The 72,089-nt window shown below is 35.4% G+C and overlaps 3 protein-coding genes and 1 long non-coding RNA gene across 5 annotated transcripts; 1 reads left to right on the top strand and 3 right to left on the bottom strand.

The window, feature by feature from the left end:
* The first annotated feature begins 20,105 nt into the window (after positions 1-20,105).
* Positions 20,106-24,179, top strand: LOC112797273 (uncharacterized). Its single transcript, XM_025840123.3, has 8 exons — positions 20,106-20,594; positions 21,179-21,329; positions 21,425-21,550; positions 22,025-22,105; positions 22,631-22,823; positions 23,060-23,330; positions 23,438-23,650; positions 23,724-24,179. Exons 1-8 carry the CDS (start codon positions 20,213-20,215, stop codon positions 23,765-23,767), a joined length of 1,461 nt encoding a protein of 486 aa, XP_025695908.1. The 5' UTR covers positions 20,106-20,212; the 3' UTR covers positions 23,768-24,179.
* A 1,171-nt stretch (positions 24,180-25,350) lies between these two features.
* LOC112797274 (2,3-bisphosphoglycerate-independent phosphoglycerate mutase) lies at positions 25,351-30,199 on the bottom strand. Of its 2 annotated transcripts, XM_025840125.3 has the most exons (10): positions 29,742-30,199; positions 29,329-29,497; positions 28,834-28,961; positions 28,261-28,411; positions 27,976-28,179; positions 27,358-27,782; positions 27,065-27,257; positions 26,885-26,980; positions 26,082-26,237; positions 25,351-25,828 (listed from the first exon to the last, which is right to left on the bottom strand). In XM_025840125.3, the coding sequence occupies exons 2-10, from the start codon at positions 29,491-29,493 to the stop codon at positions 25,664-25,666; spliced, it is 1,683 nt and encodes a 560-aa protein (XP_025695910.1). In that variant the 5' UTR covers positions 29,494-29,497; positions 29,742-30,199; the 3' UTR covers positions 25,351-25,663. The 2 variants fall into 2 exon arrangements, with proteins under 2 accessions (XP_025695910.1, XP_072092061.1); XM_072235960.1 differs by lacking the exon at positions 28,834-28,961 and having other exon boundaries at positions 28,261-28,482; positions 29,295-29,497; positions 29,742-29,876.
* Positions 30,200-34,834: 4,635 nt separating this feature from the next.
* Positions 34,835-37,923, bottom strand: LOC140184475 (uncharacterized). Its single transcript, XR_011881377.1, has 4 exons — positions 37,741-37,923; positions 37,596-37,650; positions 37,350-37,508; positions 34,835-35,164 (listed from the first exon to the last, which is right to left on the bottom strand). It is a non-coding gene; the product is annotated as an uncharacterized lncRNA (long non-coding RNA).
* Positions 37,924-47,203: 9,280 nt separating this feature from the next.
* LOC114927582 (uncharacterized) lies at positions 47,204-48,271 on the bottom strand. The gene has a single exon (XM_029297623.1). The coding sequence runs from the start codon at positions 48,269-48,271 to the stop codon at positions 47,204-47,206; it is 1,068 nt and encodes a 355-aa protein (XP_029153456.1).
* Positions 48,272-72,089: the final 23,818 nt, after the last annotated feature.

Below are 72,089 nucleotides of genomic sequence, written 5' to 3' on the forward strand. Positions count from 1 at the left end.
ATATTCTAGATGCACCTGGAATATGTATTAGGGCAGAGATTGGATACTGAGTATCCAAGATATGCGCAAAAAGCGAATGAGGTTTTAGCATCCAAGATATATACACTACCATAATTTCACCCTCGGCATTCGAGATACAGGCAATGGTCATTTTTTGTCTTAGCACTTGGGACATGTGTATTATGGTTCAGGTGTTGGGACATGTGTATTATGGTTCACGTGTCTTTGTATCCAAGATAAGTTGGAGAATAACTTTATTTATAAAGCCCATCCCAATACAATCCCTCCCACAATTCACAAAGGAATAGTTTCTTTCTCTTCATTCCTTTTTGTTTTGATGGAGAATAATAAATTCTTTTTTGTTTACTCCAATGGGATAGTCAATCACGGTGATGAGGGGGTGATTTTTAAGTCTGATAAGACTGTCATGTTGCGTACTAACTGGGTTGATACTCTACATGTGCTAAAGACAGTCATGCTGAGCAATATGGGGGGAAGAATAGGTACCAAGGAGGTCGGGCGAGATCTCTACACGCGCTTCCGAACAGTAGATTTACCAATTGGTTATTTTGGATTGATGGAGATCAGCATGTGAGGGTAATGTTCGACGTACATGCACGGCTAATGCCGCAACATGTGATGGGGTTGTATGCTGCGATCCGTGACGTAGTTGTTGGTGGTGGGCCGTGTCCTTCGAGTCCTGATGTTGTCCCACTCGAGGCCACACCGATCCACTACGCCCAGGCTCATGAATAGTGCCAACGAGGATGACAATGAGGGTTATTCAACTTATGTTGTCGGGTCCGGGTCCTCTAGCGATATAGCTTCCGAAGATGAGTATGTGTCGAAGACTCCCACCAGCGGTGTTGGCAGGTTTCTCTTGCCTCCCCCTTTGGCCATTCTTCGACTGTCGAATGTTCCTAACCATTATCAGACATTGTACTTGGACGCAATGTAGCCCGACGATCTTCTGAATGGCGGTGACAGGGAGGATTACAATACGGATTGTGGTGTGGAATTCCGAGTTGGCCATAGGTTCAGGAACAGTGAAGCAGTTCTAATGGCGGTGAAGAACTATAGTATTCGATGGAATGCGGAGTACATAGTGTTAAAGTCAAATAGATTTAAATACCACTGTCGATGTAAGCAATTTACCAACAGTTGTCCATGGAGTTTTCGTGTGGCACTACGCCAGAACTTGAATTACTGGTATATGTTACGATTTATTTTGGATGCATTAGAATCTATTATGTTAATTTTGTGTTTTGCTAAAAATTGACATCCACGAGAAATTCATAAGGAGGTGCGGAAGTTCGGTGGAGCACGTATTCGTCTAGTACCAACCACGTCTCAAGACCATGCTCAGTTGGATAGTGGTTTGATTTGCAAGGTCGTGTTATCTATGATAAAAACTGATCCGTCGGTGTCTATCCTCATGTTGTAAAGTGTGGTGCATCAGAGTTACCATTTCAAGCCTTGTATCGAAAGGTGTGGATGGTGAAGTAAAAATTGATTGTCAAGATCGCTGGGAAGAGTCGTACAACTGAATACCTGCGCTCTTACAAGCTTTGCATGAGTGCTTCCCCAGTATGATTCACGAATGCGTTGTTGTTCCTTATTATAACAGGGACATGGTTGACAGAGAGTGGAGTCAGTTCGATTAGATTTTTTTGGCATTTTCTCCATGCATTGAAGCATTTAAACATTGTAAGCCTTTTGCATTTGTGGACGGGACACACTTGTACGAAAATCACGGGGATGTACTGTTAATTGTTGTGACTCAAGATGGTAACAACAATATTCTTCCCATAGCTTTCGCATTAGTTAAGTCGGAGATAACGGAGTCATTGTCATTTTTCCTCTCGAATTTGAGACATGTGACGCCGTAGCCTGGCATCCTTATCATATAAGATAGATTGCATGCCATTCGCACTGCGCTTAATGCACCTCACAGTGGATGGAATCCTCCGTCGGCATATCATGCTTACTGTTAGGGGTGTGCATGGGCCGGGTGAAACTGGGTTTGATGTGACCCAGACCCGATCCGATATATATACCGGGTCTATTTATTAGACCCGAACCCGACCCTAAATCCAATGAAACCTATACACTTTCGGGCCACGATTATACCGGGTAAAAATCGGGTGAAAACCGGGCCGTTAACATTATATTATCTTGATACCTTCTTGTAAGTTAGCATGTAAAAATATCCAAATTTCCAAGACTCCAACTATTATTTGACATGGTAAAATTCACTTAGAAAAATATAATAAGAACCAACTTTTCTCTAAAATTAAAGCATAACCATAATCAATACTAATATTGCCTAATAACACCAAATATTTAAATCAATACAAATAACACAAGATTATGCATTAGTCTAAAGTCTTATGCATTTTAAATATAAAATATTAACTTATAGTCTTATATATAATGACTAGTAATACAAAATATTAAGGTTTACAATACTTAAATTTCACATAATAATAGCCATCATTCATCACTAATAACACAAAATATTAATTATGTATGATGACCGGGCCACGAGCCGATTTCGGGTGACCTGAGCTATGGCCCGGACCCGACCCGAAATAATGACCGGGTCTATTTTTGAGACCCATACCCGGCCCAAGACCCGATGAAATCACACCAAATTAGTCCCAAAAGTGTTCGGGACCGGGCCGGGTCTTCGGGCCGGGCCGAGCCATGCACACCCCTACTTACTGTATCCGGCACATGGCTTCAAATTTCAATTCACGGTACAAATCAGTCAAGGGTAAGAGGTACCTTATAAATGTTGCGTGAGTCTAACCAAGGAGGGTTGCGATTGGTACTTGGATTCTTTGGGTACACTATCCCGTGACATGGTGGATTGGGCTCGTCGTTTTGGGAATTTGTGGCTGTAGCATTGTGACGAAGGTCGTCGATATGGTCACATGACGACGAGCCTATCAGAGTGTATAAATGAGGTGCTGAAGGGAACGAGAAATCTTCCAGTTGCTCCGATCGTTCAGGCAACGTATGAGAGGTTGCAACAGCTATTTATGAGCAGAGGTCGCGAAGCACATGCTCAGTTAAAGGGTGGACAGATATATTCACAGCAGCTGTTGGCAGCTCTAGAGAAGAACAGGGAGAGCCTGCCAATGATGCGAGTCACCCATTGTGACCAGAGGGCATCGGTGTTCAGTGTCGAGGAGCCGGAGCCAGTGGATGGATGGTTGCAGACTTGATATCGCGTTCGGCTTAGTGCGGGTACATGTGACTGCGATCTGTTTCAATCATTGCATTACCCATGTCGACATGCCTTGGCAGCATGTGCAGTTGTGAGCATCGAGTGTGGGCATTTCATCGATCCCGTCTACAAGATGGCATCTGTTTTCAACGTATATGAGATTGAGTTTTTGCCGATACCCGACGAAAAGATATGGCCTCCTTGGTATGGTGCACAGCTGAAGCCCAACCCGGTCATGCGATGAAAGGCAACGGAAAACAGGCATCTACTTAGCTATGGAATGAGATGGATGCCGTTGAGCAGACAGAGAAGAGATGTGGGCTATGCCGAGGAGAGGGACACACGAGACAAGGGTGTCTTAACGCACAGCAGTCAGATCAATGACGACCGACGGTTTAAGGTTTATGGCTTTGCATTGCAAGATTGTAAGTTCTATGTATAATGAAACAATCTGTGTTTTTAGTTATTATGTCTGTCTCTTTTGTGTAATGAAACAATCAATCTTTCTATTCAATGAATCCGTTATTCTTTAGTCTTGTTGCTTTCACATATACTTAAAACATTAACGTTAGGCATGACTAATGAATAATCAACTTAAAACATTAACGTAAAAAGCATACATGATGTATCAATTGGCTAAGCATAACTGATGATCATAATATCTAGACTTATACATGAATAATAACCTAAAAAAGCATAACTGATGATCGTAATACATAATCATAATGTACAGTACATAAAGAAAGCTAATCCATACTAAACCCTAACATCATCCGCCTGATGGATTCAAATGGTGTCCAGTTCCACATTCACGAGGATGAGAGACCTTTGGAGAACAGGCTGGACAAGGACAAAAACCTGGGTGGCTCGTAGTGGGGGGTGTCCGTTGTGGTGGTGGTGGTGGAGGAACTGGTCCATGCGCAGGTGGAGGTGGAGGACATGTTCCATGCACGGGTGGCGGCGGAGGACGTGGTAGCCAAACCAATCCCAACAAAGGTGGCTGTGGTGGTGGAGGTAGAGTCTGGTAATACGATGATGGCATGGATCCATATTGGTGGTGGCCTGGCAGTGGAGTCTGCTAATATGATGATGGTGCTGACCATATTGAACGGATACATCGCTCGATGATCCTAGTATGTCAGTATGGTCTCTCCTCTATTAATAACGACCTGCCAACTCATCCATCGCATTTCCAGTCGCAACGACGATCTGGAACATGTCATCGAGGTTTATCTGAACATTTGAGCCAATGTCAAACTGGCCCTACTCTCAGGCGGTGTCATCAGCCAGTTGGTGACTAGAGATAGAGGTACCCGGGATAAGCGTCCTAGCCATGTCGGCTTCATGCTCAACAAAGAATGCGTTAGACGGAAGCTCTGCATGTGCAGCGGTCATGTGATCCTCAAGTATATCCTCTTGTCGTGCACACTCAGCTTCCTCGTCTGACAAATGCTCATCTCTGCCACCTCCCTGAGGATCTCCACCATCCCGCCTGATGCGCTAATCACATAACCTCTGTGTCGGTCTCCGAAAATCATCTCGAGGTCGTCTCTTCACCCGTCGTTTCTGATTTGGGACATCCTATGGTAACTGCAACTCATCTCTTTAACCCGGAGCCGCTGGGAGGATATCAGCCAGTGGGGCTGTTGCTCTGGGATCAGCAAAGACCTCTTCCCCCGACAAAAATCTGAATCTACAAGCCTGCTGCCACCAGGTAAGGTACTCCTGTATAGGACAAAGGTCCGGATGGCCATCGATCGTAACCAAGTACTGCAGCTGGTAACAACCCCTGAATAGATTGTACCACTCACGATGCATGTTGGGCCACCAGGTGTTATCTTCCCTCGTCGTCTTGAAAAGATACTTGTCGACGTTCACCAGATTCGCTGGCCTATGCTGCTGTCCCCTAGCTGCCTCTTCACTCTGTCAACGTGATGAAACTCAACAAAGTGAAAGCAGACAATAGGGATGACAATCCTCCATGTATAAATCTCTGCATCACTCATAAGCCAGTCGAGCACAATCTGACGCATCTAGAGATCCTTGTAAAGTGTAACCAAAATTATTCACATCAGGTTAAAGTACCATACTTAGAAACAATATACCAATGCATTGAAAAAATATAGAACCCGAAAATGGTCATACCTAGTCAAATGTTAGGGCATCGATGCGGCGATGTAGACTCTGGATCCTGCCATCATGAAGATCTCTACTTTGTTGCCCCAGTCCTGCCAACCTACGCAGATAAAAATAGTTGAACAAAATTTAGTTGATTATATTCCATAATGGCTAACAAGTGTTCAATGTATACTAGTTCGTAACTTAATATTTACAATATGTATATACCTAGCTGCAAGTGGGAATTTGACGAGATCATATCCCGCCAGACTAAAACACGAGAACCTATGCTAGATCCATGAGACAAGAAGTAGCATACATCCCGCAATGTCAATCACATCATGCCTTGCCGCAAGTGCATGAGTGATACATATGACAGAGCAGTGTAAACTCCTATGACAATTGGCTGCAACGGTCAAAATCCTCCAACAGTGGCAGCCACCTCAAAGGGACAAGTGTAGCTAACTTGTCCGTGAACAAAACCCCCCAATGAGCATCATCAAGTAGCACCGGACGTACTGACAGAGTGTATCTGGAGCTGCACCTTCTGGAATGTGTGCAACCTTATCCCTCAGCTAGGTCATCCTCACCCCGAAAACTTGCTTCGCTCCCTCCGGCTGTGGTGGAGGCCTGACGCCAAGTAAATTCTCAACCCACTCCCACGTGGGGTGTCCATGCCATCGTTGAAAGTCTCTGGTGCAATCCTCGATCAGCTCTCCACCAGTGCGCAGACCAATGTGGTAGGCAGCATTGTGGAGCGTAATGCTGACCTCACCCCATGAAAAGTGGAACGTGTGAGTCATGGGGATCCACCGCTCAATAAATATAGAGATCGAGGAATTATCAAACACGAAATCCCTCACCTCTAGTAAATGCCAAAATCTAGCCTTTCTTACATAAGGCAATAGAATATCCGGCGGAAGGAGACCCAGGGTCACACGGTGTAATGACCTAATTTTCGGTATGTCATGATCATACTAAAAATCAAGCACTACCAATTTACTTTCCTTACTTTAACTATTATTTATTATATGAGCCTGATTCGTTGTTAAAACGTTGCTATTTTACAAGGTAATTTTTTTAAAACGTTTGATCTAACATCTGGATTGATAAGCGGATCATTCATAACCAATTGACAAATAATAACATGTAAAATAGTTATATAACAACTACAAATATGTATATCACCAACAATTAACCACAAACAGATATCCACCCTTTATTAGAGTATAGATGTCAGTTAGAAAACCCCCTAGAATTAGCTAGATAGTAATTATATACATATATATACATACAACATTTTCAGGCCTTAACATGTTCAAGAAGTCTCTAAGTTGGCGCCCAAGCTAGCCTAGGCTCTATAGTCACCTAAACCCTCAAAACTACAAAAGCGAGGGAAACTACGTCATAGGTCTTCAAAACTCAAGTCAAGTGGAACGTCATTAAAAAGGCAGAACATCATCTACTCCTCCTCTGTACGATCATACATTGTCTTAGGACATCTCACTGGTACTCCATCAAGTAGCCACATAACAGGAGCCTCGTACAAAGAATTTAAGTTAAAGTTCGTATTCAAACGGGGTGCAGATGTTGGCTGATCTCATGATATTTACATATAAACAGAGTACGAGATCTACCCTAGACTCAGAAGACTACCTAGAGCGAAATCCTCTTTGCGGAACCATTATCAGAAGATTATAGAAGGATACTCCTGCTTCTATCTGAAGAAGGAGAGAATGGGTAAGAACTGGGAAGTTCTTAGTAGAGTCGGGTTAATTAGTCATGTTAATCAGCTTCGTCGTGCTTTTTCATACATTAATATAATTTTTAGAAGATAGAGGAAAGCAAGGAAAATAGATAAACAAAAAATCAAAGAAAAATATAGAAAACAAAAAATAGAGTACAAATAGAAAAATACAAGAAATAAAGCACAACTGAGAGAAAATGTAACAGAGAATGGTGCACACACAAGAATGATGCATGTCTGGCCCTAGTACAGGTAATGAGCTTATCTGTCGGTTACTAACCCACTCCCGACATTACCTAGCAACTTTTGTCTGGATAAGGCTTTCCTGTTGGCAATACCCATAGCAAGCAACCTTTATCTTGCAGGACGGTGCTTGTTAGCCTACATATGCCCAACACAGTGACTGTAAGCAACCTTTGTCTTACAAGAGTATAACACACTAACTGTATGCACCCTTTGTTTTACAGGAGTACACTTTAACAGTGTAAATCTCGATATCTCTGTAAGCGAACTTTGTCTTAATTACATTATAGCATTATAGTATCCCAGGAAAGCATTCTCAGTGGTCGCACCACCATCTATCTGACTTCCTTCTTGCAGTAGATGAACATATAATTAAGTGTTTTATGCTTCATTTCTCTTTCTCTTGTTCCTCTTTTCTCTTTACCTCTTTGTGTTGCTCTTGTTTCTCTTCTTAACATTTATTTATATAGCTTATATCAATCTAGGTATGAATAGTCAACATGTCCCAAGCATAGGTTCATTAAGTCTATTCTGAACCAGTATGACTTTTCATATAATACCTAACCCTAAGCGCAATTCAAATACTAACTATGTTGCTCCTAGATTGCTCACTAGTCACCATTATTCTCTGTCATTAAAATTTTATCGACTTTTCTACGTTTTTATCTTTTCTTCAAATTTTTAACTTTCTTTTATCTTTGCCTCACTAATATGTTATTACCACTCCCTAAGTGTTTTATGAAGGTAATTCAAAGATTCTGAGTTTAAAGTTGTCTTCTTAAAACTTTTAAGAAAAATTGCCTTTTTTGTATTATTTTATTATTATTTATTATTTTATTACTACCTTTTGAAAATTATCCTTTTTTACCCTAAAAACTTTATAAATTTACTTTTTACCCTGCATAACTTTTAATCTTTTTACTTTAACTCCCTAAACTTTTTTATATTTATAATTTTACCTCACAAACACCAAAATAATTACAACCTTAACCTTTTTAATATCTAAAAGGTGTTCTTCATCACACTCGAAGTGTTCTTTGTGGACTTCGTAAATTCTTCAGATTTTTTTTTGTTTTTACTTGTTTTTTAATCTTTTCAATAACCGATTGTACATAGAAGAAATAAATGCCACATCTGCTCCCAATTCTATTGAAGGCTAGGCAGGCTTGTTGTCTTGTTAACGGAAAGCAACCTATCTTAAAGCGTTCGTGCCCAATACCTATTGGTCACTTCACTCTCTGTAAGAGGTATAAGAGTGATTGTTTAAGGAATTAGCGGTAGGTAGCACAGAAAACCGGACTCACCAAGGCATGCTCATTCATGGAATGGGCAGTAGAGGATTGTTTTTCCCCCGTTTTCTAGCGGTACGATTACGATGTGTGCTCCGAATGGAAGAGGGTTATCATAATTCACAATAAATTGGCAGCCAATAAAGCCACATCTTTTTCGCTTGATTTCAACACAAAATTACCTCCAATTTGGGAGGTTAGAGTTCAGCTTCCAGCAGCCATGAAGAACACAAATTCATGGTTGAATTTCATCAAATTTTTACCAAAATTTCAACAAGAATCATTCATATAAACAATTAATTTCAAATATAACCAAACTATATCATAATCAAACAAATCAAACATAATTAATCAAGATTAATTTTACCAAATTCTATCTTGATTTGCTGTCTTAAATTTGGTTGCTCCTTAGGGCGTTCTTTAAACACTTTTTCTTCCTTAATCTTGCTGGAAATTGAAGGTTTTTGGCCCTCAAGTCAAGCTAAGCATGATTCCTTAATTCCAGCCTTGATTAGTCATATGATTGTGAAGAGAAAGAAGAGAGAATCATTTTGTTCTAATTGGAGTTTCGATTTGAGTTTTAGTTCGAAGAAATCAAGTTTTGAAGATTTATGAACTAAGAACTTTCTCTCTTTTCTCTCTTTCAAGTTTTCAGCCACAATGAAGAAATGAAGCAACCTTGGGAGTCTTGGGGGTGTAGGGTGAGCTCTGATTGGTTGGCTTAGAGATGAATTAAAATAATATTAAAATATTTCAGATGTATAATTAATAAAACTAGTTGTATTAGAACACAAGTAAAAGCACATCTAGAGATCAATATCTGAGCTACTAGCATAGATGACACTAGTAACATGATTAACATGAGATTAGAAGATATATGATGAGGCATTAGCATTGCTAAAGTCAACAGAGAGTGCTGGTATTAACATGCACCAGTAGACTGTGAACCTGGTTAAATCGATTTCCTATTTTTAACTAAAACAGATCAGATGATATTATAATATTATTCAAATAGCTCTAAAATAATAATAATAATAATAATAATAATAATAATAATAATAATAATAATAATAATAATAATAATAATAATAATAATAATAATAATAATAATAATAATAATAATAATATAATAATAATAATAATAATAATAATAATATAATAATAATAATAATAATAATAATAATAATAATAATAATAATAATAATAATAATAATAATAATAATAATAATAATAATAATAATAATAATATATTCATCTTCTCTCATAAATTGAGTCTGGTTCGTCAAACTGAAACTAATTACGGAAACCAGAATAAAAAACTCTTAACCGATATGGCTCAAAAACTAGGTTCTTCGCAATTGTGTCGTCGAGCTTGCCTCAGAAGAGGTTCTGGCTTAGAGATGACATAATGATAATGAGGTTTGAGATACTTGATGATATAGCAGAGGTGTTCCCTTCACTGATCTTTCGAAAAACTCCGTATCTTCAGAAAAGATCTAATGTATCCAAAAACTAGGTTATTGCACACGACATGACAATAGTAACCGTGGTCCGTGAAATTCCTATAATATTTACTCTCGCATATTAATCTCGTCTAAACCGTTAATTGTTTCTACAAATTACTAAAAATTATAAACCTCCTAGATAAATAATTATATTAAATGCAGCAGATATCTATTAATTGGACTAACATGTTAATTGGGAGTTATTTATTTTATTTATTTAAATTAACTCACAATTATTTACCTATTTTATTTATTTAACTTAAGTAAGAATTACTTACAATCAATTATACATATTATAAAACCATACTAGGTATACCAACGAAACTAATATAGATCTTCTAACTTAGTCTACTCACTATACCTATCCTATTAACTAAGTTATTAAACACTAAACATCTAAACTTATTATTCACTAAAAATAAAATAAGAAAAAACTACTAACCTCAAGTCTAAAGCTCTAGCTATGTGCCAAGTAGCATTCAGTCTGTTGATATCTCCTTCGCAGACATACTCTCGGAGGGGCGCATACATCCTAAAGGAACTTGAACTAAAGCATTGAGAACATCACAAAAACTTAAAAAATGATGGTTATGCACAACAATCTCAGATGTTGTGACATTATATAAGCATGCGAGTGTATCTCGGATGCTGATATTCCAATCATGGCGCATGTACATATCTCGGGTGCTGAGATCCCATTTGCTTTTTGCGTATATCTTGAGTGCTCAATACCCGATCTCTGCTCTAATACGTATCACAAATGTACCCAAAATATGACTCGGTGTCACCCAATCACAAAACGGGATCTCAGACGCTGAGATATGTTCATTTTTTGGGTTATACCCTCAGCATCCGAGATATGTCTCGTAATGCAATTTTATAAATACTTTACTATTTATGTATTTTCGTAAATAAAATATTTATTTAATTTAAATAAAAAATTCCAAATTTTTTTAGAGAAATAGTTGGTGGCCTCTCTCTCTCTCTCTCCTCTCTCTCCTCTCTCTCTCTCTCTTCTCTCTCTCTCTCTCTTCTCTCTCTCTCTCTCTCTCTCTCTCTCTCTCTCTCTCTCTCTCTCTCTCTCTCTCTCCTCTCTCTCTCTCTCTCTCTCTCTCTCTCTCTCTCTGTGTGTGAAGTTGGGCTATTAATTTATATTTATAAATGTTATTATTTTAGACAAAAGTAGACATTTTATTAGGCTGCATTTAGAAGGAAGACAGAGACTAAATTAAGTGTTTATGTTGTGTTTGGTATTAAATGGTTGGATTGAGTTATTTCTAAATATTATGTTTATTATAAAATAAATATAAAAATTAAGGAATAAATTTAGAATTTAAAAAAATTAAATGAGTAATTTTGAAAAAAATATTAAAATTTCAATCTCCAATCTCAAAAATTTTAAATTTTTGTCCCAATATTTTAGAGATATTGAAATGATTAAAAATTTAAAATTGTGTTCTAAGACTAAAATTTTAGTTTTAGTCCCTAATTACCAAACATAATATTGAGTCACAATTTTCTAATATCGATTTAATATCGATTTCCATCTTTGAAAACAAATACTATCTTATAGACTTATATTGTATGTGTGCTCATCATCTTTTTAGTTTTTTTAATACACTTGTTTAATAAATATATGATATAGAAGCAAGTAAATATGAATTTGGTCAAAAAAAAAAGAAAAACGAATTTTGAACAAAAATAAATGTTTCCTTTGTTCTTTTGAATTTTTTTTCTTAATGGGACTTGCTAAATGTGATATTTAGAACAAAAATAATCATTAAACCAAAATTCTAAACATGAAAGAGATTAAAGAATTGTGGAGTAGCAGAAAAAAATATATTAATTTTTTAACAAAAATTTATCATTTCTTAATATGAATTTAATTTTGATGCATTGTCAGTGTAAAGTAAGAGAGTAAGATTTTGGAAAGGAAGAGAGTAAGGATCACATATATTCGTACAATTAAAGATATATATGATGGGACTACAACTAGTGTGAAGACTCAAGGTAGTGTGATAGATAAATTTTCTATTGGTATAGGATTACACCAGGGATCATTCTTAAGTCTACACATTTTCACATTAGTCTTGGAAGTACTCACAGAGCATATCCAAGAGCCTGTGTCATGGTGCATGCTTTTTGCCAATGATATTATCCTTATGGGAGAGTCAAAAAAAGACCTAAATAAGAAGTTGAATTTATGGAGAGGAGCTCTAGAAGTGTATGGTCTACACATAAATCGTAGCAAGACGGAATATATGGAATGTAAGTTCGGCAGCTAAAGGAAAAACCCTAATACAGAGATGAATATTGGAGAAAATATCTTGCAAAAAGTTAAAAATTAAAAGTATCTTGGATGCATCATACATGATAATGGAGAGATTAAACAGAATGTAAATCATAAGATACAAGCAGGTTGCTCAAAATGGCGGAGTGCGTCTGGTTTTATATGTGACAAAAAAGTGTATTTAAAATTTAATAGTAAATTCTATCGCACTACTATCAGACCGACTATGCTTTATGGTACAGAGTGTTGGGCGGCTAAAAGAGAGCACGAACATAAGTTAAGTGTGGCTGAGATGAAGATGTTGAGATGGATGAGTAGTCATACGCGATTGGATAGAATAAGAAACGAAGATATAAGAGAGAGAGTTGGAGTAGCATCTATTGTAGAAAAGATGATAGAATCGCGTTTTAGGTGGTTTAGACAAGTGAAAAGAAGACCGACAGAGCACTCAATCAGAAGGGTGGATGAGATAGAAATGGACAAGGGGTGAAAGGTAGAGGAAGACCTAGGAAGACCATCTATAAGGTGGTCAAACGAAATCTACATATAAACGGTCTCTATGTCGACATGATACATGGCAGAGCTTAATGGCGTCGTTTGATCCATGTAGCCAACCCCACCTAGTGGAACAAAGCTTTGCTGCTGCTGTTGTTGTTTTCAGTGTATAGTAATTTTACGACGTGCATCCAATTACGTAACATCACATTAGTAAAAGTAACTACCTTTCACATTGATCGCATTGTGTGAATGGACATCCAAAAGAACAGATATGATTGTACTTCTGTGCAAAATGCTTTATACAGTCGCGGACCATAAGGTGCCCATCATAGTAAGATAAGGCCCTGAGCACACATATTGTTCCGAAACAACAACTCTACAGTGCTTGTAGCAGCTTCGGCACCTTGTCGTATGACTCCTCCCAGTTCCCGTATATCTCCGCAATTGCCTTTTGCTTCGCTATCCAGACTTTTCTATACGAGGGTTTGAAGTGATAGTTTTGCCGAACTGCACCCTGTAGGACAGAGATGCTGACGGATGGGTTGGACTGTATCAACGACAGGATGACATTACAGATGAGGGTCCTATCCAACTGTCGATCATCTTGGGATATGGTGGATGCTAAACACATATGCGCTCCACCAAACCTCCGAACCTCCCTAACAAAATAAAACATTCATGGTTGAAAACTACACCAGATATAACAATCATAAATGAGTAAATACGTCACAATTAAACTTGACCTCACCAGTATCCAAGGTTCTGTCGGAGGGCTACATGAAGACTCTAGGGACATCCAGTTGCAACTTGGTGGCAATGCACATGGTATTTTAATTGGTCCGATTCGACCACCCGGTACTCAGCACTTCTGCGAGTGCTATAGTTCTTCATACCCTGCATTATTGCATCTCTGCTTTTGAATCTGTGGCCGACCCGAAACTCTATCCCACCGTCTAGGTTGTAATCGTATTCTCTCCGGTGTTGGAAAATGAAGAGTTCTCATGCATCGCATCTGGATCCAACACATGATAGTGACTTGGTACATCTAATAGCGCTAGAATCAAGTTGGGGGGGGGGAGAAGGCAAAACATAGCGCACCGCTGCCTCGGCCGGCATCTCTGGTACAAACTCTTCCTCCTCATCATCTTTAGAAGAACCGCTATCGTTGCTATCTTCAACATACTCTTCGTCGGAGTCTTCATCATCCACATCCATGTCTTCCACTGGAATAGCAACATGAATAAGTGGTGGTGCGAGAGGTGGGTCATCCTGCACAAATGTCGAGTGGACAGATCTACCGCCACCAACATCACCAACCTCCGCAGAAAGCTTCATCACTTGTTCCGCCATGATTCTCCCATGGATGTCAAACATGAGGCACACATGCTCGTCGCCATGGAACCAAAATAGACAAAACAAAAAAATTTTGTTTCCCAACGATGCTAGCAACCTATACCCCACCCGTCCGATCTCCTTTCTCCCTAAACTATCAAGGTTATTCAATATCATACTCTTCAACTTGGACAAGGAACTTACTCACCGAGTACGCAATATTAACAGATTATCACAATTAAATATCACTCCATTGTCACTGTTTCTCATACGACAATTGGGATACACACAGACAACCACATATCCACTACTACTGAACATTTTTGCTTATTTTTTGGAAGAAAAACAGAGGAAAAGAAGATATGAAATGTGTGTGGAGAATACCAAAGGTTGCACATCTTTTTTATAGCTGTTGAAAATTTGTCATACTGTATCTAGTTTACACTGTAAATGTTATAATTTATCATGTATCTTGTTTATAGTGTAAAGGAGATAAGTTTACACGTATCTTGGTTACACTATAAACGAAATATACACGTGTCATTCGGTCTGTTGTATCTCGTTTACACCTGTCGTATCTCGTTTACAGTGTAAACGAGATACATATAAATTTATCTCCTTTACACTATAAATGAGATAAGACATGTTACATATTTTCATAATTATTTTATAAATTATTTATTTCAATAAATAATTTTTTTAATTTATTTAGATAAAAAATCCATGAGATCAATAGTAAGCCACGAACATGAACCCAAGTTAATGAGACCTACAAACTTATTTTGTACAACATATCTCATTTGCTCATTCCATCTTGAAATAAGTACTGTTATATATAATGAAAAATGGTAACCATCAGACTAAGGTAATGGCAATTTTATTGAAATGCGCATGGAAAAATGTTTAATTCCCATTATGCGCACGGTTTGAAATTTCTCCTCAAATACACACTGCCAACTCGCAAGGGACAGCCACAAAATGGAAATAGGAGGCATATCAGGGATGGTGGCCGCGAAATGGCTCCTGGCGTCTGACACAACCCATTTTAAGTGCGTCAGCCACGAAATGGGGTACCTTAGCTATGAGACACACGAAATGGCGCACCTCTTGTATGACGAACACGAATTGGCCAAGTCAGTGGAGGCACACACGAAATGGCTCTCATCACGTGTGGCAGACACGAAATGGCTGCGTGGGCAGTGAAAGCAGCAACTCCCAGTAGTGAATGTTCCCGTACAAGCATGCAGTGGGTGGTTTGGGAGGCAATTTATTGTAGTCTTGTGGGTGAAACAATATAAAAAGCGGTGAAGGGGAGGGGACCAATTCGAATGGTAGGAAACAGGAGAGAAGTAGTAGGGTTCAGGGTGTTGTTGTGTTTTTGGTGGGGTAAAAAAATTTTTTTGTGGTGGAGGAATATTTTTTAATTCATAAAAATGAGTGGTAGTGGAATTAATGTGGAAGAAAACTTTAATAGGTTGGATGGATTTCATATTTTTGCTCATTTACATGTGAATGTGAGTTTTTTTAATAAATAAATAAAAATTTGTTGATGATAAAAAAATTGTGCTAAATTAATTGTGTTTTGAAGCTTTTCCATTTCAGCCGGCACGTGTGTTGACTCCGCATGGCACATTAGTTGATGCTTGAACCGTATCTAAGAAGAGTCGGATTCTATTATGCGTCTTTGATAAAGCGTTTTGAATATGACAACCCATTGATTAGCGCTCTTATGGAAAGATGGCGTCCTGAGACCCACACATTCTACCTCCCATGGGGTGAGTGTACTGTTACTCTGGAGGATGTTGCTATGCAGTTAGGGTTACCAATCGACGGTGAGCCGGTGAGCGGCACTCTAAAGTCATGGAGTAAGTTCCACTAAAGGGATATTTGGCAATGGTGTGAGGAACTCCTCGGTGAAGTTCCTGATGGGCATGTTGGGACCACGAAGTATAACATAAAATAGAAGTGGCTCAGGAGTAGACTCCAACAGATGCCTCTTGACTCTTCCGAGAACGCCGTCGTACGGTACGCACGTTGTTACATTATGTACTTATTGGGTGGCGTTTTACTTCCTGACAAAGCGAACAACACGGTTCACGTACGTGCAAATTCATCAGTACATAATAACGAACGCAAAACAAGTATGCAATCCGAACAAAGTCTTACATGGAATGAAAGTTTGCAACGCGTTGAAATATCTTTGTAGCTGGTTATATGAATCATCCCATTCTCCATAGATTCTGGCTATTGCCTTTTACTTCACTAGCCAAACCTTCTTGTAAGACACCTTGTATCCGTGCACCGACTCCACGGATCCCTGCAACACCTTTATGCAAATGGTCGCGTCTGCCTGAACCATGGGGAATATGTGCTGGCATATGACATTTAAATCAAGTTAAGCATGATCCTGCGACGTCGCAGACGCCAAACAACTTTGAAGCCCTTGGTATTTTTGAACTTCCCAAAATCTGGAAGCCCTCGTCTTTGCAACCCTGACCATCCAGCAACACTGGTCACCAAAAGGTTTGCATCGACATATATATCGAGTATGATCTGACTCCATTACTTTGAATTCTGCACTTCGACGGATGTTGTAGTTCTTAATAGCAAGCATTGCTGCATCTTTATTCAGGAATTTCAAGCCAAGCTCTAGCTCCATTTCACTGGTCAAAGCATAGTTGCTCGGTATGTCCTCCGCGGTAGTCGAGTTCATTGGACCAAGACTCAGGTGCAGGTAGTGGTCGAGGGTGCTGCTGGAAAGACCTCCAACCTTAGCCACATTTATCGGTTCGACCCGAGTTGGGATAACCCTATCGCCTTCAAGCAGTTGGGTCTCCGGAACAACTTCTGCTTTCTCTCCGCTATCATCCTCAATCTCGTCTTCCTCAGAGGAGTCAGCCAACCCGTCGGCCATTCCTTCCGGATATGCAACATGGACAGTGGGGGAGGGACGTCGGTGAGGAATTTCTGCATTCTGGACGAGGGCCACAAAGGCGTTAAAGGACGGACTGCGAGCCCCACCAATCTCCGAAAACAGAATGCCTTAACCAGCACCAGAATTTCGCATTTCATCCACGTTATTCGAACTAGATGAGCTGCCCCCCACATCTTGGAACTTTACACAAAATTCCATAGAATATATGCTTCCAATGCTACGATGATACGAAAACATCATCGACACGTGCTGGTCAGATTTAATATGTATTTTCTGATATGCAAACGAACTTGCTACCGCAACTGGCATCCTGTAAATCAGCGTACTGATCTCCTTTTTTCCAACCAGCCCAGTGTTCATCAGAATCAAATTTTTTAGTTGTTGCAAAGATGATTGTGAAGGAATCATTATCCAAAGTGGGTCATCACACATAAATGTCACTCCTTCGGTTGTATGCAAAATTTCTTCGTTGGGATATATGACCACATAAATGTGTTCAGATGCCATTACCACACCAAAAATTGGTGAAAGCAACTTCTATGAAAATGGAATTTTCGGAGAGGAAGGGAGTGTAGAAGAAGTGAGAATTGGAATTGTGGCATCAGTTCTGCAGGAGAAGGGATTTTTATAGCTTTGCCGTTGTTCCAATTTGTGTGTGGTACACACTGATTTGTCACATTTCGTATGCAGTACAATAGACATGGAGTGCCCATATTTGTCACCTCCGTCGTGCCCCTATTTTGTGCCTGGCGTCCCTGACTTCGTCGTTCCATTTTGTTACTGCCACGTAGGAAATGGGCTCTCCATTTCGTGCCTGCTGAACCTGATATGGTTCTCCCATTTCGTGGACACCTCGTTTGAAATGGTGTTAAAATCCATTTTGTAGTCACTATGTAAGAAATGGAACTACGCATTTTGAGAATAGTTTCCACCTATGCGCATTTTGGAAATAAATGTATTTAATATGTGTATATAGGTAGAATAGCCCTAAGGTAACTACTTTAATTTAAAGGATACAAATTTATTGAAAAAATTAGTGTATTTAAAAAGCATGATAGTTAACTAGTTTATATTTTAATATAAATATAACATTTGTTTTAAAATAGAAAAGTATTAGTCTTCCATAAAAACAAAATGGGTTGATAAAAAAAATGGAAAATAAGTGCAATATATACATATATTTTAAGTATTAGGAAATATTATTCATATAACTGGTTTGAACAATTTCACTATTAACAGTTACCAAAAAACAATAAAAAAAAACAGAAAATATTTTGGCAATTGTCACTCTTGTCTAAACCAATTTTTGACTTATTGTTCAAATTGATTCTCTAAAAAATTGTATAAATCAACCGACATTTTAAACCTTTTAATTTAATCTTTAAAAATGTCATAAATCTTTAACTTTAAACACTAAATTATAAATGTTAAATCCTAACTTTTCAAAAGAAAAAAAGGAGAATTTTTAGAAGTAAAAAAAATTCTCACACACACATACATACATACATATATATATATATATATATATATATATATATATATATATATATATATATATATATTATGAAAAATTATATATTTATGGTATTTAAATATGGTGAGTTCTATGGTGTAGAAAGAAAAAAATTTCTACACCTATAGATATGTGTTGGCTCATTGGAGAGTTTGACAAGTGTTTAAAGAAGGAGACAAAGTTTATACTCTTTATAGGAATGATATAAAAAAATTTTCTTTTTTATATAAAATTTAAGTGAGTAATTATTTTCATTATGACTAATTATGTTGACATAATAATAGACCTCATCATAAATTGGATTTCTGTTTTATTATTGTTTGAAAAATAACGACTCAGTTTAAGTTATTAACCATTTAATCTAAATTTATTTTTTATTTACAAAATATATAGTAAATTATTTTATATGGCAATATTGTTTAAAAATAAAGGGTTGTATGATATCTAATAAAAAAAATATTTGTGTCATAAGTTTTATATTATTAAATTGTCTTAAAAGTATGTTTACCGTCACAAAATTTAAAAATTGTAAATAACAATATAATAAATAATATTTTTTATTGTTAACTTTTAATTTAATTAAACGTATTTAGTGAATTTAGATGCTAGCAAAAATTAGTGTAATTTATTTTATTTTAATAATAAAAAGATCATTAAGTATGTATTGCTCATAATATAAAAAGAAATTAATTACAAATGGATATTGTTAGTATGACTAATTATGTAATATGTGAGTCATATTTCTGGAATACATTACAATTGTATTTTGGCTTACAATATAACACAATGAATATATTTTTTATTTGGAGCTTATTTATTCCATTGATTTTTATAATTTTATGAAATTTTTAATTAAGTTTTTATATATTTTTTTTAATTGAATCTTTGCTCTAAAGTTTTTTAATTGAGTCTCTATACGGTAAAAAAGGACCTAATTAAAAAAATTAATACAAAAACCAAATTAAAAAAATATAAAGACCTAATTGAAAATTTTGCAAAATTATAGAAACCAACAAAATAATTAAATTTTTATTTGGATTTAACAAAGTTTACTATAATAGTAATAACAATAATAAATATGGATTAAAAATAAAAATAATAAGTTAGTTTATTAAAAGATTAAAATGATTCAAAGTTCAAACAAAATAAAATATATAAACTGAAGTCTTTTATTGTAGTTGTTAAAGATCGATAAAAAAATAATTTTGTGGTGAGATTTATCATCTTACTAAATTTAATTTTAATTAGTATAATTAGTCAATCAAAATTTTGACCTAACCACTTAAAAAAAACAAAGTCCTTGTACTTCTCCTGCAAAGAGTACAGATTTTGTCCCCCTTTAAACACTTGTCAAGCTCTCCAATGAACCAACACATATCTATAGGTATAGAAATTTTTTTCTTTCTACACCATAGAACTCACCTTTAAATATATGCTTGAAAGAAAAGCATGATGAATTGAATTGAATTGAAGTTGTGGATTTGAGACTGAAGAGAGAGAGAGAGAGATAATGGAAGGAAGAAGAATATCAGCAAGATATAGCAGCAGAAGAATAGTTGCAAGCAAAGGTGGAAGAAGAAGAAGAGCTTCCAGCAATGGCAGTGTTAACCATAACAGCATCGTCAAGAAGCTCCAATCCCGCGAGATTTGTCCCAAGCCCCACCGTGCATTCGCAACAACCACTGCACACCAGAGATTCAGCACCATGCGCTTGGTTCAAGAGTATGACACTCATGATCGTAAACCTTCTTCTACCAATTCTTCTTCTTCTTCTTCTCCTTCTTCCATTTTGCCCTTCTTCATGAAAAGAAGCAAGCTTGTTGAGATCGTTGCTGCTAAGAACTTGGTCTTTGCGCTTTGCCATTCTGGTCTTTGTGCTGCTTTTAGTAGAGGTGAGGGTTCTGAATTGTGTTCCCCTTAGTTGGAAAAGTTGTTTTTTTTTTCTTTTGTGGGCACCTTAAAAATTGAAACTTTCAATGAACATTTGCATTACCTTTTTGTTGATCATTGTTGTGATTGTGCTGAATTCATTGATTCTATGATTTTTAGTTAATGGGGTGGTCTTTTGTATGTATAAATGAATTGGGGTTTGATCTTTATGCGTGGATGGGTGGGTACCAGTAGCCATTGGCATTAGCCCTTTTGATTTATCATTGCTCTGATTGTGCTGAATCGATGGAATTGGAGTTTTATAGTTTTTGAATTGGTGAATTGGAATGGTCTATTGCAAGCACAATTAATTGGGGTTTTGAGTTGTCTGATGCCCATTTTCATTGCCATTTCCCTTTGTTTGATTTTGATCAAATTTGTCATTGTGCTGAATACATGTAAATTGGTTATTTATTTTTGTGAATGGAATGCTCAATTGAATGGAGAAACTGTGAATTGGTACTTATTCTGGTTTTGTGTGGTGCTTCCCGTAGTGTTGAGACTTGAGAATACAAATTAGTTGATTGTTCAATTCGATTACTTGCAGATACAAATGAAAGGGTTTGCTTTTTGAATGTGTCCCCTGATGAAGTAATTCGAAGTCTCTTCTATAATAAGAACAATGACTCACTTATTACAGTGTCCGTTTATGCTTCCGAAAACTTCAGCTCCTTAAAATGCAGATCCACTGGGATTGAGTGCGTATATCCTGCAGCTGTGCTTTCAAATCTTCCTCTTTGATTGCTATTTCCGAATCTCTTTTGCTTACATTCGCTTTCATTTCTGTTCATAGATACATACGAAGGGGTAGGCCAGATGATGGGTTTCCTCTCTTTGAGTCCGAGTCCTTGAAATGGCCCGGTTTTGTAGAGTTTGACGATGTTAACGGAAAGGTCCTAACTTACTCTGCACAGGATAGGTATCTTCCTCATTTACTACTCTATTTTAGTCTACTATAGTGTTGTTCCCATTGTTTATTAGAGACAATAATTAATTTGGTCCTTGAGTTTTATAACCGGGAATCATGCACAGATTCCATTTTGACGCCATTTGTGGGATGTTGAAGTGGACCGTTAAGTGCCACATGGCATGTTATCATGGTTTGACAATGCTACGAGTCACAAAATGATTTTCTAACTGGCATGCCACGTCATTTGATAGGTTATTATTTTGAGACACGTGACACTTAACTGTCCGGGTCAACATCCTATCAAGGTGTCAAAACGGAATCTATGAGAAGGATTAACTTGATTCACGGTTATAAAACTTCTAGGAACCAAATTGATCAGTTGAAAATTCGAGAACCAAATTGATCAGCGGATGAAAACTCACTACCAAATTGATTGTTATTTCCTGCTTATTCTGTCTAACCACATTCATGAAATGGTATCAGTGTATACAAGGTCTTTGATCTTAAAAACTATACATTGTTATACTCCATCTCAGATAGGCATGTTCAAGAAATCAAGATCAGGTACATTCTCTTCTTTGGATTGATTTCCAGATTCAAGTTCCATTGTACTAAGTAGCCTCTCTAAGTCTGCTCCTAGGTTCTGTATTCCGGATACAAATGGCTTGTTCACTTGATCCAGATGTTTTTGTGAAATTCTTCAATATTCCTAACTAATTTATCTAATAGTTTGAGTTCCATGATAAACCTTTTTGGAAGTCTAAAGCTTCTTTCAGCTAATGTTAATTTATTTATTAGGACACAAGTGCATATTAAAATTAGTAATAACACTTGTAGATTTTTAAGCGCCATAAGGATTTTTTCCTGATGGGTATTTTATTTTATAATATGCTGCTAACTCAGAATTTTATGTCACTATTTCTTTCTGGAACTGTTATTTCTCGGCATTTTCAGACACTTTTAAGTGTGCCTTGCATCAGTCTTTTTCAACTAACATAACTGGTCTTTGTAAAATTTTTGGCAATGTACAATCTACGTGAAACATTGGTGTATCATTTTGGAGCTTAATTAGTTGATCATTTGTTGCAGCCCTGGTATCATGTTATTAATTTTCAATAGATCCAGCGGCCATATTCCCCTTCAGATTCTGTCCATCGAAGATGGCACAGTCCTCAAATCATTCAATCACCTACTTCATCGGAATAAAAAGGTGGATTTCATAGAGCAATTCAATGAAAAGCTTCTGGTCAAGCAAGAAAATGAGAACCTTCAGATTCTTGACGTATGCCTTGCTTTTATTGTTTTATTATCATTTTTTTTTGGGGGGGTTTTGCTGATAAGTGTGCCAGGGAGTTCTTTAAGGATGCAAAAGTTGAAGGTTAAGTTTTTCTTGCATTTAATGTTATTTAAAAGTTTTGTATCCTTAAAGAGAGCCTCCATTTTTAATATAATGTCTTTTTTTACTTCTCTTTTAAAACTAATTTATGGATGTCTGAAAGTAATTTATTTTATTTGTAGGTTCGAAATGCTGAACTGACAGAGATAAGCAGAACTGAGTTCATGACTCCATCAGCATTTATCTTCCTATATGAGAATCAACTGTTCCTTACTTTCAGAAACCGAACAGTTTCTGTGTGGAACTTTCGCGGAGAACTTGTTACGTCATTTGAGGATCACCTGTTATGGCATCCTGATTGCAATACAAATAACATATACATAACAAGTGATCAAGATCTGATCATATCTTATTGCAGGGCTGATTCCGATGTTCAATGGTTGGAAGGAAATGGTAATTCCCTTTGAGCTTAGTTCTTTAGTTTCTAAACATATTAATCATGAACAACTTTCAATTTGCGAAAGTGATTTAATATCATTATAATTTGCCTCGTAATGCAGCTGCTGGCTCCATTAATGTCAGCAATATCTTGACCGGGAAATGTCTCGCTAAAATTAATGCGTCGAACAGCAGCACCAAATCAGATGAGTGTAGTGGAACCAGTTGCAGTTGTCGGCGCAATCATTCATCTCAAATAAGGAGCACTGTGGCGGAGGCTTTGGAGGACATAACTGCCCTCTTTTACGATGAAGATCGAAATGAGATATATACCGGTAACAGACATGGTCTCATCCATGTATGGTCTAACTAAATACAATATTTTCATGTTTTCTATGTGCCGTACAGATCAAGGAACCCCATGTTCTGCATTTTGTGCTTTTGAGCTGTGATTTGATAGCTGGGGAAGAACACACACAGAGAGACAAAATTTATGTAGGAAAATTGTACCTATCTCCAACTTCAAGCACATTTTTGTGTCTCTTTATCTCTGTACCTCTGTCCAGTCCTAGCTACCGAGCTCAACGTTTATGATGGGATCGTTACAGGCAATGTACCATTTGTTCATGTGTTGTTAAGTAGCAATCGGTGATATGCATAGGACCAGTTGGAGTGAATTAGTTACTTGAGTAACAAAAAAAAATGATACATATTATATATTTTTTACTTTGATTTTAGGTTCAAAGGGTTTTGGGTGTATAGTGCAATGAATATTTTAGGTCTATGAGACAGATGAGACATTGTACTTGTATTCTAATGATTTCTTGGAATTCAAAGGTGGTAACTGTGTGTGTTGAAAAGGCACATTACATGTGTTTTTGCCTCATGAGTTGAAGACATGAACATGTGAACAATAGTTGTAGTGCTATTCTAAGTTTTGCATGCATCTACACCTTTTTCATTTTCATGCTAACTCAGGAAAAGCCTATAAATCTCATTTCGGTTTAGTTTGGTTTAATTTGATTATATTTAAAGAACTAAACCAGTACCAACTTGCTGGTTTGGATTGATTTGGTTTTCGAGTTTCTATTGAAGTTTTATAGAGGGAAAAACAAAACAAGCTTAGCTCATAGGAAATTAGTATATGTTACTCCCTTCATTCTTAATTTAAGTGTCAACTTTATTTTTTTGTGTATTTATTTTCACAAATAATTTTCTACTTAGCAAATCAATATAAGCATTAACTTTCTTTTTTCAATCATAAGGCCTAACTTAACAAGCAAGAAAAAATAAATTAATGAAGTAATTAAAGAGAATAATTATCAGAGAATAAATTAATGAAGTAATTAAAGAGAATAATTATCAGAGAGTAGATATTGTCATTTCTAAATTAATGATATGCCTTTTATTTAAGGAATTTTATTCTCAATACAAAGTTCATTTCCAACAAATTAAAATTACAATGAGATTACCTAAAATAAATTGATAATGAATGAGCTACAGTTAACCAAGGCATTATTTTTGACCGTCTCAAGATTGTTACATTTGTTCTGTCTCGGTTTTAGTTAAGTATTTATTTTTAAATATTTACTTCATAATTACTGCTATCAAGAGTAATTTTGTAACTTGCTTTTAAATTTTTAAAATTATAGTATATTTCAATGATTTCCTTAGTTAAGTAAATATTTAAAAATAAATACTTAACTAAAACCGAGACAGAACAAATGTAACAATCTTGAGACGGTCAAAAATAATGCCTTGGTTAACTGTAGCTCATTCATTTTCTTTTTCATTGCTCGAGTTATTTTTTCATATATATATATATATATATATATATATATATATATATATATATATATATATATATATATATATATGTATATATTCTACATTATCTACCAACTCAACAATTGACATCTACTTTTTAAATTCAAAGAAACTTGGCTTTTGCACTGAACAAAACGTCCTCTCATCAACCTCAATATACAAAATCAGCTAAGGCGGCATTCCAAAATGACATCAAACATCACAGTCATAACTAGAAACCTACCATATTTGACTGGAAAAATCACATAATGTTTGAATAATTATTAAGGACAATCAAAGGGTTTTTTTCCTTTTCTTTTTTTTTTTAAAAAAAAAAGAAACAAAAGCTACACTCAAATGGCCATTAATAAGTTATCCTGTTCTGTCATCCGCAGACTGATTCACTAACAATTCTTCAAAAAATGAAAAATCAAAACCCCGCCATATGTGTGGAGGAGACGAAAACTTTCGAATTATTTAAAAGGGCTGCAATCTCCAGCCTTCCCTGTAGTTGTGCACATTATAGTTTATCTAACGATTTTCTACTTATCAACTACTTCAATGAGAGTTGTCTCATAGTCACTGGGAGCCACAAATCCATGAAGATTCATCACAGTCGCAGCTACATTGGCCAGCCCACCGTCGGGAACGTCATTTCTGAACCTGACCCCAGGGGCCAATCCAGGACCTCCAATGGCAATAGGCACCTTAACAAGCAAGGCAGAAGTATTAGAAAGTTGGAACCAAAATTAACCTTGTCATAGGAATGTTTTTAAGAGATTACTCGCTGTTTTTAACATGGATGCCTATATTTTAAGACATCTGTTTAGGTTGTGATTAACATTAAACAATGAATCTCTGCCTTATTAGTTATTACCCGACAAAAATTAGCTAGATATTCAACAAATTCACTATTCATGTAAAGCGGAGAATTGACCAGCTAGAATTTGCATGACTTACCGGCTGAAGGGTATGTGAAGTAAGAATCTGAATCTTTCCCTCCTTGTCAAGAAGAGGCTTTCCCGATTTGTCTCTCTTGACCATGTCCTCTGCATTGCCATGGTCAGCAGTGACGACATAAATTCCACCTACTTGTTCAATTGCATCAAGAATCATCTGCATAACAAATGCACATACACATTAATTAATACAACTGATTAACTACTCGTCTTCACAACTATCTTGTTCTTTCTCCTTTTAGCACAAATTTATTTCTTGCAGTAATTACCTATTCAGCACTAGCATATTAAAAACTAAATGCAACAAAAGAAATATTCCTGAAGACAGAGAATCAGTTAACCAGTCATGGATTAACTCCTTGTGCAATTTTACACCTCTAACTCATCCATGAAATTCCCACCCAATATTTACCCCACAACCAATCATACCCTTAATGTCTATTGTGGTACAGTGACATTTATAGTGGCGGTGTGGGAATTAGGGACAGCTCTCACCTGCTTCCCTTCAATTGACCAAATAATATGCCAAAGAAACAGAGAACAAAATTGGATAATGAAATTTGATATTGAACATGGCCTTGCCATTTTAAGAGAGAAATAGACAGAAGATACTTTTCTCACATGAATAGCTCTTACCAAAAACACTGTTGTGCCAATTTTACTCGCGATACTAAAAGCCCTATATAGTAACATGGAGTTCTCAAATTTCCAGCGAGGGTACAAAAACAAATAACAAGCTGTATTTACAAAAGTGCTCCAGCAAAATGTGTTCCGCAAAATTTGAAAATTAATCGTCATGCGTACCTTCACTGCTTCATCAGCAGCCTTGCAAGCCACAACTGTTGCTTCAATATCACCTGTATGCCCCACCATGTCACCATTTGGTAGGTTGACACGGATCTGTGCAACACATAAGATAGAAGAATAAGTGGAAGTTTAATAACATCGCAATATATCGGAGTCACTTGATGATTCATTGTTTACCTGATCAAATTTCCGACTAAGAATGGCATCCCTAGCCTTTTCAGCAATCTCCAGTGCCTTCATTTTTGGTTGTACATTGAATGTAATCCCAATGTCACTAGGAATTTCCACATATTCCTCCAGTTGTTTATTAAAATAGCCAGAGCGGTTTCCATTCCAGAAGAATGTGACATGACCAAATTTAACAGTCTCACTGTTGAAAGAGATTCAAACAAGTCAACACGATTATATTTAAAGCTAAATCCAAACTTCTGAATAGTGGTTTATTAATATTTAAAGTAGTCACAGCTCACCTGCATGCAAAAGTCCTAACACCATTATGCACCAAGAATTCACCAGAAGTCCTGTCAATTTCTGGTGGAGAAACAAGATAATGACTGGGAAGCTTCAATTCACCATCGTACTGAAGCATTCCAGCATAGCGAATCTTGGGGAAACGGACTCTATCAAATTTATCAAAGTCTTCGTATTCAAGAGACTTGGCAATCATAACCATACGATCTGCCCGGAAGTTGAATGTAACAACTGCATCACCATCAACAATTGGTCCAACAGCCTTCCCATTATCATCAACAATGACAAAAGGAGGCAGGTACTGATCATTGGCTTTTGGTTCTGCTCTTAGTTTCTTGACAGCTTCAAGAGCACTTTTAAACTTATGAGGGGCTTCGCCAAGAACTTGAGCATCCCACCCTCGTTTCACAACATTCCAGTCATTCTGCAGTTTGTTTCAAAACCATTAGTACAAGAGAGAGAAGGTAAAAAAAGAAAAAGAATAGATGCAAGTCAAGCATATCTTTTGTAAACAAATACAAAATGCTTATGGCTCATAAAATATTTTTATTTTAATCTTATATGGGTATTGAAAGATTCTTGACTTGACCAAACTGAAGGGCAATGTTATGCAGTACCTCATATCGATCCATTGTAACATGCATACGACCCCCACCTGATGCAATTCTTGCATCAATACCCTTCTCACGCAACTTGGCAAGATCATTTTCAAGAGTTTCTACAAATCCGACACTTGAGCCATCCAAAACATCACGACCATCTGTAAGAATGTGTACGCGGACTCTCTTAACACCTCGCTCACTAACACCTTTAAGCAACAACTGCAGAAAAATTGCTTAGTTAGAAAGGATAAACTTCACACAAACATGGCAAAACAAATGTTCCAACCCCCCAATCCTCACCTGCAACTGATCAAGTCGGGAATGGACTCCACCATCACTCAACAACCCAATGAGATGCAATGTGCCATTGGCAAAACTTTCCTGTATGTACTTGAAGCCTTCTCCTTCATAAATTTTTCCAGATTCAAGAGCAAGGTCCACAAGCTTGGCACTAGAATGAACAATAAACACCACAAAATTCCAATCCTCAGACAAGTTAGGAGAACATTTTAACAAGAAAGGCTAAGGATTAAGGAGTACACATAAGAAAGGGAACACCAAAAGTAAACATCTGAAAATTCTAAATGAACCAAATATTTAAGAATACAGAGTTCCAAGTCAAAGTAATATACAATTAACCGAAAAAACCATCAAAGGAAAACTAGGCAATAGATGACAACAGCAAAGTTCAATTGTTTTCAAGAAACAAGAACGTTTAACATTTCTAGCTGGTATGAATCTAATAGTAACAGTCTTAAAGAAACTCCAGAAAACCAATTCCTTATGAAGAAACCAGTAGGTTAAATAAAATGGCAAGAAACATCTGATTGCTATTAGTCTATTACTTTTAACCACAAATACAAAAAGCCTTACCCTTGAGCAAAGATGCGGCCAGCACCAAGAGCATTGTGACCGACTTCACTGTTGCCCATGTCATCCTCTGTAGGAAGTCCCACAGCAGTACCATGAGCCCTCACCAATCTCCACCTTTCAGGTGCACCCTACAACAACAAAAACCAACCAACCCCACCATTCATTTCCATTTCTATCTCATGAATAATCATACAAATCCAACACATTCAATAACACCAGTTCAGAATTTCCAGTTAAATAAAATTCAAATCAAGAGAAGGCCTCTCACCTACCAATGACAAGGTTAAAAAAAAAAAAAAAAACCTAGGAATCATGACAATACATGAGCAGAAAGTGGATCAAGCAAACATACACACCCCGAAAAGGGGGACCAATCTTAGATCTTATCATTATATGAATGAATATATCATAATATATGCAAAAAGAAAAAGATTTCAGATTCCACAAAAGGGTGCATATACCATATAGTATCTATATCTATATCTATATATCTACCTTTTTGAGGGAATCCATGGTTGGAGTTTCAGCGGTGTGGATACAGTTGTACTGATCAGCGTTGGCCTCACCCCATCCATCCAAAACCACCACAGCAACTGGCTTTCCCTTTGGCAGCTTTGGGTGATCAGCCAATTTCCACTTGGCATCTGGGGTGCTTCCCATATTCCTAACACAATAAAAAAAAAATCAATTTTTTTCATTCTCTCTTTAAATTTTAGATCCAAATCAAATAAAATCACTCCAAAACATTTCAGAAACCACCAGTAACAGCAACAACAACAACAATAATAGTAATAACAATTCATAATCTATCTTATATTATGGATTAAATTAAATTAGATTAAAATAAATGAAATTAAATGTTAATGGAGATTACGAGTAGATAGATGGGAATAACAGAAGAGAGATACCTGATTTGTGAGAGAGTGACGGAGTGAGTGAGTAAGGGAAGGAGGCAAAAACAAAGAAGAGATATGAAATCAAATGAGGTTAGGTGTAACTGTAAAAAAGAGGTGGATGATGCGTTAACCTAACTGAGCAAAACCATGTGTTGCGTATGCAATTGGTTAGATATAAATACTAGTGGCATGGAAGAAACAAACTTTTCTATTTATTCATTTAATTATTTTAATTGAAATGGAGACTAGTGTCTTCTAATTAGTGCTTTGTTAATAGGTTGGCGTGGAACAAGGCATAAGCATCTCGTTCAGCATCATTCTTCACGCTCAATGTTTTCGCTTTCTTTTCTTTATTTTAATTGAGAAACAAGAGTAAATAAATAATAAATAAATAGTATAAAAAAAAGTATTTAATTTGAAGTTTTGATTTTTGAATATCAAAAGTTTATGCCAGTATTATAACTTAATTCAAGTGGCACTAGATCTTCGAACAGTTTTGAATTTCGATTGTTCAAATATCTCTATTTAGCACAGCATATTGAACCGAGTTAGAATTTAAAAATTTAAATATTTAAATGAGGTTTAATTGGAATTGAACTTGATCTAATAAAATATAAGTTTTCTTATATGGACAATGATATTTGTAAATAATATGAATAATAAATTTTAGAATTGGCTCAATAAAATAAAAAAATATTTTATTTCAAATTATTCCCTAAATCCTAGTTTTTATTATTCAAATTTTGACTATTCTATTTCTCCTCCTCACATTTTGACTATTGAGCAGCCACACTCAAGAAAACTCTATTAACGGGGCTGCAAACTAAACCCTGGCAACCTCGCTGCAAACTGAACATTCGGCGCTACCCACATGCTTCTCCCGCAAGCTTTGGGGTCGTCCCTTTACGGTGGTCGTGCGCTACTACCGTCCTTTTGCGCCCCTGGCTCACGCCACCGTTGAACGTCGGTCGTCGCCAAGGCCCCGTTTGGTTCATGTCCATGTCCACTAGAAACATGGACACGGTAGAACGTGTACACTGTTTGTTTGTTGAGACACAAAATTTTGATGGACACGCTTATACACAGATGTGCATAAAATACATGTATTTTGTGTATCTCCTTCAAGCTGTGACACTGAGACATAACCCATAAGACACAAATTTTTTCAATTTTATCCCTGGTAATTTTTTAAAATTCCAATTTTATCCCTTACCCTATTTTCATAACTCTCTCTCTTCTTTTCCAATTCATTCCACCTTCCAACCTCTGTTCTACCCTGCCTTCTCCTTCCACCATTGTCACCACCACCACTATCGGTGTCGCCACCGCCTTCTTCCTTTGTCCGCCTCTCTTCCTCTCTTCTGTCTTCTCTCTCTTCTTCCACCGCTGCCTTCATCTCCCTCTCAGCGTTGTTGCCGTCACCATCGTTGTGCCACCTCTCTGTCACCTTCCATCATCCCATCGTCATGTCGCCTCCAAATTTGCCTTGGTTCGCCTTTCTTCTTCGTCGTTTGTGACGATATTTCTCTTGCCTCGCCTTGCCTCTAGATTTACCTTCACTCACCTCCGTTGCCTTTGTTGGTTCGTGCCGGCGTTGACGCCTCTGTTGCCTCTCTCTGTATATAGATCTGTCTTCACTGCCTCCATATCTGTTTTTCAAATTGTGCTTGTTTCTTGTATTTTATTTTTCATTATTCTTTTTCATTGGATATATTTTGTTCAAGTTTCTTTTTTTTCTTGGATCTCTGTTTTAATTTTTTATATATAAAAAAATTATTGATTTGATTATTCGATTAAAGATTTTGATGATATTTCATAGTTCTTTAGATTGAGACTGAAAAATTAATGGCAGTGATGGTGGAAAGCAATGTTGGTAGTGGTGTTGCATTGATAGGGATAAATATGATATTTGGTTGAGATCAATGTGTCTTGTTCATCATTACCAAACATAGCAAAAAAATTGTGTATTCTATGTCTATGTCTTATTGTGTATTTGTGTCTCAAAGACACTATCCAAACACTGCCCAAGAGCTCCCGGTTGCCATACTTCCGCATGCGGCATCGCACTGTGTCGCACCAAATGCCGCCCAGAATGCCGGATCTCCTTCACGCCGCTGCTGGTTTGACGTGAACGTCCCCCAACGCCAACGTTCTCTCTGCCTGATCGCTGCTGCCAAAGGTCAGTAATTGGCTAGATGTTTATTTAATTAATAGTTGTTCATCAATGGATTTAGGATAATCATTCGCACACTTATTGAATCGAACATCCAACAATTCTTAACAATACAAGACTAAACCGAGTTGAAAAGAATAACCATCCAATTAGGAATAGAAATAACCATCTGCATACCCATTGAATGAACATCCAATTAGAAATAGAAATAACCATCCGCACACGGTGAGGCTGCGATGGGACCTGCACAGCCGGCAGCAGGTAGGCAATGGGAAGGAGGATGCACGGGAATGCTGCTCGGCAGCGTCAGACCGGACAGCAAAGAAGTGCAATGGCGTCGGCAGGATGACTGTGAAACGGAGATCGCAAATTGAGAATAAGAGGTTTAGCGTGGTATTGAAAATAACTGTGCCAATTGTGATTTGGTTTAATTGCAAATCTTTATTTTTTAAAATTTAAAATCTGAAATGAAAAATAATTAATTAATAATCTTATTTATTATTTTAATTTTAACCCTTAGTTAAACGAACTAGTGAATTAACCACTAGAAATTCATCTCACTTACCAACATGGTTTATACTTTATTCCAAATTGTGAAATGAATTGGGTCCGGAGTTATGGTCCAAGCCTTCTGAATTATTTCTTTGGACATTTATAAGATGAGGCTGGATGTTGTTTAAAGAACCTATAATATCTATGTAGCGCGTGTGAATGTGTTCTGTGAATGTATAAAGCATGGGTAAAAATGACTATTAAAAATATATAAGGTACTTCAATGATATTAAAGTTATCAGGTATTTTAATAAAGATGTCGAAAATTATATAAAAATCACTTAAAGTGCAGATATATTTATATAGGTAAAATATAAATTACAGATCAAAGTTTAAAAATATGCTTACGTGGCAAAATATAAATCATATATTCTAAAGTCACACTTTTCATTTAAAACCGTAACTCTTTACAAAGAAAAGCGTCACTTAATGGAAAAAAGTAAATTAGAAGATTTAAGAGAAGAAATAATTAAATTATCAAAATTAATAGATAAAAAATTAATGATTTTAACCAATGTTAATTGTAATGATACCGAATTCTTAAAATTAATACAAAATACTTTTTCTCAAAATCTTTATTTTACTATAAGTTTTATTGAAGGACTTCAAACACCTGAAAAAACTTATTTTTCACACGGAATTTCTAAAAAATGCTACCATAGAAATAATTCCCCACATCTTTATCATACTTTTAACCCACAATTAAATTCTATAGTAGATATGCTTGAAAAAATATTAGTATCCATAAAATTTCAAAGAAATAAGGAAAAAGAGAATCCCAAAGAAGAAAAATTTTCAAAATATAATCAACATAACAGACTTAAAAGTAAAACCACCATTGAAATTATGAATATTGAAGAAAAATTAGAAGAAGTTGCAATGCTTTTTAAACAATTAAAAATGGCTCAAGAAAATAATATTATGGAACATAGTTTTCAAATAGAAGAAGAATTAGTAAATTCTGAAAATATAGAAAATGATGAACACATTCTAGATTATTCAAGTGACGAAGAACCAGCAATTCCAATACAAGTAAAAAATGAAACTGGAACATCTAAGGATAATCAATCTCAATTTAAATGGAAAACAGGTTTTGATAATTATGCTTTTAAAAAAGGGTTTATAAATAAAGATTCAAAATATACAAAAATACCATCAAAATACGTTTCTAAAATCCAGGAAATGGAAGGAGAAAGAATGCTTGACTTAGACTGTAAAAAAAATGAAAAAGAAATTTTAAAAAATTGGTTGAATTCCTTTTTATTAGAAACTTTTACTAATCCAAAGTTTAGTGATTTGTCTGGAAGAGATATTTGGAATTACATAGGGTTCATACTAAAGGAACTATAAGAGATTATATGACATCAATAGAAAACCAAATAATAGAAGATTTAGCAACAAAAACAACAGCTTATGATAAGATATTATATATAATGATGATTCTATATAAAGAATTTTTTGGAAAAAATATTATAGATCATAGACAAGAAGTCTATAATAAAGAATATCAAGAAGCAAAAAACCATTTAGCTAATATTCAGATATATGATCTATGTAATGTGGAATCTTATATATGCGAATATAGAATACATTATTACAAATTAAAAGAAGAAGATAAAAATCATTATCTTAGTATGTATATAACAAAACTTTCATATCCTGCTAATGAATTTATAATGGGAAGATTTATAAGAGAAATAAATAGAGGGACAGTTGAAAATAATTTTGGTGGAGCAACCTCTGCAATAAGAGAGGAAATAAAAGAACGTTGTATGCAAGAAGCGACTCAAAAAAGATTTGCAAATATAATTAGAATTTGCTGTCAGGATAATGAAGAAATACTCCAAAAATATGATTTTAATAAAAATGTTCAAAGAAAAAGAAAATATCAATTTAGAAAAAGAAAATACTATCCAAATTGGAGAAAAAAGAGGTAACTTTAGAATAAGAATTAACAATAAAAATAAAAGAAAAAAAATGACTATTGCCCGAATAAAAAAGAAAATTGCAAGTGTTGGTATTGCCAAGAAGAAGGACACTATGCAAATGAATGTCCCAAAAAGAAGGATAAAAAAGATCTTACTAAGCAAACAGAAATTGCTAAGTCTTGTTTCATGGAACCATTAGAGGAATCTGATGATAACTTAGACTATATTTTTGAATATGTCTCAGAAACTGTAACACCCTACCATACAGAGTCTTATGCTTAAGTCATAATTCAAAGATGGCAAGGTATTACGACCTCAAAAATTAAAAATTTAGTACGTATAGTAGTATGAATGATTGATTATAACAAGGAGCCTTTGTAGAAAAAGGGGTAAACAAAAATCGCAACTCATAAGCGCAACACTCCGATCGATAACGTAACGAACAAGGATAAACCAACGCGAGATTATATATATACAAGGAGTGTCAAAAACAGGAATATCAAGACTCAAGATCCAGCTGCGAAGATAACCGGTCTGAGCATAGCAATATATACATATGATAAAAATAAGGAAAACCCCAAAGGAAACCCAAAGGGACACAAAAACATAAAACCTATTCTCCAAAATCTCCCATAAGAGGAGTCATCACAGTTTGTATTATTTAATGGAGATAAAAGTACCTAAGCAAAACATATAAACCAAAACATAGCCCCGAGAACAAAGGATCTTCGCAAATCTAGAAGTCCCCAGCATGCCTCAGCGGAAAACCTCATGTCCTGCATCTGAAAACCACAAAATCCGCATGGGTGAGAACCAAAGGTCCCCAGTATGGTAACAGCTTCCACATATATAATACATAATAATAGAGGAAAGCCGAAGGCAATCCTAGAACTTCCCCCAGATAATATCAAAGCTTATAAACAAGCTAAACCATAAAAGGGCATATGACTAAAGATCCTTCAGTCTAACTAATACTTTCCTTTCCAATTCCTTCAAACCTCCCAACCACCAGCAGGAGTATAATGTAGCAAACACAGTTATATCAAACAAGGAATATACAATTAAGAACAATTAAGGCATTTAGACAATTAGCAAGTAATATGCAGTCAAATAGGCAATCTCAAACAATTCATATAGTATGCATATGATGAATGCCTGTCCCTAGTGGCCGATGATATCATCTGTCGGTTACAGAGCCAACCCGACAAGTCCTGGCAGTTAACCATTGGACTGTCCCTCTGTCGTGTCTCCCCAACTTGAGTTATACTCAATATAAACTTGATCATAATCATGATCCATATCCATCACCTTCATTGGTGAATATTTATGGGGGTGAGCTCATCCGGGGCTTTCACAGTGCCCGGCCACCCTGACGACATAGGGTCAAAAGAGCTTCAAGTCTCAACCTGGAGCACGTGGTGGCTAGCCACAGCTTTCTCCCAGGGAAACTCTCATCTCCGATAATGGAAGTGCAACATTCACAATTCATTCATCAGCATATATATGCATTTATTCTTAGCCATAATCATGGCTCCGCCGTAACACGGCAATAATCCAGCCATCCGGCTCATGGTTAAATCCATAACCAGCCACCCGGCTCACGGTTAAATCCATAACCAGCCATTTCATTATCAATCACAGCCTTTCGGCCCATGGCATAACAAGCACTTCCACCACCATCCTCCGCCTCTCACATAATCATGCTTGATCCTCATTGATCATTCATTTTTTTTCCTTGCTTCACTCGCAAGTTACCACATTCACTAGCTCCTTTTCTAATAGCTAGGCATATCATAATGATTTAAGACATAAGTGGTGAGATCAGAGGCTTAGTAGTATGAGATTTGGCTTTTAAAACTCAAAAATCAACTTTGGGATGAAAACAGGGTCACGCGTACGCGCACTCCACGCGCACGCATGGATGGCCTCGAAAACTCATCGACGCGCAAGCGTCATGCACGCTAACGCGTGGATTAAAAATTTGCCAATCGACGCGCACGCGTTAACCACGTGTATGCATGGGTGTTCTCGTGCCCCAGGCACAACACCGGCACAGTTTTGGCATAACTCTCTGGAAAATGGCTGGGCATTGGGTGCAGCACAATCGGCGCGCCCGCGCACATCACGCGCACGCGTGGATGGCGCTTTCTGGAAGAACGGCGCGTACGCGCCAAGTGCGCCCACACGCAAGGGGTCATTCTGCTAAAAATTTTTCTAAGTTTAAAAGCTGCAGAATTCACAGATTTAAACCCCAATCTTCCAACAGACATAATTTCCTCATTTTAAATCGTTTTTCACCCGTTCTTCGAACGGCATGGACATCCCGGATCCAATTTCGTTTCTAAATAAATTTGACACAAAACAGAGATCCGTAGTCCAAGTTATGTCCCGTCAAAGTATGCCCAAAAATCATATTTTTCATACAAAACCACAAAGTGCCATTTTCAAAACAAGCCATTTCCAACTCATTTCAAAATTAATCAAAACATGCCAATTTCATCCCTTTTCTTTGAAATCAATCAAAATATATCAAATTCAACATCAAGCCTCCTCAACTCACACATTGACACTTTACCACAATTTACCAAAATCACTATCTCATCATTTTAACCCACTTCACCCAAGTGGCTCAAACCCAAACACATTGACATATCATATACTCTTCCTCATGCCAATTCTCAACAACACCAATTCCAATAAATCATCATTGTACACAATTAATATCGTACTCACCATCAACATATTTCAACCCACAATTCAACCATAACCAATCAACAAGCATATATTACAACATGTATATTTCTCATACATCATACCATCAAGGCATCATTAATCATCATCACATATATGACCACATCATATATATCAATCATTCAACAACATCAATAATTCAATGCCTATTTTAGGGCCTCTAGCCTAAGTATTTCCTACCACATTACATATTAGATACGGAAACCGAAACCATACCTTAGCCGATTTCCCAAGCTCAACCGGAGCACTTCCAAATCACTTATCCACAAGCTCTCAAGGCCTTAACACCTCCAAGAACGGATTTTTCACCACTAATTCCCTTTTTCAAGCTTTTCAAAATCACCAATCAAGCTCCAATATTCACACATACACAACCTAAGCCACAACCATCATACCCACACACAACATCTCAATACCCAAACATCATAGAACAACAAATTACACTAGGGTTGAGAATCTTACAACATCCAAGGTCCAAGGAGATAAGATTAACCTTCTCCTTCAAGAGAGTTGGGTCCTATAACATCAAAGAGCCCAAAATCTCAACATTTTTGCTCATAAAACTCGAAAACAAGGCTGGAATTTCGAAGAGCAAAACGTGGCTTACCTCAAGATTAATTGTATGGGTTTTGTAGAGCTCTCCGCGGTGAACGCGTGGCCGCAAACGAAGCGGCGATCGGAGCTCTAGATCAAAAGTTATGGTGGTTTGAAGATCAAGTGAGAGAAAGAAGTTGAGAGAGAGTTCTTCCCTTCCTCTCCACCATTTCAGCGTGTTTGAGTGTGTTGTGAGGAGAGAGAGTGCTGAAAACTAGGGTTTTGGTTTAGTTTAGTTGGGCCAAGGGCCCACTTTGGGTCCGGTTGGCCCGGTTTGGCCCGTTCGGTCCAATCTTGGTCCGATTTCTATAAAATTGGTACCGAAATTCTCGTCTCAATCTCCTCTATCACTTTTAGCCATAAAAATAACATTTTGGATTTCTAGAATAAATTCTCATTTATGGGTTAATTAGCCGTTAATTAACCGGGTTTTACAGAAACAGACTCAGAGATTGAGTAATAATGCCACATTTATTACTATAAAAATAACAGAAAAGTTTATAAATGCTTTCATAGATTCTAGAGCAACACAATGATTTGCTAGTTCAAATATAAAACTTGATTGGAAAAAATTAAAAAAATCATTAAGAGTTAGAATAGCTGACAAATCAATACATAAAATTGACCAAAAAGCAGAGATGGCTGAAATTTTTATTCAAATTATAGGTTCATTGTTCCATCTATATATATGTTAGATTCTGGAATAGATTTTATAGGAAATAACTTTTTAAAGCTATATCATCCATTCATTCAAGAATTAACATATATAGTTTTAAAAGCTCCACACAATTCTTCAACAAATCAAAAATCAAAACGTATAAAAATACTAACTACTACTATAGATAAGATCTTAAAATTTAAAATATTTTCTATATTAGAGACATGTTATTTAAATTTATACTTTCAGATAAATATCCCAAAAAATAATCTTGAAATAAAGATAGAAGAACTTTTGGATGAAATTTGTGCTGAAAATTCTTTAGATATTAAAAATAAAAATAACGAATTAGTAAGTATTAAATAAAAAGATCCTACAAAAGAGATAAATGTTCCAAATAAAATTCCTTATTCCGCAAGAGATAGAGAAGAGTTTTCATTAGAATGTAGAGATCTTTTGGAAAAAGGAATTATAAGATTAAGTAAAAGTCCTCATGCGGCTCCAACCTTTTATGTCGAAAACAATAATGAAATTAAAAGGGAAAAACGAAGAATGGTTATTAACTATAAGAAGATGAATGAAGCAACTATTGGTGATGCTCATAAACTTCCAAGAAAAGATTCTATTTTAGAAAAAATCAAAGGAGCAACTTGGTTTTCATCTCTTGATGCAAAATCAGGATATTGGCAACTTCGTTTAGACGAAGAAACAAAGAAATTAACTGCTTTTACTTGCCCAACAAAAGAATCAACAAGTGTGTTGCTCTATGAATGGAATGTATTACCATTCGGATTAAAACAAGCCCCAGGTATTTATCAAAGATTTATGGAAGAAAATCTAAAAGAGTTAAATGAATTTGTTTTAGTGTACATTGATGATATACTAATTTTTACAAAATAGGATAAAGAAGATCATCTTCAAAAATTATTAATAGTTTTAGAAAGATGTAAAGAAAAAGGATTAGTTCTTAGCAAAAAGAAAGCAAGGATAGCAAAACAAGAAATAGAGTTTCTTGGATTAATTCTATCCACTCAAGGAAAGCTAAAACTTCAGCCAAATGTCCTAGAAAAGGTAAATTTATTTCCTAATAAAATAGAAGATAGAAAACAATTACAAAGATTTTTAGGGTGTATAAATTATATTTCTGATCAAGGATTTTTAAAGAATATAACAGAATACACTAAAAGTTTATTTCCAAAAATAAGTACTAAAAAAGAATGGAAATGTGATGAAAAAGACAATATGCAAATTCAAAGGATTAAAGAATTACGTGAAAAACTTCCATAACTTTATATTCCAGAAGAAAATGACTACTTAATAGTAGAAACAGATGCTTCAGACATAACCTGGTCAGGATGTCTAAAAGCTAAGAAAGCTATAAAAAGTTTGGAACAAGAAAAAGAATCACTAGATTCTAAATATTCCCCAAAGGAATTACTTTGCAGGTATATTTCAGGGACTTTTACTCCAACAGAACAGAGATATACCACTCATGAAAAGGAAACTCTAGCAGCAATTAAATCTCTTAAGAAATGGAAAATTGATTTACTACCCAGAGAATTTACATTAAGGACAGATTCAAGTTACCTAACAGGTTTCATACGATATAATTTAAAAGTTGATTATAATCATGGACGATTGGTAAGATGGCAATTATTTTTGTTACAATATCCAATAAAAATTGAATATATTAAGGGTGACAAAAATGTTATTGCAGATACGTTAACAAGAGAATGGAGTTCGTCTACAACGCATTAGATCAAGAAATTCAAAAATATGAGCAAGAACTCGAAAAATGCAAGCATTGCCAGCAAATAAGAATACAGATCCAATCTCTCAAGAAGGCCATCGAAGCAAAGAAATCAACACAACAAGCAAAACCATCAGAGTTCAGCCAGCTAAGCATGGTGGACAAATCAGGTGAAGAAAAAATTTCGGAAAATAAAACAATTGCTGAAATCATTAAAAAATCCACCCAAGATAAAAAATATTATGTAATTTATAATGGCCCCATGAAATGAATATATGATGCCTGGGAAAAAGCAGCACCATTCACACACCAGTCAAGGATAATTTATAAAGGAGAATTTTCAACACTAGAAGAAGCAAAGGAATCATTCAGGGAATATGAAGCTCTTCATCCAGAACAAACTCTAAAAAGAGCAGATAAAGCTCCGATTCAAGCCCAGAGAATAGGAATAATGAGAAATATTCCTACAAGAGCTAAAATCAAGGAAAAGAAAAGGGTATATAGATCAAATCTCAGAGAAACCCTTAAAATAGTCCTAAATTGGACTGAAGAAAAAAGGGCAATTTTGGGATATTATCCTATTGCCAAAGAACAGCTAACAAAGCTGGTTATATTTCCAGATGCTTCCCCATTGAACACATATCAGTTTTTCCAGTATGGATTAATTGATACAATTTTAATTTTTAATGATCTAAAAATTATTAGTGAGTTTCCTGCAGGATTCGTTAATGCAGTAAAGAGATTTAAAAATATGATTGACAATGTAAATCCAAGGGATATATCCCTAAAATTTACGAATAGTCAACCTATTTTTAATGAAGAAGAAGAATGCTTGGTTCCAGCACATCAAGTAATATTCATGTCCGTCTTCCCAGGAAATTTTCAACCAATTGATCAAGTTCAAGATTTAACAATCTACAGTCATGAAAGTAGACTAGCCAGCACACTAGCAAGGGTCTTTGAAAGAACTCAAAAGATAACAAGGGAATCTCACACAAGAATCAATTATAAAAGCAGAAATACTCTGCTTGTGTCCAGTAAAAGAAATGAAATTGAAGAAAGAGAGATGAGACTCTTGGTAGAGTTTGAATCTGCATTCTACAATCTATCCGGACTCTTAGAAAAACTCTCTGAAGGGATAAAAAGGAATCTCTGCTATTTGATAAAAAACAGAGAAGACCACAAGTGTCAGCTGTGTGTCTCAGAAATATCTGAAGAAAGCAATAATGAAATGGGATCCACCCACATGATAAAAGAAGAAGACAGCTCATCCACCCACATAAAAGAAGAGGACAGCGCATCTGAAGCATCTCTCGACATTATTGCATAATGACGTAAGCGCTTAGGTCATAGAGCACCAACAATGTAGCTAGTGCAAGATAATAAACAATGACGTAAGCAATGACGTCATAAGAAGAGTAAGGATGGGAATTGTCCGTCAGACCCAACCATTATAAATAGATTGCTTAGGCAATTGTAGAAATCATCAGACAATAGAAAGTAGGAGGCTAAGAGTACTCATATGCTAGGAGAGCAAGGAGGAAGCTGCCGAGGCGATTCTGTAGTCTGACAAAAGAATTCCCTTAGGAAAAATAGTTTTAAACTCCCCTCTGGAGTTAATATCTATCATCTCCCCTCTGGAGATAAAAACATCTTATGTAAAATATACTAAATAAAGGAAGTTTTCTCCAGAAAGGTACGCCTTTATCCTAATCTCTTAGTTATGAATTATTTAGAAAGTTTAGAATTAACGGAAGAATCTGATTATTATAGATTATCTGCCTTATTAGATAATGAAAAATAGGCTGTTCTAAAAACAGAATTAAATCTCAAATCAAATGAAAATTTTAATAAACAAAATCTTTTAAAAGAAGTTTTTAATAGAAAAAATATAATATACTATGAAAAAATTCAACTTGAAGCCCCTATAAAGATAAAATCCGCCAATGGAAAACTTGAAATAGCTTTGATAAATGATGAAGAATTGAGTAAACATATTGAGAAAATTAAGGATCAACAAAAAAGATCTAAAATTGGATGGATTTATATTAGTATTATACAAGTCTTAATCAAATCTACATATATGAAAAGAATTAATTCACCAATAAGCTTAGCAATCTGTGATAAAAGAATTACTGATAACCCAATAGATCAAATAATTGGAATTGTTCATGGAAACTTGGTAAATGTAAATGTTAAATTCAATGCCCATCTTGGATACGCTATATCTTTATCAACTGAAAATCTTGGAAGATCTATAAGCTTAGCTTATAAATTTCACAGAAAGAATCTAATGGAACAAGATGATGAACCATTTTCAATTACATATGCAATAAATTATGCTTTAACAAATAGCCATCATAGTATAATATTTAAAAACAGAGAAAGAATTTATGTTAATGAATTATTTCAGAAAATTGTAAAAACAGAAATACCAAAATATAAAGCTATTGAAAACCCAATTCTATTATTAAAAGAACCATCAGGAAAATTAGTTTCATCGAATTTTCAAATAAGAGAATCTAAAATTAATAGCCCTTTAAGTTTATCTAAGTTAAAAATTAAAGAAGAAAATTCTGAAATAAAAGAACTAACAAAAAAGGTCGAAAAATTAAATGAAACCCTAAACACTAAATTATGACAATAAATAAAGAAGAAATATATGTAACTTATCAAGACAAGAAACAAGAGCTATTTGAAAGAAAAAATCGTTTGAATTATTTACAGTTTTCTGAAATAAATCAAAGAGCATTTGAAGCCCTAAAAATAATCTATGACACGTTGAAAAGAGAAGTTGAAGAGCTAGAGAAATTAATAGAATCTCTAGAAAATAGTGATGAATCAATGATAGAGTTTGCAGAAATTTTAAAATAAATAATGAAGCATAAAAAGATTGAAAAACCAGAAAATAAAATAAAAAGAAATAGGACGAGAAAATTAAAAGGTAAAATAAAGGAGTATAAAAGGAAATTAAACAATCTTCAGATTGAAATTGATGATCTTATAATAAAAAGGATAGAAATAAGAATAAATATAAACAAGTTGGAATTAAACTTAAAAAATTTATAAATGCCTGGAAAATCATATTATGACTTAAAAAAATTAAAGCTGTTGAAAGAAAAAATGGAGAATGAAATTGAAAAATTAAACAGATATTTAGAAACAGGAGAAAGTGTAGAAATAAAAGAAGTTATTGAGGATTTGAAAAATTATATTAAAGAAAAAGACAAACAGATAAAAAATTTTATATACAATAATCCATGCAAAAAAGAATATTATAAACTAAAACAAGATTGAAAAGTTATAAATTAAAACTAGTAGAAATGGTCAATACTTTTTATCAAAATCCTTTAAATAAAGCACCTATACAAATTATAAACTTATTCAAAGTAAAATACGAAGAGTTAATAGAAATTTCGAAAAAGAAATTAAAAGAAAAGTCAAAGTTAAAAAATTGGTATCAGAGCCAAGTTAATGATTAAGGGTAACACTTTCTCTTTAAACAACACTTTTAGTGATATGTTTTTAAATCAACAAACAACCATAAAAGACAAAAAATCTATACATCTACATATGTATATTAGATGGACCCATTTATATATAAAGGTGTGGATATAAGTGACCATTTTTTAGTGGATAGTTCAGTTGTAAGTCGTGCAGCGATTATCCACCTTTACTATAGAGATGGTTCTGCAAAATGATAGGTTACTCCTCCTACATGTATTGAATCTATGAGCGTGAAAATTTCTTGTTTTTGTCAGATAAATTTAATAATTTTTAATCTTATCTATTACATCACAAATTTATATACATTATTTACTCACATATCTAAAATTTTTAAGAATTTTTATTTTGATATTGGCAATATTCGAATTCAAATACAATATATTAAAAGACATGCTAATATATCATCTTAACTAGACTTTAACTACCATAATTGTTTCTTGTTCGAAATTATTGTTGGAGCTTCGTAACTGCGGGCTTCTTAATAACTCTTGAGTTTATTTAGGAACAATAATATAATATATTCAAAAAATTTTAAATGTTTTAAAAATATTTATTTTAGAAGTTAATTTCAATTAATATATATTATATATTTTTATAATTAAAAACAACTAATAATAATAATAATTAATAATAATAATATATGCACGCATCTCTTCTTTCTATGATTCAAACTTCAAAGTACTTCAGAGTCACGTGCCCCAAATCCCACAGAAACGAGCACACGGGAATTCTGTGGAAGAGGAACCACAGTAAAACTACCAAAACTTTAGAATTCTAGAAGTATGCGTGTCCAATATCCGTGGGTTTGTGGGTTTTTTTTTTAAATAAAAAGATCTCTTATTTCTCCAAATAAACATGGATATTAAAATATACCGTTTATGTATTTAATTGTGCTTTTACAATTTAAAAAAACAAAAATGAAAGGATTCATTTTTATACTTGGTACCTATAAAAACGAGGCAAATTTTTAATTAATTTTCGTATTCTGTGCCAGCAAAAATTTTAGCTTTCTAACACAATCAAATAACTTTTTAAGACATAACTTTAATCATAAAAAGGTTATTTTTATTCTTTTTAAAATTAAATTCAACTCTTAATTTTTAATACAATTAAAAAATCTTAATTAATCCTGTAAGATAGCATTTATTTTGCGAAATTGAGACTGAAATTAAAATTGAAAGACTGAAATTCAGTATTATATTTATTAGTCTGGGATTAGAATTAAAATTTTAGTCTAGGGATATAAAATTTTAATCCCTTTAGTATTTTCAAAAAATGAAGACACAAAAATAAAAGAATATAAGCGTGAACAGAAAGAGCAAAAAAAAGAGAGAAAAATGAAAATTGACATGAGTGTATTAAATGATTATTTGAAAATGAGTATTATTTTTTTACTTTGAGATTGTCAAATATATATACTAGGCTTGTATACAAGACTTTACATAACAGATTCTTGATAACTAATTTTTACATGTGACACTCTAATATCCCCCCACAAACTCAGGGAGGCTTAGTGGACAACCTGAGTTTGCTCCAAAACTTCTCAAATAAGTAACTGGAGAGAGGTTTAGTGAAGAAATCTGCTATTTGCTCACTGGAAGGAATGTGAGTGACTGCTACTTGATCCTTGATGACTCTGTCTCTATCAAAGTAAAGATTGAGTTCAAAGTGCTTAGTGCGATCATGGAGGATTGGATTATATGCCAACAGCACAGCGGACATGTTATCACAGAACACAGTAGGTGATGTACGACACGATTGCTGAATTTTGATTAGTAGATTCTGAATCCAGATCAACTCTGCAAATACAGCTACTAGCGTGTGAAATTTTGCCTCTGTAGAGCTGCGACTGACAGTAGGTTGTTTGCTGTACTTCCAAGAGATAAGATTCGAACCATAATAAACATAGTAACCAAAAATAAATTTGCGATCATCCATATTCGCAGCTCAGTCAAAATCTACAAAAGTAGTTCATCTTAAGTCAGTTAGTCAGTTGAAGGATAAAATTCTAAGCATGTGTTAATCATACCTGCCAAGTAACGAAATACTCGCTTAACTGCATTCCAATGTTCTAGCATGGGATTAGCCATAAATTGGCTGAGCTTGTTTACCAAAAAAGTAATGTCAGAGTGAGTCACAGTCACATATTGTAGACCCCCAGTATAGATCGAAAGAGAGTGGGATCTTCAAAGGGAGTACTAGTGTTTGCTGTTAATTTAGAATTGCTAATCATAGGGGTGTTCATGGACTTAAAATCTTGCATCTCTGATTTAGATAGAAGCTCAAGAATATACTTAGATTGGTTCAAGGTGATCATGTTACCAGAAAAATGAAGGGCCTCAATTCCTAAAAAAAATTGATATCACCAAGATCTTTAAGAAGAAATGTAGAATGTAATTGTGGTAGTACTTTTAATCAGAATTATCATTTCCTGTTACTAACATATCATCTACATAAATTAAAACATAAATAATAAAAATTGGTTAGAAAATTTAATGAAGAGAGAGGGATTAGACTTGGTACACTGAAAACCAAAGTTTCTTAATGCAGCAGTAATGGTCATATACCATGAGTACATAGGCCATAGATTGCTTTATTAAGTTTACATACTAAATAAGAATTTAAGTGGGAAAAACCTGAGGGTTGACTCATATAGACAGTTTCATATAGCATGCCATTAAGGAACGCATTATGAAAGTCGTATTGTTTGATTGTCCAACCTTTAGAAAGGGCTAAGGTTAGAATCAAACGAATAGTCACAGGTTTAATCACGGGTGAGAATACCATATCAAAATCCACTCCAACAATTTGGTTAAAGCCCCTTGCCACTAATCTGGCTTTATGGCGAATAATATCACCATTTGAATTTTATTTGACAGCAAATATCCATTTGTAAGAGATGATATTCTCATTTGGTGGGGCTTCCACTAATGTCCAAGATTAATGATGGACTAAAACTCGATATTCTGTCAACATGGCTTTTTTCCAGTGTGGTGATTGAAGAGATGTTTTCATACTCTTAGGAAGTATATATGATGTAGGTAATGTCTGAGCTTGAAGTATTTTTGGTTTAAAGTGTCTAGTTTTAGATCTGGTAAGCATATTGTGTATATTTGTTGGGTTTGTATGAGAAATAGAGAAAGGGAGTAAGGGTGCATGGATCTCTAATGTTATTTCATTTGTAGAATTGTTATAATTGGAAGGCAAAGGTTGTATGTTAGCTGCTAAAGATAGTGGTTGAGATGAAAGATGATTGGGAGGTAGAGAAGGAATGAGATGAGCAAGTGTGAGAGTAGTAGGGGGTAATGTATAAACTTATGGCAACAATTCTGAGATTTGTGGAGTGCTAAAGTTTTGTGTTGATTTAGAGAAGAGGGAAGTATAAGGGAATTGTGTTTCATCAAAGACAACATCCCGAGAAACAAAGATGCAGCCATTTTGGTTCATGCATTTGTAACTTTTTTTAGTTGTGTTGTAACCAAGGAAGATGCAGAGCTGTGATCTGGGTTCAAGCTTGTTGTGATCTGAAGTGCAGTGATGGGTAGCTCCTGTGTCAGCATACTATGATTGATCAGCAATAGCAGATGGTGTGGCTAGCATAGCTTTAGGATTGTGGAAAGAAGGTGGTGGTGGTAATGCTGTGTGAATGAAAGAATTGAGAGTATGATTTTGAGCATGAGAGTAATTTTGATCAAAGGAAAAGTAGCAATAACTAGCTACATGTCCCATTTTACCATAAATTTGGCACTGGGGGCGATTGTTGGTTCCCCAAGAACCTCTGCCACCATAAGAATTCCTGTCACCATGACCTCTTCTTCCAAAGGGAGCTCTTCCAAAGTTATTATATGTTCCGCAAGCAGGATTAGAATATGAATTTGTTGGAGGAGTCTGTTGTTGGTGAGAGGTTGATTCTTGAATATTAGTAGTTTGTGACAGGTTAACTTGAACCATAGATGATTCAGATTTCTTGAATCTGTCAATTATTTTTTCTTGTGCCATCAATAATGCCTCAAGATTTAAGATAGAGTATGGAGGATCTTTGACAGTGTTCATCGTGATAAACGAATGATATTCTTTGCTGAGGCCATCAAGGATGACATTGGTGTATTCTTCATCAGAGAGTGGTAAGCCGATCGCAGCCAATGAGTCTGAGAGCCTTTTGATTTGAAGAAGATAATATGACGTTGAGGCTTGTTTCTTGACTGATCGTAGTTGCAGTTGCAATTGTCGAGCACGAGCTTTAGTATGAATTCTGCTCCATATCTCATGAGTAAAGTGACACCCGATTACTCTATGTTTGAACGAGTCGTCCGTTGAAGTAAATAACCAAGAGGTGACATTGTAATCATCAATTCTCCATGTTATGCATTTCTTGGATTCTTTTTTATTGGCTTCATCTGCAGGATTATCATAGTGTGGAGAAATTTTACCTTGATCCAGGTGATCTTCAAGTTCCTGCCCGCAGATTGAAAAGGTTGCAAAATGTCTCCAGGTCAAGAAGTTGGTTTTACATAATATCTCAACTAGTGGAATGTTGAATGGTTTATCCTTGGAATTTGATGAAGTAGAAGCTACTGGTGTTGATTCAGCATCATCATCATTAGTTTGAATACTTTCAAGTTGAGCCATGGATCTTGTGCGCTCTTGATACCATAAAGGAATATAAGCGCGAGCAAAGAGAGCAGAGAGAAGAGAGGAAAATGAAAGCTGATATGAGTGTATTGAATGATTATTTGAAAATGAGTATTGTTGTTTCTGTACACTGAGATTGTCAAATATATATCCTATGCTTGTATACAAGACTTTACATAACAAATTCTTGATAACTAACTTTTACATGTGACACTCTAATAAAAATACTGAAATTTTTTAAAGATGGAGACTGAAAATTTAACTAACAGTTTTTTTTCAAAAATACTCTCAATTCAAATTAATAGTTCCAACTTTTTCCTTTGTGCTAATTTCTTCCGTTCTTCTCATCTCCTTCCTTTGTCAAACGCAAGTGTATTGCCATCGAAGAGCTCTAACGGAAGCCCCTGCCTTGTCACTGCCACTATGACCACCACAACCTCATCGACATCGAACCCACTGCAAACAAGGTTGGTCTCCGAACAAGGTTAGCCACTGTATTCGTGTCATTCTTCAGTTCATGATCTCCTCTTCAATCCTTTCTTCTCTTCTCTATTTGGAGGCAGAGCCTTGCAAGAAGGAGAAGACAGCGGAGTAGGCGGGAGGACAGGAGAGGAGGGAGAGAGCAGGGCTGTCGAAATCTGTGAGTTCAAAGAGGGCTTTGGCGGAGGAGGAATGGAGGATGGTATGGATGCGAAAGCGTGCCTTCTAGACGGACTCCCACTAGGAGTGCATAGAGTCATTAGAGGTAGGGCAGTTGCGTGGTGGTGACAGTGGCTGTGGATGAGGAGTTTGATAATGACTGTAAGGAGTGGTGGTTGTTGTAATGGTGGAAGTTTATGGTGGGGTCGAAGTCTTTTAGGTTAGGATTCTCTGTTTTTGATTTTTCGCATTTAAAATAGAAAGGATAATTTAATCATTTTATGTATTTCAATCTCTATTTTTGTTTTGAATCAAACAAATATTAAGACATAACTCAGTTCTGTAAATGTTATACCAAATACAATACAGAGACTTAATTAAGCCCCTCTCTCTCTCTACGTCTCAGTTTCTCTTCCAAACGCCACCTAAGAGTATTCTAATAGTTTTAACATTAAAAGAGAATCTCTCTTAAAAAGTCTGTCTCTCAGTCTCACTCTCTCTTCTAAACACTACCTAAGAGTATTTTAATAATTTTAACATTAAAAGACTATCTCTCTTAAATAAACTAAATTTATATTTTAGTTTTTTTAAGGGTTAAGTACTAAAATCGTCCCTAACATCTTGGATCAAAATCAAAATCGTTTCCGACCTTTTTTGTTATTAAAATCATCCTCAACGTTACAAAACGTTATAAAATCGTCCTTTTTCACTTCAATTTTATTTTTTACCATATTACCCTTCATTATTAATAAAAATAATTAAAAATAATATTAAAAAATTAAAACAAACCCCACCCCCCGACCCCCCTCCCACAGGGCGGCGGTGCAGCGGTGCGGCGGTGCAGTGGTGGCGGCGGCAACGAAGATCGGTGGCGTCCATGAAGACCGATGGCGGCGGTGAGGACCCTTTCCCTTCCCCCTCTTCTTCCCGAAACCCCCTCCCCCTCTTCTCCCTTCGCGTTCCCTTCCCCCTTTCCCCGAGGAGTAGAGCGGCAGCGGCAACGAAGAGCGGCGGCGGTAATGAAGACCGATGACGGCGGCGAGGAGAGAAGAAGAAGAAGAAGAAGAAGAAGAAGGTGGTGGTGGTGCGGTGTGGCAGGACGGCAAGACGGCGGGTGGCGATGCGGCGGTCCCCTTCCCTCCCCCTCCCCCCTCCGCCCCCGGCCCCCTTTTTCTCGCCTCCCCCTTTCTTTCTCTCCCCACCTCCTTCTCTGATCTATCCCTTTCTTTCCTTTCTTTTTATTTATTTTATATTTATTTTATTTTATAATTATATTTATTTTATTTTATAATTTTTTAATGAGGATAGTTTGGTAATAAAAAAAATAAAATTGGTAAAAAAGATGATCTTAAAGCGTTTTTGAACATTGAAGATGATTTTGATAACAAAAAAAGGTCGAAGACGATTTTGATTTTGACCTAAAATGTTAGAGATGATTTCAGTACTTAACCCTTTTTTTAATTATTTATAATTTTAATACAACTAAACATCTTTAATCTTAAAAGGTATTTTTAGTCTTTTTAATTTAATCTTAAGAAGTTACTTTAGTTTTTATATAAATTAACTCAAGCTTAAATTTCTAATACATACAAAAAATCTTAATTAATTTTATAAGGGTAATTTAGACTTTTTATAATCAGGGATGTTTTTCACTTAATTTTAACAAAATAGATATTTTAGACATTTTAAAGTTAATCTTAAAAGATTATTTAAGACTTTTAAAAGGGAATTTCATAATAAATATTTTAATTATTTTATTTATTGAAATAGGTATTTTGGATGCTATTTACATTTTTAAGTCTCGTTACATATTTCGTTTATAGTATAAATAAAATAATTATATACGTATCTCATTTATACTGTAAACGAGATAAGATACAATTTTATTTGGCTTTATCTCGCTTGAAAACGAGATATATAGAATTTAAAAATATACATTTTTTATTTATAATATAAACGAAATACATTCATAATTATCTCGTTTACACGATAAACAAGATAATGTGTATTATTACGAAAAATTTACGATTAAAATAATATTAATTTAATTTTTATTTTTTAAATTAATCCATTTTTTAGCGTACAGTTACTAATATCTTGAAACTATTATATTACGTATTTTAATGCAATTTAATTTTATACAATATTTTTAATTTGACTTTTTTTAATCCAATTAGCACTAAAAAAAGGTTGGTCGAAAATATTAAAACGAAGGATATGTTTGGGTAATTAATACTAAAAAAACAAGTGGTTTCTATTTATCCTACCCTTTTAAAATAAGTAGTTATCTTTTTTCACTCTTTTTCTATTTTATACTTTTATTTATCCCATCAATCTCACGCTTCTTTGAATTTGATTTGGATTGATTTAATTGTTTGTGACTTATTTTTACATGAATTATATCTCTCCACTAATTTAAAACTAATAATTTAAAACTAGTAATTTAAAACTGTTCATTTGAAACCAAAACATTATTTTTTTAGAAATCAATACATTTGAATTAGTACTAAAAAAGAATACATAAAAAAATTTAAATTAAATTACAGATCGAATTGAATTTATTTAAATTAAAAAAGGAAAAAAAAGTAGCTTTTACATGTTCAAATTCCATAATGAGAAAGAATGTGATAGTTGTGCCAATTTCTAAAAATTAAAAGATGAGAAGTTACTGAATAAAAAGAAGCGTGAGGTTGATGGGTAATAACACAGAAAAAAAACGGAAAAAAGAATTTATTTAAATTTGAAAAAAGAAAAAAAGAGTTTTGCATGTTCAAATTCTACAATGAGAAAGAATGTGATAGTTGTGCCAACTTCTAAAAATTAAAAGATAGAAAATTACTAAACTAAAAAAAAACTTGTGAGATTGATGAGGATAAATAAAACAAGAGTGGGAAGAGATAACCGCTTGTTTTAAAAGAATGGAGTAAATAAAAATTACTTATCTTTTTAGTACTAATAGTTCAAATATATTCTTCGTTTTTTATTTCTTCCACCAACTTTTTTATCTTTTAGTACTAATTGGATTAAAAAAATCAAATTAATAGTGTTGTATAAAATTAAATTATATTAAAATACGTAATATAACCATCTCAAGATATTAGCAACTGCACGTTAAAAAATTAGATTAATTTAAAAATAAATTAAAGTAATATTATTTTAATTTAAATAAATTCAATTAGTGTCTTATAAAACCAAATAAATTGTGTCTTATAAAGCCAAATAAATTGTGTGTTATCTCATTTACAGTATAAGTAAAATATGTATATAATCATTTTAGTTACACGATAAACGAGATACGTAATAAGACCTACAAACATAAATAATGTCTAAAGTACTTATTTTAATAAATAAAATAATTAAAATATTTATTTAAAAATTCCTTTTAAAAGTTATGATGGTCCTTTTAATATCAAAATAAAAATAAAAATTTTAATTTCCAATACAATCCAACAATTTTAATTAAGAGTGATACTATGTGTATAAGTTTTTTTTGTAATCAAGTCCAACCAAGTTGGTGCAAAGCCCACACTACAAGAAAAATACTGAGTAGCATCGAATTTACCGTCGCAGAGTAACGGCAGATTTACTAGCGGTAAAGGCATTGAATTCGTAAGGTTAAATAATTATCAGCGGATTTACGTTTCTAATGGTAAATTCACCGGTAATAATTAGAGGGAAATAAAAAGAATTTGGTGCATCTTTTAGGGTCGGATTTACCGTCAGAAAAAATACGACTATAAACCCAATTAGTGAAATACTACGTTTTGGTGACTTGCAATAGTTTACTGTTGAATTTTTCCAACGGTAACTGTGCCATAAAATTGAAGCGTGAACCCTCTTCCCCTTCATTCAAATTGGTCTTTCTCTCTAACCATCTCGCCTCCCGCTCTCTCTGCCCTTCTCATCTCCCCGGTAGCCCCTTCCTTTCCAGGAGTCACTCCTCGTTCACCGTCACAGTTGTAGTTGCCGGACACTGAAGGAGCTACTATCGCTACTGTCGTATTGCCAACGCCGTTGCTTCTGCCGCACGCCAATGCCGCTGCTTCTGCCGCACGCCAACGCCGCTACTTCTGCCACCATCTATGTTGCTGCCCATGCCGATTCTTCTTCTCATCTCTGGTGCTCTTTTTCAAGTAATGTTTCTAATGTTAGTGTTTTCTAGAATTCTGATTTGTTGATATCATTTATTAGGTTTATCTGCTGTTTTAAGATTTCTGATTATTGTTGATTATTTAGTTTTGAACTTAGGATACTAAAAATGTTTTGAATTTAGGGTTTTCTAAAATTCTAAGCTTAGGATACTGAACTTAAGGTTGTTTTAATTTTAATTAGAACATATTCTGATTTCTATTCTTTATTTATTTCTAAACTTAAGGTACTGAACTTGTTTAGTTTCAATTTTAATTAGAACATGTTCTGATTTCTGTTCCTTATTTAGTTTTGAACTTAGGGTACTGAATTTGTCTTGAACTTATGATTTTCTAAAATCCTGAACTTAGGGTACTGAACTTGTGTAGTTTCAATTTTATTAGAACATTGGTAGATTTGTATTCCTTGTTTAGTTCTAAACTTACGGTACTGAACTTGTTTTGAACTTAGGGTTTTTTAAAATTCTGAACTTTGGGTACTAAACTTGTTTAGTTTCAATTTTAATTAGAACATATTCTGATTTCTGTTCCTTATTTAGTTTTGATTTATTCTTAATCTAACTAAAACATGTTTTGATTATTGTTGATCTGTTCTAAACTAGTTATTATAATTTATAAGGTTGATTTGTTATTCTGAATTTTTTATTATTGTTAATTTGTGTTGATTATTGTTGATTTAGGTCTCTTTGTTTGATTTCTGAACTAAGTTTAACGTAGTTTATTTTGAATAAGCATTTTGAATGATATTATGAATATGTTTAACACATTTTTAATTGGTATGCTCTTTGTAGACATTATGACAGGTAGAGGTGTTGCGGATCAGGGTCGTGGCCATGGTCATGGTCATGGTAGAGGGAGGGTTTCTGCCAGTACCCCTGAAAATTTTGGATCCTCTCCCTCTACTTCGACTACCCCAGTGACGTTACAGGTTGCGGATGCATCAGACCAGCTATTCATCATGGTTCCTAACTCCAACTACGTCCCTATCTCTATGGCAACGCTGCCGCCTCCATCCACTCAGTAGCCTAATGTCTCGGCGACACCGCCTCCAGCGACGGACACTGCCACCTCCGCCATCTGATGTGAGCCATCTGATGCCCCTCCACCAACTCCCATCGTATGATTGATGATTTGGCTTGATGACGGAATGACGTAAGTACTACTTTGAGTCTTCTATATGCTAAAAGTGTCTGATTATTGATTCTAATTTAGTGGATTTAGGGTTTTAAGTTCGAACTGCTGAAAGTGTTTGATATATCGTGATTGGTGATTCTTGATAGTCGATTCTAGTTTTAGTGGACTTAGGGTTGTAGGTTTGAATTGCTGAAAGTGTTTGATTATTGCCGATTATTCATTGATTGTTGACATTTGGTGATGTTTAAGTTAATTGTTGATTGATAGTGTTTGTGGCGCATTCAAATTATAGATGAAACTCTGCCGAAATTTCTAAAAAAATCTCTATATGTTATGGTTATTTTCTTCTAAAGTTTTGATTTGAGGCTGCAGGTATAGAAGCTCACCCAAAGCCTTCACGACCAGGATTAGGAGCTAACTGAGACTCAGAAGAGGTATCAAGAGATCCTCACATGTGTGACAAATATGGATGACCTCAAGCTGGAGTGGAGGGAGTAATTGGAGCGGCTTTAGCGGATGGATGCTCAGATAGAGGTGTACTAGTCTCAGATATGCACTGCTACCATCGGTCATGCTGGTGGCAGCGGTGCTGCTGGCAGCGGTGCTGCTGGCGGGACACAGACATCACCGTCTTCTCCGCCGCCTCAACAGGACTACGAGAACAACGACGACTACCAGGATCTTTAGTAATTAGGGCTTTATTTTACTGTTTCATTGTATTTATTTGATTTGTTTAAATTTTAATTTATTTAAACATTTAATATTTAGTATTATATAATTGGTTTCTATTATTTATAAATTGACCATTAATTATGTGAAAAATAAATTTAAATAAAAAATAAAACAAGAATTAAAAAAAATTGCGTCGCAATCTTTTTTTTTTAATTGAGAATACCATTAGATTTACCGAGGGAATAATCCTATGGTAATAGTGCAGGAAATAAGACATTATGGTGCAACATTACCGTCGGAAAAATCAATCGGTAACCAAATAGTTTTTCAGGCAGGTAATCCATCACAAAATCTGACGGACAAAAAAATTCGACGGTAATCGGTTACCTGCGAGGTTTATATCATTGGATTCCTTCCGATAGTAAATCTGTCAGTAATTAACTTACCGTCAAATTTTATTTATTTTTCCGACGGTACCTTACATTTTTCTTGTAGTGCTAGCAAAAAAAATGTGTGCATATGTCACTACTTCTTTTTTGCACTTTCTGTAGCAGACAAATTTTTGTTGGTTAGCTCAAAAGTTTATTGATATAGCACACAAATTTTTGAAGTATAACACAAAAAATTTTCATATAGCACAAACTTATTGATATAGCATACAATTTTTTACGCATAGCAATCATATTTTTGCACATAGCACAAATTTTTGCTGCAAATGTATTTTATTAGTTGGGTGAATCAATGTTTTGGGTATGTAGTTCTCCAAAAATTTCTATGTGCACATAAAAATTTCTATACTATGTAACAAGATTTTGGTATTGTTCACAAAAATTTATGTGTTGTGCGTATTTCATTGGTTGTGTCAATGTTAAAAATTTTTGTGCTATATACTAGAATGTGTGCTGTGTTCCAAAATTTATGTATTATGCATCAAAATTTTTGTGCTCTAATTTTTTGAACATTTATAAGAGAAGAAGAAGATGAAGATGATGATAATCAGAATAAAAGAAGATGAGGAGGAAAAAAAATTAAACAACAATAACAACAACATCAAGAGCGGTAATAATTAAATAATTTTTTAGTAATAATAAACAAAGTGTAACATTTATTTTTTTTTCACATAAAAACTAGTATCACTTGCTAACATGTTAAAGGTTAAAAAGAGGGTAAGCCATTGAGTGTTCTTAACAAACCAGCAAAATGATACCATTGTCATATTGTCTCTATAGTGACTTGTGTAAACTTAATTTAATCGGAAGTATTAATTAGAATTTTAAAAATTTTTATTTTTATACCTAGATTGGTTGCCATAATACGTTTTGGTTATGATAGAGTTGGATTTTAAAATTGGTTTTTCTCTCTTTTCCTTTCTTTTAGACGTTCATCAGGATGACAGTTTTCTAATGTTCAGTAAAATAAAAAATAAAAAACATCATGTATATTGAGCAAAGAGAGGACCATCTTTATATGTGTCATTACCTTTAAATCTAATACGTCCATAAAATATTAGCATTAACAAATGAGATTAAATCATTAATAATTTATAAATAACTACAGTTAGGCCACAATAAAAGTTTAAATTACAATAAATTTTCAACATTCTCCCACTTGGCCTAAGTGTAATAACATTTTCACACGTTACATAATTGTTTTAATATGGTAAAATACTTTGTATGAGTTATGACAGTCATGCATTGAATATGAAACACATTTCTTTTTATATACTACAACCACTAGCATCTTACTACACAAGCTATATAAATAACACAAAATTTTATATTGGTCCCATAAATTTTCTAGATCATTATGTTATAACTTATAAAATAATATTATTTTATCTAGAAACAATAAGCTGTCAACGTTCAGAAAACACATAAATAAACATAATGAGCTCAGAGTGTTAACATCATTCAAAAGAATCAAGACCCATTCTATGGACATGTTCCTTAAATGTCTTTAGTTGTAATCCTTTAGTCAATGGATGAGCAATCGTAAATTCTAGCAATCGTAAATTCTATTCTAACATGTTCTATGGACACTCTTTGTTTCTGAACTTCCTCCTTAATGCCAAAGTACTTTATTTTCATATGCTTGACACCTTTAGAGTATCTATCATTTTTGAAGAAAAATACAGCTGCAAAATTATCAAAATAAATTTTCAATGGTCTAACAATTGAGTCAATAATGCCAAGTCAAAATAAAATTTCATAGCCATAAAGCTTGATTTGTAGCTTCAAAACATGCTACAAATTCTGCCTCCATAGTAGATGTTGCTACAACATTTTGCTTAGAGCTTTTTCATGATATGACAGCTTCTCCAAATAAGAATAAGTAGACAAATGTAGACTTTCTTGTGTCAACACATCTATTAAAATCTAAATTTGAATAACCAATTACTTTTAATTGGCTAGACCTTTTGTCCATGAGCATATAGTTCTTTGTACCTTGAAGATATCTTAAAACTTTCTTTGCAGCTTTCCAATGATCCATTCCAGGATTACTTTGATACATTCCTAGTTTTCTTTCTGTAAAATTAATGTTCGTTCTTGTGTAGGTTTGCACATACATAATGTAACACCCTACCACACTGAACTTTACGCTTAAGCCGACACTCAGATTATAGAGCTTAACGTATTAAACAGAAGGAATAAAAGGTTATTTTCTAAGAGTATCTACGCCTAACTTAACTTAATCTTAAATCTAAGTCCCATATTGCCATTCCTCCATACATCCATCTCCGTCAGCATTTTACAGACAAATAAACAGATAAAGGCAAGTACAAGAAGGTTACAAATGCTGTAGGTAACAAATATACACTTAGCATGGCAAGTACACGTAGGCACATCCAGTTAATGCACAAACAAGTAATTCAAGTAGTATGCATATGATGCATGCCTGTCCTATGGCTGATGAGGCTCATCTGTCGGTTATCCAGCCAACCCAACAAGTTCAAAAACCTTAGACTGTCCCTCGACGTGCATCCCCAAGAGTTTATGCATAGCTTTTTCTCAAATAATCAATATTGCTCAATGGGTGTTAATATTCCCGAGAATTTATAAGTACCCGGTCACCCTTACGTCATAGGGTCAACAGAGTATCGAGTTTTCAACCTGGTACACGTGGTGGCAAGCCACGGTACTTTAACCAGGGAATCTCATATCTCAGATCATTTAATCATTCAAGCCAAGCATCATACATGATCATTCATTTGATTATCAAGCCAAGTACCATACATGATCATCCGTAACATTTCATAATTAATTCATCACTTTTCAACTTTACTTCATCTCCAAGTTATCCCCATTTCCTAACTTCATCTGATTATTAGGTCTAAGACTATTATTAATGACTAAATGAATGAAAATAGAGGTTTAGAAGCTTGAAGTGCGGTTTAAAATTCTAAAAACCATGTTTGCTGAAATAGGGGGCACGCGTACGCGTGGGAATGTAAAAACGCAGCTCGCACGCGCATCCCCTTGTCACGCGTACGCGTAGGTAAAAACTTCATGTCACACGTGCGTGTGGGCCACGCGTATACGTGGACGTACTTGTTAGCTCCTTACGCGTATGCATGGGACCAGTCGTGGACGTACATTCTTCAAAAAAAAAAGGATCAACCAGAGAGCTGCACAATTAGGAAAATGAAACCTGCATAATTACATATTCCACACAGAAATTTCTGACGGGCATAACTTAATCGTTTTAAATTATTTTTCTTCCGTTCTTCGAATGAATAAACTTCACGAACCCAATTTTCACTTTAAAACAAGTTGGAACCAAATTGAGGGTCCGAAAGCTAAGTTATAGCCCGTCGAAGTTTGGCTCAAAAACTAACTTTTGCCAATCTTCAAACCTCATTTTCAATCCAAACAATTCCTAGGCCATTAATAAACAAACATACACTTTCCAACACAATATGTCCTTTCTCTTTTGCACATCAACCATCATAACAAATTATGTCTCGTACCAACCACAATTACACAAACACTTCTCAAATTCAACCACCAAAACCATAGTTTACCATTTCTAAGCTTATATGCTTATAACATTATATATTAAATGCAAGAAACCTAAACCATATCTTGGCCGATTTTTCTCGTAGTGATTAAGGCAATTTAATTAAAACCAAGACAGCCCCAAACCTCAACAAAACAGCTTCCTCCAAGTTCCGATATTCACAATTTCAAGCTCCAATTATTTATTCACAGCCTAATACACATTTATAACACATAGATACCCACTTTAGTACCCAAAACATAAATTCAATAATTTAAATCAAATTTGTGGTATCCTTACCTTTCCCAAGCCTCATATGAACAAGAGTAAATATTTTTCTCAAGCTAATTGGATCCTAAAACATCAAAGAGTAAAGAAATTCAATATCTCCACTTAATTTTCCAAAAATTGGGGAAGAAGAGGCTGATGGTGAGTAAGCGGATTAACTATGAAATTTTTTTGGTAGAAACGTAGAGCTCAACATGGTGGTCGCGTGGCCGTAAACGGTGCGGTGATCGAAGCTCGGACGGAGGAGTTACGGCGAGTTAAACTTTGCCGTAAGGGTTTCGGCATTCTTCTCTTCCCTTGAGCTTTCAGCGTTTCTCCAGCTGAAATGAGGAAGAGAAGGGGCTTGGGTTCATTTAATGGCTGGTCCGGTTGGGTCTATGGGTCCGGTTTGCCCCATTCGGTCTAATCTTAGACCGATTTCTTCGAAATTAGTGTCAAAATTTTCGTTTTGATGAGCTCTATCCTAATTTAATATAATATTCGCATTTCTAATTTTATTTATTAAAAATTAATTTATTGAATAATTATTTACTAATCTAACGGGATTTACACATAAGACTACCCGCTACAAAATTATATAGAATTGCTTCCATTTGCTTCCATTCTATATCATATTTTGGGCATTGCATAAGACTAAATTTGTCCCCTTTTGAATTGGTGCAATTCTTGCGGACTTTTTCATATTGAATCTCTCTAGAACTTTATTTATATAGGCCTTCTGAGACAATCCTAACAATCCTTGTGATTTATCACGAAAAGTTTCAATTTCTATCATATAGGATGCTTCTCCCATATCTTTTATTTTAAATTTTCTAGAAAGATATTCTTTAATCTCACGTAACATTTTCAAATCATTTGTTGCAAGCAAAATATCGTCAATATATAATACTAGAAAAATGAACTTACTCCCACTGATCTTTCAGTATATGCATACATTAACATTTTTTTTCAAAACCAAAAGAAAGAATGATATTATTAAACTTAATATTCTATTGTCGTGAGACTTGTTTTAGTCCATATATCAATTTCTGAAGTTTACACACCATATGACATTTTTCTTTATTTGGAAAACCTTTAGGTAGATCCATATAAACTTCTTCATCAAGATCACCATTCAGAAGGGTAATTTTTACATCCATTTGATATAGCTCTAAGTCATAATGAGCCACAAGTATCATAATGATATGTAACAAATCTTTTGATGAGTTTGGAAAACTCCAAATTAATATTTGTGATAAACAAACATTATTAAAATATTTAATTGCAAAATTATTAATTCAATCTTCATTAATCATATGTTAATTAATAATTTTGTGATGCAGGTTTTTAAATGGGCCGGAAAACAAAATGTGATTGCAACTAAGCCCATATTTATTTTTTGATGATAGCTTCCTAATGCTTGATCCGAAACCAAACTTACCAGGAAAGCAAATGCTTTTAGTGGGCCAAAGTTCAATAGCCCACTGTGTTTTATGCATGCTATGGTCCGAAAGAAAAATGAAGTTGGGACAAAATGAAATCTATTGCTACCAAGCCCAACATTAATAAATGTTTCCATGATTTATCCGAATCCATGAAGTAAAGAAAAAGCCTTAATGCTTCCAACGGATTCCATTTCACTTTTTGGAAGGATTTGAAATTTAATTCACTAGCATGGGGAACATGAGAGAGAAAATGTCAAAGTGATTTGATGGCAATTAATGGTAGCTTACACGCTACTACACAAAAGCATGGAGAAGTGCACCTAATTACTTTATTCATCATAACACTCATAGCCTTGCTTTTGTTTTCTCTTTCTTATCTCTCTCTTTCTCTTTTCTTCGGTCATTAACCAGGAAACCATGGAAGCCGTGCTCATCAACAAAGAAAAAGAGGGAGTTGCATGCATCAAGACCATCAAGCTAATGATGGCAAGAAAACATACTAAAATAAAAATGAGCTGTGGCTGAGATATTCACCAAATAAGGTTAGATTTGGTGAGGATATCTTGAGCTTTTCATGCTCAAAAAGGAAGGTAAAGATTCGGCCAGCAAGGTGAGATTCTTGAAGGCATGGCTTGTCTTTGATTCTGCTCAACCACCACAGGAAGTAGCTAGAGTGGCGAAGTGATGGTTGAGGCAGAGATTGAAGCAGATGAAGTCATCATCATCATGAAGCATCAAGGGCCAGAAATCCATCTTGGAGAGGAAGCCAAGGATGGAGTGCTCGGATTGATGAAGAGTGATGACCAAGGAAGGACTAGAGGTATTTGCATGTTGGTTTTTGCATGAGTTACCTCTTCTCTCTTTGTGGCCGAACCAGTTTTGTTGTGAAGGAAAAGAAGCTGAGCTCGGGTTTGTGTTTCAACTATGAAGGCTTCACTTCTCTATAAAAGGGGTGAACAGTCATGGTTTGATTCAAGGAGTAAGGTTTGAGAGTGCAAGGCACAGAGTTCTCAGAACTACCTAAGCTAGCAGTTCTTCTTCTCCTTCAATGTTTTCTGTTTAATTTTGTCATGTCTTGAGTCCCTTGGAAAAAGGCAAATAGTGAGGTTTGTAAGAAAAAGCCATAGAGCGAAAAAAGGCAGAGAGTGCAAAATTAAAAGAAAAAGCCATAGATGTCTTAGAGTTCCTTTGTACATCTGTGTTGTGTTTCATGATTCTGTGGGAATCCCCTTGTAAGTTGGGTTAGCACTTTACAATTTGTAATCTGGATTATTATAGTGAAATTCCATCATTGTTGTGATGGAGACTGGATGTAGACTGCACTGCACTTAGTAGCTGAACCAGGATATATCTGGGTGTAATCTTCTCTCTCTCTTCCTACTTCAATTCTGTTTTTACTGTTCAGATGAAAAATCAAAAATGTCTCGTGTCAAGTGACGAGACAAAATGAAAATGTCTCGTGGCTAGGGACGAGCTAAAAACAGAAAAGTTCCTTCTAAGTCCAGCAAGTGTTAGCAAGCGAAAAAGGGGCTAAGATTCAACCCCCCCTTCTCTTAGCCACTGAAACCATCAATTGGTATCAGAGCTTGGTCTCAAAGAGATCAAGCTTTGCAGCTTGGAGTAAAGATCCTCATGGCGGAAAATAGTGGCGCAAATGTGGTGTCTTACAATCTGACTGAAGGTCAATCAAGCAACAGACCTCCCCTTTTCAATGGGAAAAATTATACCTATTGGAAAGAGAGGATGAAGATCTTTGTACAGGCAGTAGATTACAGACTTTGGAAGATTATCCTTGAAGGACCTCAATTTCCAACTACCACAAGTGCTGAAGGGGTAGTCTCTCTCAAACCCGAAGCAAGATGGACCGAGGAAGATAGAAAGAAGGTAGAGTTAAATGCCAAGGCAGTAAATCTGCTTAACTGTGCTATCAGCTTTGAGGAGTACCGATGGGTATCACGATGCACAACGGCAAAGGAAATCTGGGACAAGCTACAAATCACTCATGAAGGAACCACTATTGTAAAGAAGACTTGGACAGATATGTTGAACAGAGACTATGAAATGTTTACAATGAAGGAAGGAGAGTTCATTGATGAACTGTTCGAACGGTTCAACACTATCATTGTTGGCTTAGATGCTCTGGGAATTACACATTCTGATTCTGTGCTTGTGAGAAGAGTGCTGAGATGTCTCACTAAAGAGTGGGAAACTAAAGCTTTAATTATTTCTGAAAGCAGTAATCTTGATTCCATGACACTTGATGATTTGAGAGGAAATCTTCTTGCTTTTGAAAACACTTATTTAAAAAAAGACTCAAAAAAGAAAGGAATTGCTTTTTCTTCTGTGACTAACCCTCTGGATGATGAATCCAGTGATAATTCTTCTGAAAATGAGTTTGTGTTGTTTGCAAAAAAATTTAGAAAAATGGTGAAACTCAGAGGCAAAGGCAGCAGCTCAAGAAAGATGAAGAAGGACCTTAGCAAAGTAATCTGTTACAATTGCAAGGAAATGGGGCATTTCAAATCTGAGTGTCCCAAGTTAAAAAAGGAGGAAAAACCAAAAAAGGGAAAGAAAAAGGGACTGATGGCTTCATGGGAAGATTTGGAAAATGACTCAGATGATGATGATGGAGAATCTGAGACTAAGTCACAGCCTTGTCTCATGGCAAATGAGGTAGAGCAGGTATCCTTTCAAAACTCTGACACTGAAGACCTTCATCTTATGATAGATCACCTTTCTGAAAAAATAAGATGTTTTCTAACTGAGAATCAAGATCTTGAACAACAAAATTTCATTCTTAAAGCTGAAAATGATTTCCTCAAAGAAAAACTAAGAGAGGCCGAAACTGCTTGTGATCTTGTGGAAGAGAATAAGCAGTTAAAAGCTCAAGTTAGAAGCTGTGAAAGTGACCATTCTGTCTTTGCATATGTGAATTGTTTTAAGCAAAATGAAGAGTTGCTCAAAGAGGTTAAAAGACTTAAGGAAGACTTAGCTAAGTTCACCCAAAGTTCTGAAAATTTGAATCAAATCTTGGCTAGTCAAAAACCTCTTTATGATAAAGCTGGGTTGGGATTTTATAAATCTGAAAAATCACATTTTGAAAACGTTGCTTCATCTTCAAATGATGTAAAGTATCAAGACCCAACTTACTTTAACAAAACAGCAACTCCAAGATTTTGTAGACTATGTAACCGAAGTGGTCATTTTCCAATTCAATGTTTCTTTGGTGAAAGAATGATTGGTGACAAAGTTTACAAAGTTATTTTTGATTACAATGATTTGGGACATAAGAGATGGTTTAACGTGAAAGGATCCAAGAAAATTTGGATACCTAAGGTCACTTGAGCTTATTTTGTAGGTATGCCTAGCGTCCAAGAAAAGGGAAAATATGTGGTACATGGATAGCGGATGCTCTAGGCATATGACCGGAAAGACAACCTTCTTCATAAAGCTTGATGAATATGATGGAGGATTTGTCACTTTTGGAGATGATGCAAAAGGAAAAATAGTGGCTGTTGGGAAAGTTGGTAAAAATTCTTCATCTTGTATAAATGATGTGCTTCTTGTAAATGGATTGAAACATAACTTACTTAGTGTTAGTCAATTGTGTGATCTAGGTTTTGATGTTATTTTTAAGAAGTTTGTTTGTTTGGTTGTTTGTGAGAAAACTGGGGATATTTTATTTGAAGCCAAGAGATGCAACAATATGTATGGATTAACTCTTAAGGATTTAAAGGAACAAAATGTAACATGTTTTACATCTTTTGAAACTGAAAAATGGCTTTGGCATAGAAAGTTGAGACATGCTAGCATGTATCAAATTTCTAAGCTAGTTAAAAAGAATCTGGTTAGAGGAATTCCAAACATCAAGTTTGATAAGGATCTTACTTGTGATGCATGTCAATTGGGCAAGCAAGTAAAATCCTCTTTTAAATCAAAATATGGAATCTCAACCAAAAGGCCATTAGAAATGTTACATATTGATCTTTTTGGTCCTACTAGAACTCAAAGTTTAGGAGGTAAACACTATGGTCTTGTAGTGGTTGATGATTACTCTAGATTTGGTTGGGTACTTTTCCTTTCTCATAAGAACGATGCATTCTATGCTTTTTCCACCCTTTGCAAGAAAATTCAAAACGAAAAAGATTTGAAAATTGCCCATTTGAGAAGTGATCATGGAAGAGAATTTGAAAATCAAGACTTTGAAAAATTCTGTGATGATTTAGGGATTTCTCATAATTTTTCATGCCCTAGAACCCCCCAACAAAATGGGGTGGTTGAACGAAGGAATTGAAGCCTTCAAGAAATGACTAGGGCCATGCTATGTGAGAATGAAATTCCTAAATTTTTATGGGCTGAAGCTGTGAACACAGCATGCTATATTTTGAATAGAACAATCATTAGAAAAGGGTTAAAGAAAACTCCTTATGAGCTATGGAAAGGAACTCCTCTAAATCTTAAGTACTTCCATGTTTTTGGATGCAAATGCTTTGTTCTTAACAATAAGGAAAACCTTGGAAAATTTGATCCACAATCATATGAAGGAATGTTTGTTGGATATTCCACCATAAGCAAGGCCTATAGAGTTTATCTCAAAGAATATAGAACCATAGAGGAATCCATACATGTTACTTTTTGTGATTCTAACTTAATTCCCAGTACTGTAAAGGATAATGAATCAGATTGTGAAGAAGATGGAACAAATAAAGAAAATTCCAAATCTGTGCAAAATGAAGAATCTGTCAGCCCAGTTTTGTCTCGTCAGATCGAAGGAGAAACTTCCATTTTATCTCCTGAGCAGATACGAGAAAATGAAACAGTGAGACCACCAGAAGATCATCAAAGCTCAACACCTGTCCGAAAGCCTAGAGAATGGAAGTCCATGAGGGGTTATCCTCATGATTTCTTCATTGGTGATCCCTCTCAAGGTGTAACCACAAGATCTTCCACCAAAAGGCAAACTGAATCTAGCAACTTTGCTCTCTTGTCACAAATGGAGCCCAACAATGTCAATCAAGCTCTTGAAGATCCATCATGGGTCAAGGCCATGTAAGAGGAACTTGCTCAATTTGACAAGAATAAGGTTTGGACTTTAGTACCTCATTCGGATGGTAAGAAGGTAACGGGTACTAAGTGGGTATTCAAAAATAAACTTGGTGAGGATGGACAAGTTGTTCGTAACAAGGCTAGATTAGTGGCCCAAGGTTACGATCAAGAAGAGGGAATATATTTTGATGAGTCTTTTGCCCCGGTAGCTAGAATGGAAGCAATTAGGTTGCTTCTTGCCTATGCTGCCCATAAAGGTTTCAAAATGTTTCAAATGGATGTTAAATGTGCTTTCCTTAATGGCTTTATTGATAGAGAAGTGTATGTGGCTCAACCCCCCGGTTTTGAACATAAAGATTTTCCTAATCATGTTTTTAAACTTTCAAAGGCTCTTTATGGTCTTAGACAAGCTCCTAGAGCTTGGTATGAAAGGCTTAGTGCCTTCCTATTAGAAAATCATTTTCAAAGGGGAACCACCGACACTACTTTGTTCATTAAAGTTTCTAATGATGATATCCTTCTTGTTCAAGTTTATGTGGATGATATTGTGTTTGGATCGGCCAACGAGTCCTTGTGTGAAGAGTTTGGAAAACTCATGACTAGTGAGTTTGAAATGAGTTTAATGGGAGAGCTAACTTTCTTTCTTGGTCTCCAAATTAAACAAACTCCTAGTGGTACTTTTATTCACCAAGGCAAGTATGCAAAAGAATTGATAAAGAAATTTGGCTTAGAAAATTCCAAACCAATGGGAACTCCAATGCATCCAAACAATAAACTTGAAAAGGACGATGATGGCCTAGATGTGGATGAGACACGGTATAGGGGAATGATCAGCTCACTAATGTATCTTACCTCCTCTAGACCGGATATTGTTCAAAGTGTGGGTGTATGTTCAAGATTTCAATCTCACCCAAAAGAATCCCATTTATCGGCCGTTAAACGCATCATTAGATATATTAAGGGAACATGTGATTATGGCTTGTGGTATCCAAAGTCTGATGATTTTTATGCAGTAGGGTTTTGTGATGCAGATTATGCGGGAGATCGAGTGGATAGAAGGAGCACCTCGGGCATGTGTTGCTTCCTTGAAAGCTCACTCAACATGTGGTCAAGCAAGAAACAAGCCACAGTGGCTCTATCCACAGCTGAAGCTGAATATATATCCGCATCTGCTTGTTGTTCACAATTAATTTGGTTAAAAACTCAATTGGAAGATTACAAATTAAAAATCAATAGCATACCCTTATTTTGTGATAACATGAGTGCAATAAATATTTCCAAAAATCCTGTTCTGCACTCAAGAACAAAGCACATTGAAATCAAATATCATTTTATTAGAGAACATGTGCAAAAGGGTACTATTGATATTCAATTTGTAAAATCTGAAGAACAACTTGCTGATATTTTTACAAAATCCCTCTGTAAAGATATATTCTGTTTGTTGAGGAAAAGCTTGGGAATGATTGATTTAAATCATGTTGAAAATCTGTGAATTTCTGACTCTGTTCAATTTTATCTCGCAGGAATAGACGAGATAAAAATAAATGCATGATAAGAGAGCTATGCTTAAGGGGGAGACTGCGCAGAAACAAATTCCAATGGGCCCCACAAAATCCCTTTGACCCATCTCTGACTGTTTTGTTAATTATTCAATTTTTTTTTAAAACCAAATCTCAAAGTTGTCCTATCATATCTAGTTGAAAAAGGGATAATGTCAAATCAAATCCTTCCTTTTCAACTAATCCCTTGATTCAAGGAACTCTCCTTTCAAATTTTTGGAAAACCGCTCTGGTTAATAACCGCACATAATGACTATTAACCACCCCCATCATCTCTCTCCAATCAACATTTATTGCTTCCTTAACCTCCCTCCACTCTCCACCTTCGGCCAACCTTTCTTCTTCCACCCTCATTATCTCTCTCCCCATAATGAAAAAGAAAACTGCATCAAGAAAGAGTGGAAGAATCAATCTCTCTCAAAAATCGTTCACTCCACAAACACACACTCATATTCACATTCACTCTACATCTTCTTCCTCTCCCTCTCAATCTGTCAAACAAACACCCACCATGAGAAAGAAGATTGCTCACAAGAGTTCTGGCCGTGGCAAAAACAAGGAGCCCAGTGTTGAAGAAGAATCGTCTCAAACGTCACCCGTTCCTTCTCCACCGCCGCGATCACCAAAGAAGGCAACACCACACACATCTGGAAGAAGTTCTCAGAAACCCAAAGGTTTCGTGTTGCATGAAACTAGGAAACCGGCAAATCTTGAGTCACTGGAATTCAAAAACAAATTTCATAAGCCACACTCTCACTATGATCCATCCAGATTCTTGACTTGTGCATTCTATGAATTTCATCAAGAAGTTCTGGAAAAGAGGCATATCTGTCCCTCCTACTTGATGAATCTTGATCAACTGTCAGCCAAAGGAATTATTTTGCAACCTCTGTTTGACAACATCAAATGGTCTCCACTGCTACACACTCACAAAATGGTATATCCAAAATTGGTTAGGCAATTTTATGCGAATCTCAGACTGATTGATGGTAGTCTTCACTCATATGTGAAACGTGTGCACATTGCTCTGAACACTGAAACCATCAGTGCTGCTCTTGGTTACACGGACGAGGGACCGAGGGTATACATGAGTGACAAATGGGATGATCATATTAGGCTTACTTACAAACAAGTTCTCTCTCATATCTGTGCAAACATGTCTGGATTAGATGCCACTGTCCCTACTCACAAAGCTCTTGGACCAACCAACTCATTGCTGCATCGCATCACTACCCACATTTTAACTCCACAAAGTGGTTCTTACAATAGGGTAACCGTATCTGATTCTTTAATAATTTTTGCCCTTGTTACTTCTTCTCCTATTTCATTTGCTTATCTCATGATTAGACATATGTGGGACTCTGTAAGAAGTACCAAAAAGGCTAATTTACCTTATGGAATGTTTCTCACGTGTATTTTTGAGTACTATAAGGTAGATTTAACAAATGAGACTGTGGAGAACAAATTTTCTATGATCAAAGGCGGTGGTGCTGTAAAAGGAACAAAGAGTAAGAAATCAATGCCAATGGACAGTGACCTTGAAAGCCAGTTTGAATCCTCCAAAGCAACCAAGTCAACAAGGGAAATCCTCACCGAATTCTCTAATATGTCTACACTCATGATTCAATTCCATAGGGCTGCTCGAAAGCTAGCCTATGAAAATGAACGTGCTTGGGGGAGATGTAAAGAGAGAGTGGGTATGATGCTGGAAAACTTGGAAAAGGATCTAGGAGCTGGCAGTGAAGAAGATGTTGCGGACTCTGATTTCAATTTGTCTGATGATTAATGACTGTTTTTCTTTTATTTGATATTGGCTCTATTAGGCTCAATCTGTTTTTTTTGTATGAGCATAACTTGAAACTCCCTACTCTGTGATACTTTGATACACTCTTGTTATTTTTTGTTATGAATATTTTGTGGTGTTCTTCATATTTTGTGCAGGTGCCCCTTGATGACAAAAGGGGGATGGTGCACGAAATTGCAATCACACTTTTGCAATTCCGCACAACTAACCAGCAAGTGCACTGGGTCATCCAAGTAATACCTTACGTGAGTAAGGGTCGATCCCACGGAGATTGTTGGCTTGAAGCAAGCTATGGTTATCTTGTAACTCTTAGTCAGGATATCAGTAATTATCAGGGTTGATTGTAAAAAGTAAAAGAACATGAAAATAGTACTTGTTTTGCAGTAATAGAGAACAGGTTGAGGTTTTGGAGATGCTCTATCTTCTGAATCTCTGCTTTCCTACTATCTTCTTCTTCAGGCACGCAAGACTCCTTCCATGGCAAGCTGTATGTAGGGTTTCACTGTTGTCAATGGCTACCTCCCATCCTCTCAGTGAAAATGTTCAACGCGCTCTATCACAACACGGCTAATCATCTGTCGGTTCTCAATCGGGTTGGAATAGAATCCAGTGATTCTTTTGCGTCTGTCACTAACGCCCAGCCCTCGGGAGTTTGAAGCTCGTCACGGTCATTCAATCCTTGAATCCTACTCAGAATACCACAGACAAGGTTTAGACCTTCCGGATTCTCTTGAATGCCGCCATCAATTCTAGCTTATACCACGAAGATTCTGATTAAGGAATCTAAGAGATATTCACTCAATCTAAAGTAGAACGGAGGTGGTTGTCAGGCACACGTTCATAGGCGAGAATGATGATGAGTGTCACGGATCATCACATTCATCAGGTTGAAGAACAAGTGATATCTTAGAATAGAAGCAAGCGTGATTGAATGAAAAACAGTAGTAATTGCATTAATCCATCAAGACACAGCAGAGCTCCTCACCCCCAACCATGGGGTTTAGAGACTCATGCTGTAGAAAATACAATGAGAAACGTGTAAAGTGTCATGAGGTCCAGATACAATGTCAAAAGATCCTATTAATAGTGAACTAGTAACCTAGGGTATACAGAAATGAGTAAATGACGTAAAAATCCACTTCTGGGTCCACTTAGTGTGTGCTTGGGCTGAGCATTGAAGCTTCCATGTGTAGAGACTTTTTCTGGAGTTAAACGCCAGCTTTTATGCCAGTTTGGGCGTTTAACTCCAATTTTTATGCCAGTTCCAGCGTTAAACGCTGGGAATTCTGAAGCTGATTTGCAACGCCGGTTTGGGCCATCAAATCTCGGGCAAAGTATGGACTATTATACATTGCTGGAAAGCCCAGGATGTCTACTTTCCAATTCCATTGAGAGCGTGCCAATTGGGCTTCTGTAGCTCCAGAAAATCCACTTCGAGTGCAGGGAGGTCAGAATCCAACAGCATCTGCAGTCCTTTTCAGCCTCTGAATCAGATTTTTGCTCAGGATCCTCAATTTCAGCCAGAAAATATCTGAAATCACAGAAAAACACACAAACTCATAGTAAAGTCTAGAAAAGTGAATTTTAACTAAAAACTAATAAAAATATAATAAAAACTAATTAAAACATACTAAAAACATACTAAAAATAATGCCAAAAAGCGTATAAATTATCCGCTCATCACAACACCAAACTTAAATTGTTGCTTGTCCCCAAGCAACTGAAAATCAAAATATAATAAAAAAAAGAGAATATACTATAGACTCCAAAATATCAAAGAAACTTAGCTCCAATTAGATGAGCGGGACTATTAGCTTTTTGCTTTCGAACAGTTTTGGCATCTCGCTTTATCCTTTGAAGTTCAGAATGATTGGCATCCATAGGAACTCAGAACTCAGATAGTGTTATTGATTCTCCTAGTTAAGTATAATGATTCTTGAACATAGCTATTTTTTGAGTCTTGGCTGTGGCCCAAAGCACTCTGTCTTCCAGTATTACCACCGGATACATACATACCACAGACACATACTTGGGTGAACCTTTTCAGATTGTGACTCAGCTTTGCTAGAGTCCCCAATTAGAGGTGTCTAGGGTTCTTAAGCACACTCTTTTTGCCTTGGATCACAACTTTATTTCTTTTCTATTTTTTTCAGATTTTTGAATCACTGCTTTTTCTTGCTTCAAGAATCAATTTGATGATTTTTCAGATCCTCAATAACAGTTCTCCTTTTCCTTCATTCTTTCAAGAGCCAACAATTTTAACATTCTTAAATCAACAAATTCAAAAGACATATGCACTGTTCAAGCATTCATTCAGAAAACAAAAAGTATTGTCACCACATCAAACTAATTCAACTAGTTTCAAAGATGAATTCGAAATCCTGTACTTCTTGTTTTTTTGTGATTAAAGCACTTTTCATTTAAGAGAGGTGATGGATTCATAGGACATTCATAGCTTTAAGACATGAACTTTAAATTTTATTAATCATGAATTAAGAACAAGACTCAAAAATAGATATAAGATGAGACTAATAGGAATAGAAAACAAAAATTTAAATAGGCTCCTAATGATAGAGGTTATCACAGAGTTAGGACTCAACAACCTTGATTTTGAGAAGTGGATGCTCCCTCAAATTGAGGGGAGAACTTTTGGCGTTTCAACTCTTGAAGTTCACGCCCCTGCTTCTCTTGTTCCTTCAGCAATTTGCAGAGCATGCAGTTCTGATTCTGCTGTTCTTCCTTAAGTTGCTCCATAGTTTCTTGCAACTTGGTGATAGATGCTTCTAGGCTGGCCCAGTAGTCAATTTCAGGAAATTCAGGGAGGAACTCCTACGCCCTCTTTTTGATAGAGTTGTCTTGCATTTGTCCTTCCATTGACTTTTTGGTGATTGGATGTTCAATTGGGATGAATTCATCTACTCCCATCTTCACCCCAGCCTCTTTGCAGAGCAAGGAGATCAAGCTTGGGTACGCCAGTTTGGCTTCAGTGGAATTCTTGTTTGCAATTGTGTAGATCTCACAAGCAATCAGATGATGAACCTCCACTTCTTTTCCCAACATAATGCAATGAATCATCACTGCTCTCTTGATAGTGACCTCAGAACG

The sequence above is a fragment of the Arachis hypogaea genome, chromosome 4 (genome assembly GCF_003086295.3).
Source record: "Arachis hypogaea cultivar Tifrunner chromosome 4, arahy.Tifrunner.gnm2.J5K5, whole genome shotgun sequence".
Classification (NCBI taxonomy): Eukaryota; Viridiplantae; Streptophyta; class Magnoliopsida; order Fabales; family Fabaceae; genus Arachis; species Arachis hypogaea.

What these genes read in the sequence shown, in the direction of transcription:
- LOC112797273 (XM_025840123.3), top strand. Translation starts at nt 20,213, where the DNA reads ATGGAAGGAAGAAGAATATCAGCAAGATATAGCAGCAGAAGAATAGTT. An exon ending in ACTTACTCTGCACAGGATAG is followed by an intron (nt 21,551 to 22,024) that starts GTATCTTCCTCA and finishes AAATGGTATCAG; the next exon opens with TGTATACAAGGTCTTTGATC. An exon ending in TCAATGGTTGGAAGGAAATG is followed by an intron (nt 23,331 to 23,437) that starts GTAATTCCCTTT and finishes CTCGTAATGCAG; the next exon opens with CTGCTGGCTCCATTAATGTC.
- LOC114927582 (XM_029297623.1), bottom strand. Translation starts at nt 48,271, where the DNA reads ATGGCTCAACTTGAAAGTATTCAAACTAATGATGATGATGCTGAATCA.
- LOC112797274 (XM_025840125.3), bottom strand. Translation starts at nt 29,493, where the DNA reads ATGGGAAGCACCCCAGATGCCAAGTGGAAATTGGCTGATCACCCAAAG. An exon ending in CCCGACTTGATCAGTTGCAG is followed by an intron (nt 28,180 to 28,260) that starts GTGAGGATTGGG and finishes ATTTTTCTGCAG; the next exon opens with TTGTTGCTTAAAGGTGTTAG. An exon ending in CTTCACATACCCTTCAGCCG is followed by an intron (nt 25,829 to 26,081) that starts GTAAGTCATGCA and finishes TTGCTTGTTAAG; the next exon opens with GTGCCTATTGCCATTGGAGG.